Source organism: Mytilus galloprovincialis, chromosome 3 (genome assembly GCF_965363235.1).
Source record: "Mytilus galloprovincialis chromosome 3, xbMytGall1.hap1.1, whole genome shotgun sequence".
In the NCBI taxonomy this organism is placed as follows: domain Eukaryota; kingdom Metazoa; phylum Mollusca; class Bivalvia; order Mytilida; family Mytilidae; genus Mytilus; species Mytilus galloprovincialis.
Window position 1 is genome coordinate 19,263,411 of NC_134840.1, and position 72,089 is coordinate 19,335,499.

A 72,089-nucleotide genomic window follows, 5' to 3' on the forward strand; every position below is an offset into this window, starting at 1 on the left:
AACCTGGTTTTGTAGCTAGCTAAACCTCTCACTTGTATGACAGTCGCATCAAATTCCATTATATTGTCACCGATGCGTGAACAAAACAAACAGACACAATAGGTAAAAATGTCAAAAAATAGGGGTACAGCAGTCAACATTGTGTTATCATCTTAATCACTATAAAAACAACAAATGTAACGAAGAAGCACAAAAAGACATACATCAAATTTTAACATCCTCATTTTGCTTATATTATACGATTTTATTTATCTATGTAAAATGCACCCATAAAGGATGGAGGGTTTTAAGTACTGGTGTAAAATTGAGCGTTTGAAATTCGCACAGGTAGACGTGAAATAATTTTGTCGTTCAAAGTATGACGGGATACATAAAGACAGTCACGTAAAATAGATATAACAAAAACAGACTTAACAGTTGAAGTAATAATAATAAATAAAATAATAGTGTGGTTCAAAGTAGACGGGATACATAGGTACAGAGTCACATCATAAAATAATTTTGTCGTTCAAAGTATGATGGGATACATAAGCACAGAGTTACGTCAAAAGGATATCTCAAATAACGCACTTAACAGTAAAAGTAATATTAATAAAGACAAATAAAATAATAATATAACACGTTATTAAGATGATAAACAACGTCAGTACGCAAAATCTACACGTCAAGACCATCGTGTATTATTTGTGAAGTTGATACGGAATATTTATCAACAAATTCTTGGTACTTTCCGATGAACTTTTTTAGAAAAAAAAACGAGACGTTCTTTGACATACCCCTGGTTCATCAACTTTCTGCTCAGACACTGGTGACGTTTTACAAAGTCTGAGTAGGAGCTGCAAGCTCTTGAATACCGAATAAGTTGGGAAATATATATTCCATATGCAGTTGAAGTTGGTATATTGGTACTAAGGTGGGGGAAATTGATAATTTCAAAATCAAAATCGTCTCGTTTGTCATATTCATCTACGGAATTTCCATTTAGATATAAATGTCCATAAACTTATAGATACCCGGTCTACAACAAGACTTCAGTGATCCATAAACAGCATTATTTGATCAACAAGTTAGAAGGTAAAATACCAAACACACACCAAAATGCAGTCGGGTTACAAATATACAGTCATTGCACTCGTATAAACTCAAATAAAGTTTTGATAATAAAGTTGTCCATTCTACTATGCTTACAGTGACTGTAAGCACAGCAAAATAAAGCAAAAGTTATTTACCCATGTCCAACTCTCATAAATCAATGAAGAAGATAAGATAAACACAATAACAATTGGATAATCATGAGTTCCAGAAGGAGAGAGACCAGGAGTCAGTTTCACAAAATAAACCTGACCTGACGACTTGATTGTAAGTGTACTGTATTGTTCATACTTTACGGCCAATCTTAATTGTACGCTTTTTATGAGACCTACCCCATCTAACAAACTATGTATTTAAAGCTAACATATTCCGTCCATATGTACAAACATAGTATAAATTAACTCATCATAGATTCCAGGCTTATGGTATGTCTTTCTATGTTGTGATGTTTCACTATTGTTTCAGATAAGGGTGATGGTTGGTACATGTACAAAAATTCTGAACTTAGAGGAAAATCAATTCTGGAAGTCCATAATCACATGGCAAAATCAAATAAAAAAACGCATCAAAAACGAATGGACAGAAACTGTCATATTCCTGACTTGGTACAAGCATTTTCAAATGTAGAAAATGGTGGATTAAACCTTTTTTTAAAACATTTAAACCCGCTGCAATTGTTTGAACCTGCTCTTAGTCAGGAAAATGATGTTCTGTAGTTGTCGTTTGTTGATGTGGTTTGTTAATGTTTCTCGTTTTGTAAATAGATTAGAACGTTGGTTTTCCCGTTTGAATGGTTTTACACTAGTCACTTTTGGGGCCCTTTAATGCTTGCTGTTTGGTGTGAGCTTCGTGTTGAAGACCGTACTTTGACCTATAGTGGTTTATTTTTACAAATTGTGACTTTGATGGAGAGTTGTCCCATTGGCACTCATATCACATCTTCTTATATCTATTAACGTTTAGTACCCCAGACGGGCATTTCGTCTTAAAAGACTCATCAGTGATTTTCGAATAAAAAAAGGACAAAAAGGTACAAAGTTAAAGAGCATTTAGGACCCAAATGCCGAAAGGTTTTGAGAAAAATAGCTTAGGCGTTCTACTCCTTTGGTTGGAAAACCCTTAGTATTTCGAAAAATTCACATATCTTTTAACAGTTATTTATAGTGAATAATTCATTTCAACACAGACGTATATGTCACACGAGACGTGCACGTAACTATATAATTTGTATTTAATACATTCATTGTATTTTACCTAGCTTAACAAACTGTTTATTATTGACAACTGACAACATCACACTTAAGAACATGTATCAATTAAGATCTTAGTTAATCTGAATCAACTTGGTGGATGATTCCGGCTACAAATTGTCTGCAAACATGTGACATTAAAAACAAAACCTCTATTATTTTCTATTCGACATTTAACAAAACATTATTTTAGTTTACACCCTCGTTACTTTCTTGAGAAAGTAATCTTGAGTACTGGTGAAATCTGTGTCTTTTTCTTGGTAACGGTACAAGTTGGCGTTCTAGTGTTTTAATATTCTCAACGTCACTGTTGTAAGGATAATTCTGCAATGAGTTTTCGACCCTACTAGAAGCGTGATACGTTTTATGAGTTTTCGGTTTGCCTTCATTTAATGATCCCAACAGTCTGGAAATGTCCTCTTTTGTGATTGTATTCCCTTGAAATATTAGCAAGGGTAACCTTTGAGAAGTTTTCAACGATTTCATGTAGTTTAATTTTTCAAGAATTTGTAGGTTCAGTTGAAACAACAGCATATAATCAGCAGTTTTTGTATCTAATGCTTGTAGGCTTGATTGCACTAATTCGTTCATTTCCCTAACATTTTTCCTGCAAGTATCTATTTCACTTGTCATCCTACGTGATGCTTCACTTTTCAACTGTTTTAATTTTTCCCTCATTTCAAGATGAACTTGGTCAATGTCAGATTTCATTTTACTGACCCTTTCGTCAATAATATGGCCAATGTCATCGATGTTTTCTTTATATGCATGTTTTTCAATATGTAAGTCTCGAACAAGTCTGCTCAACTTGCCAAATCCTTCCTCGCGGATTATGTTGAGGTTTGCGGTGAGCTGATTCAATGAAAGATCTTTTTCGTTTTTACATCCTGAAATTAATGGAGATGTCGTGTGTTCATGTTCATTAAAGTTATAGTTCGATGTAGTATTCCTCAAACATCCTGTGCCAAAAACGGATAAATTTGAACAATGATGATCAGAAACCTTTGTAACAGACGCTCCAGTGTCTCCTTCGTTCGTGATTTCTTTTATCCTGCCTGTCTTTTTAAACAAAAGTGTGTTTGTGCCTGGTATTTTCTCTTCCATCTGTGAACAAAATTTAAAAAATGGTTGAACGAAATAAAAAAAACAAAAAATAAGATCAGAGAACTTAATGGCCGAAATGCACGAATGTTTCGTAAACAATGAAAATTATTCAGATTTTTTATCATATATAAAGGAGAAACGGTTAAAAATGATAAAACAATTCCAATTAAACATTCAACGAAGGCTAATTCTTGAATAAAAATACAATCATCTTTTGTCTTTTGTTTCGCGGTTTCAAAGTTATGCGACTTTTTATCTTTCAATTACATGATATTTTTGTACTTTTCTGGTGTTTGCTTGACTACTGATATGCACTTTGCTAAAAACCAAACACTGTCTCTCACTATTTTTTGTATTTTTGTTTTGGGGGGAAGGGAATATATATGAATAAAAGAAGTTAGGTAACCACAATGAATCATAATCTAACGAGAAGCATTAATAGACATCTAGAAGGCCGCAACCTTTCAATGAAAGACAGTAGGCCAACTATAAATCTATAAGTTTATAATCTAAAAGAATAAGTTTAGCGAAATAAAGTGTCAGATCTATCATCAAAATAAAATCCTCGAAATAACGCGAAGAAATATATGACTTACGACAACTACTTGCGAGGCTCCTGATGTTTTCTTTAGTTTCATATTCAAACTATCCGTCCGTTGACATTTGTCGCATGACCATTAATGGATGTTTGTTTACACGAGTTGTTGATGTATATATACGTTACATCAAGGTTTTGGGTGTAGATTTGTTTGCACAAGGTCCACAAATAGTACTCAATAAACTGGATGATCAGTGTAAGCCAAGTGTTCAGCAAATTTTTGAAAAGCAAATTAACAAAATTTTAAACATTTTGCAATGATTGTGTACTTGACATTTAGAAATTATTATTCAAATAAAACTATTGCTTTTGTGTTGTTCTCGATATCAGTGACTGGAAACAAATAGAGCATTGGCTTTTGTTGTGGGATCTGTAGATATGCTTCGGTGTTTTCGACAATCTGATGTCTTTAGCACTTTTCAACTGATTTTTATATTTTTCTTACGTCGTTATACTTTTAAACATTGTCTCAGGTTATTGGCAAGGTTTGGCGCCAGCAAACTAGTTTAGCCCGATTGATGTGTTTTTATATTTTTCATGTCGGAGGCTTTTATAGCTGACTATACGGTATGGGTTGTTACTCGTTGTTCGGAGATGTACGGTTGTCTATAATTACTTACACCCGCTTCATTTGAACTTAGGTGGACAGTTGTTTCATTGGCATACCACATGACTTGTGAATAGAGATATGTTCACTACATGTCTTCTTCCGATCGGCAGTGAAATCCTTGTGAAAGAGGTGAGTGTGTTTGGTTATGCGGGATTAACGAGTACACAGCCACTTCCGGTCAGAATGGGGGCGATAAATCTGATGCCTCGAGTGGTAGTCAAAATGTAACCGTCCTTCATCCCGCACGACCTTTATTACATGACCTACCTATTGTATGTATTGGTACTTTAACCCTCTCCTGAACATGCATGAAATATATGCCACTGGACGTTAAGCAACCATACAATGTATCGATATAAATAACGGCAGGCAAAGACGAGTCGAACGTCTGCATTCAAAAATTGACACAAGGAACTTTGACATGAACTCAATTTTCCGTTTTGAAAAATCTTGTCAACAAAGTATAACTTCAGTTCTGCAATATTCGATCGTATCGTATTATTTCAGATGTCATTGTTACTCGATATTTACCCCCCTCCCCCCCCCCCAAAAAAAAAAACTACCACCAAAATGATAGAATAATATACGCACGTCTCAAATTATTCGGAAACATATTGGTAAAACAGAACTTTTAAGTTCATATTTTATTATTTCATTATTTTAATATTTCAACAGAAAATTAAACTAAGAGCATAATTCACTGTTTGAACATGTTTAAAGCACATAACATATAAAACTCACCATCTGAAATGAACAGTAAATATGCTGAAGTTTTATCTATCTTAGTTCTCTCATACCTCAAATGAAAATAACTTTGTATATAATCTTGTTCAGATGTCATTCAAGTAAATATGTATTATTGATAACTTCATAATCTTGTTTAAAGGGCATTACATTTATTCAATACACATCTATAAAGTATTTATAAAGAATTTACAATTGATTTTTGAACAATAACCAAGTTTTAAACTTAGCAGACCATAACTTAGTTTACTTAATGAAGGATTAATACAATTTTAAAACAGAATCTCAATAAAATATAAAGACGATAAAAGCATAATTATTCGAGGGATTTAGCTTCCTCAATGCGATTTTAAAAACATTTTCTTTTAATTATTGAATATTTGTACACCATAGCTTATTTTTACACAGGAATTAACATGCTAAAATCTTTCTTTTGTGGCGTTTTTGTTTTCTTCACTTTGAAGTACGTTTCCCCTCGCTTCATTCATTCCAATTCAATTAACCATTATTTTCAATATTGCTTTTTTATAAAACGACACTATTTCATTAAAAGGTATTTGTTATTATTTTTTGAAGGGTAGATTCCACCCGAAGGAAACTTCTCGCTAAAGTCGATCTTGCTATAATGATTTAAACAAACTATAACAATTCAACCAGAAGTCCCTTATCAATTCGTTTAACTTACATGTAAGGTGATTTAGAGCTTAAGCATTGTTGAGGACCGCATGTTTATCTCTAGATGTGTTGTTTTTTTTTTATTTTGCTATCGTCTCGAGCATAAATAGTTGTCATTAATAAGTGAATGGTGTAAGAGCTAGTAATACTATTAAACTAGTGGATTAGCAAAGGGTGCTTAAAAATATATACAATAATAATATGCACAGAAAAGGAAATGCACTCTAAAAAAACGGTTTAACGTCATATACTACACTACCAAGAATTTCCCCACGTTATTTTGGTACATTTCTACCCTCTTACGTATCAGTACTGTCAGGAAAGACTAAAAACTTATTATAGTACTATATAATGGAATTTTATGCGACTTTCATACAAGTGAAAGGTTTTGCTAGCTATAACACCAGCTTCAACTCCAAGTCAGTAATATGACGTTTGTTATCCATTCGTTTGATGTGTGCTTTTAATTTTGCTATCTGATAAGAGACTTTCCAATTCGAATATTCCTTAGGGTTCGGTAATTTTCTTATTATACTTTTTGCTTGATAAGATTTCAGTCAGCAGTGTTATAAAAAGTTTTGAAACATGACATTGTGCAAAGATGAATATAATCATGGAATGCCTACAATTTATTGAATTATGTACTATACATAATATAATGAATGGATGTTGCTCAAGAATAAAGGTCATATATAAGGAAAACTAAAGAAACTTAAGAGAGATACAAATTTCTTAAAAATTATCATTTTATTCAAGAAAAAAAATCATAAAATAAAAATGAATGTTGCATTGGATGTTTTTAAATAAAATTAGCGAATTTGAAGGTTAAGAATGTTGTATGTCTTAAAGTAAAAAAAATGTATAAAAGAAATATAATGATAACAAACAGCAAACTGTTTAGTCTTGAAATGTATGTTAATTTTTTGTAAGTGATGACAATTTTCTATAATCTCTTTACTGTATACATACTGTAAATAAATACTCGAAATAATTAAATTCTAAAAATTTATGGTAGAAAGTAAGTAAGTAGTAAGAATTTTATTGAGAGTCGGACATCATATGTACAAATTTACACAGTAAACGTGAGCTCTGTAGATCTCTTAACCGACTTGATATTTAAGTAACAAATAACAAACTAAAAGCACATTTGACAGACTACACATATAAATATGGTATTTATGAATAACCGCCAACACACTCTTGTCTTACTCAAAGAACGGACTCGCATCCGAATACTTAAATTAACACAATTTCAGATCACAAAAAGAGAAATATCCGTTTAACCAAAAGACACAACTAAAAGATATATCAACTTAATGAAATTAACTTTAAAGTCACTGGTCAGCAAAGGTATCTATTAATTCGGCCCAATTGTGTAATATTTTCGTGATTGTACATAATCCTGTATAAATACATGGCAATTACAACTAAAGTTCAGTACTTAATTTAAAACGTATAAAGTACCTGTCTGGATAACATTACAATGAGATACTCAATACAATCAAATGAAACTTTGACATATTTCAACAACACTATCAAGTGAGAGGCGTCATATCACAACTGTGGCAATGCAGTACATTTTATGGTACACATATTTTATTAACGACAGTTTTTTTTCTGGTAAAAGGATGACAACTCTTGTGTCTTTTTCTAGCTGCTTTTAATTGAACTAGTGTGTATAAACGTTGTGTTCGTAGAGTAAATACACTCTGGTCTATATGCCATTGTGTGCTTCTTTGTGACACATTTCTATGTTTATTTTAGTGATTAAGATTATAAAATAATGTTGACTGCTGTATTTTTTACATTTATACATATTATTCCTGTTTGTTTTGTTCATGCATCGTTGTCAAAAAATGGAATTTGATGGGACTGACATACGAGCGAGAGTTTTAGCTAGCTATAAAACCAGGTTCAAACCACCATTTTCTACATAAGAAAATGCCTATACCAAGTCAGGAATATGACAGTTGTTATCCATTTGTTTGATGTTTGAGATTTTGATATTGCCATTTGATTAGGGACTTTCTTTTTTTGAATTTTCATCGGAGTTCAGTATTTTTATATTAATTTTTATAGCACGACACATACATTCTGAATACTTTGTAACACATACATTCTGAATACTTTGTAACCAAGCTGTTTTGTAAAACTGTCATTCATGACAACATTAATCGCTCAACTAGATATTAGTAAATGCGACTAATTACCAAATTTTCTTCCTATTAGTCCACTTATTGAACATAACATGTTTACCCTTTGTTTTGGAGACCCTAAGATTACCTCAAGTTTAAGTGGGTTCGTATTCCTCAATCTGTATTTTTCTGTGTAATTATTTGTAAACAGTTATTTGTCTTTTCGTAAAAAAAAAATTAAGATATTGTCTTGATTTAACTGGTTTTTTTTATTGTCCCCATGGTATCATCTGTCGATTTCGTCTCTCTTTCTCTCTCGGTTGGTATATTCAAACAAATTTGCTAAGTAAGAACATCTGAAATTACTGTTGCTTTTTATTCGGCGTTTTTGTTTTCTTCAAATAAATCAGTATTGAAGTTCAGCTTTTGATTCCAAACTAGAAACCTATTAAACACGAAAAGATGAACAATTATACACCTTTTTTGCATATTACCGGTATTTTTTGATTACGCTGTTTAAGTGCCCTTTTTCAATAGCATTTGATCATTTTATATTTAATTCTTATATATAACAGATGACAAATTTTCAGCCAACCGTTAAGTATCATTTTGTCAACATGTGCTGTTCCTGTTCTGTATAGAACGTAAATCTATTGACTGTCATGAAGTTGTGGAATAAGATAAGCTGTTGTATGAACATGATATGATTCGTTGACAAAATACACCTCCTTTAAGTGTGATAATATTAAGTTACTAAAAATCACGAGGGATTTTGATTCACGTTTGTAATGCGTGAACAAGATTGCTGTACACAGAATATTATGAAACATTTATATAAGCAGCTTTTGAATTACGTTTTGCTTAAGTCAGAGGACAATATCTGTATTTATTTATATTATGTTGTTTTGTAACTTTTGATCTATAAACTGTATAAAAGCGAACTTACAAAATTCACAATGAAGCATGTTTTGTCTAGTTATAACAAGATATGCTCGTGGAATTATTTTGCGTAACTTTTAAGAAAAATTGCAGATGGAAATTTGTGTATAAATTCTCCTTATTATTACTAGATATATAGCGTCATGGAAGAATTATTCCTCTTTCGACAAAATGATGCAATCATGATGAATTCATTTTTTTTTTATTAATTTTGCAATTTATCTTGATATTATATAATTATCTATTCTCCTTTTCCTGCTTATAACTTAATCTTTATAGATTGACGGATTATCATGATTTGTCAACAATGAAAATTCAATGTATTGATATCAATAATGCACGATTTTATCCTTTTACCTTTTATAACCGATACAGTGGATTCAACTCACTTGTACAAGAAAATATCATAATTTTATTCTTTTTTTCTCTCAATTTTGTATTAAACATTTTATATATGTTGGTGAATTATTTATAATAGTTAATTTTTATATAAATTACCTTTTTTATATTAATTTTGCAAATTATCTAATTATTAATTATTACGTTAACTGTTAATACAGTAGTCTATGGTAAAGATATTCTACATTTTTATGTTTTTTCCGTAAATCAATGTTTGTATTTGAAAATTTAAAAAACTTGCGACAGGTTTTGGATATCTTTGCTTAGATCAGCCTAAGACAGCTTCGAGACGAGATCTGTGATATGTCCTAGGATAGTCATTAGAGGATCATAAGACATGTCCTAAGATATATCTTAAGAAAATAAGAAAGCCTCAAATTTAGCAGTGTTATCAAAGGTTGCAAGATTTCCTCTTTATTTTTCTGTCATTATATCTATGGTAAAATATGTACACAGGCTTAACAAATTGGAAGGGCTACTTTATGATGCTTATGTTTGTAATAAAATTTTAGATGCAGGAAACATTAATTGTTGGTATTCATCTATGAGATGACTTGATATACAAAATTTAGATGCAAAGCTCAATAAATTAATTAGATTTGTAAAATGTAAACTTTGTAACAATTTTAAAACATTTTGATAGGTCAAAAGGTCTGAAACCTTATCACAAGGTAATAGTAAAATAGAAAATTATTTCAACCTCAAGACTGACTTTGTAAAGGAGGCTTATTTATTAATTAAAGATTTTAGTATAAGAAGAGATATATGTAAAATGAGAATAAGTGCTCATGATCTTAGAATTGAGAAAGATAGATATAGCAAAACATACATAGAGAGAACTCAACGTCTATGTCATCACTGCTTATCACATGGATCAAATTCTATTGAAGATGAGACCCATTTTACAGTAAATTGTCCTTTATATAATGAACAGAGGCAATTATTATTTGATAAAGTTATCACTTTTTGTACTAATTTTAAGAACTACCTAATGATAAGAAATATTTCTGGCTGTTCACAAATGAGCATTTACCAACTCTCATGTGCCTAGGAAATTATATTATTAAAGGTTTAGAAATAAGATCCAGATGTAAACAAAATATATGAAATAATTTAATATTTTATTATTATAAGATTTAATATAATAGTTACATAAGACACATGTTGTGTTAAGCTCTGATCCTGTCCATAATGTTATAGTATGGTATTAGTTTTCTGTTTTGCTTTTTCCAATCATATGGTGTTGTAAAATGATGCCCTTTGTGGGTTCTTGATTAGATTAATACAATTCTTATCTTATCTTATCTTATGACATGTCTTAGGATAGCTTCGTGAAACCGGCCCCAGATTATTTATTTGTTGCACTGTTAAAACATGAGTTTTCGTTTTCATTAAAACAAGGGACTGATTATTTATTTTCACATTCTTATTATAATATTTGAAAATACACAGTTTTTAAATTATTATTTTTATTCTTAAATTAATAAAACATGCATAGTCAAGTGTACAATTTAATCAGAATTAGTCCTCATCCTCTGAAAGTGAATCTTCTGAATTTCCAACTCCATATATTGCATACATACAAGGTATTAAAGTTGGGCTATAACTAGCCTCTTTTGAATGTCATGTCAAACATGCGGAAAAAAAATCGGTGAAGGGTTTAGGGGACAATCCAGGCCCAAATAAGCTATAGAAAAAATGATGCAAAATCTTGCATTCTGTGCGTTTCCCTCACTCTTGAATTTCTTAACCTGAAACGCAAGTTCTGTTTTAGTTATTTTCTTCAACAATATTTTGGTCTTAAAGCGAAAAATATAAATTCAGTGTAAGACTTTTAGTTTTTAAGAACAACTTCAAAAGCCCAAATATCGGATAAAGCAAAAAAAAAACTACTTCACAAAGTTAAGTATGTGCACGTGGCTGCTGTTTTTTTTTTTTTTTGTGTTTCAGCTTGCAGAAAACCTGTCAATTATGTGTTTTTTCATATTGAATTAAGAGGAGGCTGATTATCAATGATATAATTATGTCTTTATATATAGATTCTACCAGTGCATCGAGTATGATACGATTTTTATCCACTCGAGACAGTTAAATTTTCAAATTTAAAACGAGAGGCTCGCTGAGCGTTTTAAATATTTAAAATTTAACTGTCGAGAGTGGATAAATATCGTATTACACGAGATTTGGTGGTAGAATCTGTTTCTCTAATGATTTTCTAACAATATACAGGCAAACGTATTCCTTCTTTTCGAATGATCTGCAAAAAGATGTGTACTTTCTATGTGACGTCATCAGACATGGTCGCCTTTTTTCATGCCGTCACAATAGAAAATTCAGAGGAAAGCAAGAAAATTCGACGTCATAATCGGATTTTAACCAATGAAGAACTGAGAACAAACGAACCACACGTTGATTAAAATTGTTTACACAATGGGTGCAGAAAGGGATAAATTGACGAACAATTAGAGAAAAGTTTTTATAACACATTTCAATTACAACTTGGTGTAGTTCAGAACCTGGATATAATTTAAAGTAGTTTGTAAAATTAGATAAAAAGTCCTTAAGAAAATTTAAAACTCATGATTAAAACAAAATTACTAAAATACAAATGTAATGCAACAGTAGAGAGGATAAAGAAGGGCAATTAAGGTGGTACCCAACACTTTCACTAAAATTAATTTGGCTCGTCTAATTTTCGTAACATTTTGACAAAGTATTTACTTTGACCATTTAACAAAAATATCTAAATATCAAAAATTTTGAACCAACCATTTTATCATAAAAATTACACTGGTTATATAGCAGTTTGACAAATACCAATTTTGATCATCGAGAAACTTTATGTTCCCTTTACAACACAACGTAATTAAAACGTTTAGCTAACTTTACAGAGTTATCTCCCTGTAGTGTTAGGTACCACCTTTTAAATAAACAAAAGGCAAACCCGGGAACAGATAAAGCACACAACGACGAACAATAGACAAATAACACTGAAACTAAAAATTAATGAGAAACATGGATCCAGAAAAAACGGGGGCTACGTCAGAGAAACCATAAACCCAACACTTAATTTTTACATGTATATGTAGTTGCTATTGGACTATTAGTCACCAAGGGTAACAAAAGCTCAATATTATCAAATGTTCAAGCGGCATGTTATCGGTGTTAAGTCTCTCTGCTGTTCCTCTAGTCTACAATTTCAAATTATATTAGTTATAGATTAAAAAAATATTCATTGGTTGACGTTCTTTATTTGTCTATTTTATACATATAATCACGACTACACTACTTTGAATGCGGAAGACAAATGACGATCCTTTATTATAAAGTGTCCTTGAAGAAATTGCCTTTCTTTTAAGAGCGTATGATATCTTCCTTGTAATTACTGTATTTTTAGAGTGGTAACTACTTCAGGTATCTTAAAATTCATCTTAACAAATATTATATTATAGAATGAAATTCAAATCAGTGTGGCTGTGGCCATTGATTGACACATAAAATTCATTCATTGACTGAGACAATTTACGTGAACGTTTGTCTGTAACGACCACTGTTCACGACGTACCTACGATAGACATTTAAACTGTGGGGTCACCAAAGGTTTCTTAACGCCTTTAATTATAAAATAATTCGAAAAATTAATCAGGAATAACCTTTATGTTTTGATTTATATAATTGATATAAATCAAAACATCGTGTTATTTCTGATTAATTTTTCGAATTACTTTATTAAGGTGTTGAGAACCTTTGGTGACCCCATAGTTTAAGTGTCTTTAAAAAGTACATAGTGAGCAGTGGTCGTTACATACAAACGTTCACCTAAATTGTCCCAGTCAATGGATGAATTTAATGTGTCAATCAATGGCCACAGCCACACTGTTTTGAATTTCATTCTAATATGAGAGTCATTAAAACACGCTCACATTTTCATATATCACTACTTGTCGTAGATATAAAACAATGTCTGTAAAGGCTTGACTAATAGAAAGTGATCAAAAGAGAGTCAAAAAACACAAAAACAAACATTAAAACTCGTAAGTCGAAAATAAATTGTGTGAACGAATTAAAGACTATAACACTAGAGCAAATGTTTTTTTTACCGAAACCCTCAAGTCTCCCGATGCAGTAAAAAATAAAATAAAAAAAAAACTCCTAGGAAATTTCAAAACAAAAAGCTCCTAATCAAAGGGCAAAATAAATCTCAAACACATCAAACGTGTGGATAACAACTGTCATATTCCTTAGTACATGCATTTTCTTTGAGAAAATTGTGGATTGAGCCTGGTTTTATAGCTAGCTAAACCTCTCACTTGTAGGACAAACGCATCAAATTCCATTACATTGATAACGATGCGTGAACAAAACAAACAGACATAGATTATTAGGAAAAAATGCAAAATATACAGCAGTCAACATTGTGTTATAATCTGAATCACTAAACTAGATGTGTCAAAGCGACACGAATGGCCCCGTCTCAAAAGGTTGAAAAATGTGCAATTTCAATAACACATGTGGACACAAACATGATGGTAGTCTCACATATCAAGAATGAGCTCAAAATCTTGAGGCGTATAGAAAATTAGTCTGTATAACTGTGATTTTCAACAATTTTCAATGTTATAAACCCATAATTTTGGCCAAAATTAGCAGTCTGCATCAAAAAGTTGAAAGATATGCAATTTCAATAACCCATGTGGACACAAACATGATGGTAGTCACACATATCAAGAATCAGGTCAAAATCTGGAGACATATAGAAAAAGAATCAGTACAACTGTGATTTTCAACAATTTTCAAAGTTGTAAACTCATCATGGTAACCTCACATACCAAAAATCAGCAAAAAAAACCTCTGTATAATGGTTTGTTGTGGAATGACGGAATTACGGAATTACGGAATTTCAACAATTTATTAAAGTCCATAGCCCCAATTTTGGCATAATTTAGCCAAGCAGAAACTTAAACTTGATCTGTAACTCATCATGGTTAACTCACATACCAAAAAATCAGCCCAATATCTGTAGGCGATTAGAAAAAAAATCCGTATAACTGTGATTTTCAACAATTTATTAAAGTCCAAAGCCCGTAATTTCGTCAAAAATTAGTGGAGCGGAACAAAACTTAAACTTGATCTAAAACTCATCATGGTAACCTCACATACCAAAAATCAGCCCAATATCTGAAGGCGTTTAGAAAAAAACTCCGTATAATGGTGTGTTGCGGAATGACGGAATTACGGAATTTCGGAATATCGGAATTTCGGACAAGGGTAAAACTATATGGCACCGACAACTTGATTGCGGGGCCATTAAAACAAACAAATATGCAACAAAGAAGCACAAAACGGCATGTAGACCAAGCATATTAAAGTAAAAGGCTAAAAATATGAATCTTAACTAGGCAATTTTTTCATTTCTATTTGAAATACCAACGTAAGGGTGTGCAATTATGCCAATACCTTCATAGAGTGTCGAAAAATAAAAGTAAATGAGCCTTTGCAATCTTATTTTATTCAAAATGTGTAAATACTTTTTTCCATTAGGACTCACAAAAGCAAATCGCTTATTTCTGTATGCAACTTTGACCAATGAATCAATAGTATTTAACGTTCAGCATCGTGTATGACCCCAAAATACCATAATGATTTATAACTTTATTATAACATATACTAGTATTTTATATTTTAATTAGCAAAATAAACGTGCATCAATAATGTTTGTATAAATATGTCTTTATATGCATTAGGAAGTTATCACTTTATCAATAAGATGCATATCTAGATAGTATCTATTTTGTGTAACGTGTTGTTTTCTAAAAACCATAAGAAGGAAGCGCTGTGCCCATGCGATTATGCCTATCCTAATGAGATGTTTTTGATTGGCTATTTAATCGAGTATACCACTTAACATAAGGGGTATATATAACAACAGGGTAAAACAAAGAAAACATAAGACCACGCAGCAACAATAACGAATTACGTAAGTCTACATCTGTTTTTATGTTAATATGTATGTGCTAATATTGAACGATTGAATTTTGTTGCGTTTCCCACAACATTGCTTTAACGAGGTCTTTACATAAGAATATGATGAATATGACAGAAAACAATTATATTATACAGAGATAACTCATTATAACACATTCATTTGTATACCATACTTACTAAGAGTTCTATATACGGAACAAATCAACATAAATTATATTCATCTTCAATATTGTTCATATAACAACATCTACCAATACTAAGAATATTGTCTTATCGACTTGTTTCTAAATTGAAATTTTTAAGTAAGTTTGTATTGGACCTTTAATGTCTAACTCAAGTGTACAGTATGGGCTGTGTGCGTTGTTGAAAGCCGTACGTTGACCTATACTATAGTAGCTAACATTCACGTCATTTTGTTTAAGGGTGAATAACTTTCTCGTTGGAAATTATACCAGATCTCCTTGTTTTTATAATTATTATTTACATGAACTATTGGCATACGGTGTAGTTACCAAATGTCTGCCAAACCCTTTTATAAGGACAAAACATGTTTATTTTTTCATTGTATTGACGGAATAGAATGTCCATTCTTAATAACTGTACAAATGTAATTATTGTTTTGATATTCAGTATGTATTATGAGCTTCCCACTTTTTTAATTTACCTTGGAGTTTGTTATTTTTGTAAGTACAATAAATCAAGAAGTTAATCGACGATAGTCTTGTCAACTAATATCTTTTAGGTAAGCCAATATGTCAAGACTTTCCATTCTGTGCATTGTTTTCGTACTCTGTTTTCGAGGATCTTCGTCACAGACACCTAGCTGTAAGTAACCCTATAAAGATCTGAATTTATACACTTATATTTTATATCTGAAGCAAGTGCTTGTATGACGTAAAGTTTTAGGGCAAAGATAATATATGAATTTCAATTTCCAAGTTTTTATTTTTTATCTTGAACAATATAATAAGTGGTAGAAACTACAAATAACAGAAATGATGAGTAATACAAGTTCTGTATAAAATGCCAATATTTCCGATCCATAGAATGACTCCGTTTATGTATTATTGTCCTTAAATCGCAATGCTTGACTAATTTACAAGTGTGTGTCTATTTATTACAGCGATAAGTAGAAAATGTGAACATCAAAAGACAATTAGCTCACAAGGAAGCTATTAAACCAAGAGTTCCAAATGGTGAAGTTGAAATCATCCCTTCGTAAATTTTACGGACGCCATCACGAGTTGGTTGACCGTTATGGAATAACCGTTTCACAAATGATATCGGATATGTTCCTTACATCGTAACTACAATCCCCTTCCCTTTCATGAATGTGACCTACCGAATTGGACCATTTACCGGATTTGATATCACATAAGCAACATGACGGGTGCCGCATGTGGAGCAGGATCTGCTTACCCTTCCGGAGCACCTGAGATCACCCCTAGTTTTTTGGTGGGGTTCGTGTTGTTTATTCTTTAGTTTTCTATGTTGTGTCGTGTGTGCTGTTGTTTGTTTGTCTTTTTCATTTTTAGCCATGGCGTTGTCAGTTTGTTTTAGATTTATGAGTTTGACTGTCCCTTTGGTATCTTTCGTCCCTCTTTTAGCTAACAGATCTTCAAAATCACAAATATGATAATAACTATCAGACAAGATTTGTTGTGCTTAAAGACGATATTTTACTAATTTTCGAGAAAAGTTTGCCCTTTATCTAAAATTATAAAGGTAGAAACTTTAAACAGCAAACTTGGTCATATATATGTAGTATTTGCAGTTATTACTTTCACTGAGTCAGTATTTGTGCTTGTAAACTATCAATAGCCAGTGCTTGTTTTCTAACTTGACCTAACTTGAAATATTCAGTTATAACTTGTGTAGTTATAATAAAACTAGAGATGCAACTCCAAAATATAAGTTAACTTAATACAGCTTTAGATGAAAAGATTATGTTCATTTTGATTTGTTAATCACAAATGTTTTATTTATTGGCTATCCGAAAATTTGGCCTTGACGGTACCTGCTGAGGGTTGTTCGAGAAACAAGTCGTGTAGCGCACTGAATCGTCTCAATAATAGTATGCTTTTATAAGTCTTTCACAATTACTTTTTATATAACATGTAATTTGCAAATAGGGTCGAGAATTTTGGAGCATACTGGAGATCTTTCTGGGAATGTAGGTGGCCTGCGTACATGGCCTAGTGGATCAAACCTTGGAGGTTACCTGCACGGTGATTTAAGAAATCCTAATATTATAGACGGTAGGTACAACATGAACTAATTTGGATAAGAAAAAGAATTCATTTTTGCTGGTTTCTGTGCTGCTATTTGGTGTATTTACTGCAAGACAAACATCCTTTGTCCATTTTAAGAAAAACTTCTTGAATGTCACCGTTAGTTTTTTTCTCAACAAGGGACAAAATAATACGAAGTACAATAATTGCAACCAGATGCTTCTACATGTGGTTAGATTTGAACATGCATGAAATATTTATCACTGCTTGCATGTTAAGCAAACAACAATATACACGTGGAGCTAGATTTGTTTGATTACACATTCACATGGTACTATAATCGATTGTTAAAATGCTTTGGTCATTATATATTGTCTGCTGTTTATATTATGCATATTTATAATGAATAATGCTCTTATCATTGAATTTATAAAAGTAAATATCCAATTTGATAAGGATAAATGTTCGCGCAATCCTTTGCAAGTTATTGGTTGAAAGATAATAAGATCATGGAAGTAATATTTAGATATTACTTCCATGTGGTCGCCGACCTTCTTACCGCTGAGACTATAATTGGATGAAATCGTATGACTTTACTACAGAGCTCAGCATGCTATAAATACATGCTAATTAGTCGTTGTTATTCCTTCTAAATATTACTTCCATGGTCATACATTTTTATTAAATGTACAATTTTGTATTACTATTGGATCCGTGGTGTTTCCAAAAGTATTCTGCTTATATGTGTATGTTGTCCTTTCTACAATTCGTCATACCTTAGAGACATAAAAAAAAAAAAAAAAAAACAATTTCAGACATTTTTACTCTGTATATTAAAGTCTTATTGATAACTACAATTTTGCTTAATGCATATTAAATTTAGCAGAGACTGTCAAACCATGAAGGTATAAATAGAAAACCCCTGACAACGTTCATGACTGACTATTTTTAGTCTCTGTTTTTTTTATCATTGATAAAACAAAGCGAACGTCAAAAAACGACAAACAGAGAGGTGTAAATAAAACAGCACAAAGTAGTACAATATCAAAATATGCTGGCCGTTAAAAAATAAGCCTTTAAAGAACTTCATCTGATATAAATACCACATTCGTTATACTATTTTATACGATCAGCAATTGTACTTCAACCATTACAACAACAGTGCAGAAAACCACAATCTCCATGATGATCTTGTGCAATTCACCAAAGCAAAGTTTGTATAAAAATTCATTTGACAAAATAGATTGTCATACTATATATAAGCAAGTGTAAACACTAAACTTACAAGGTAAGATGGATTTACATTAACTGTACTATATGTTGTCAATTCACTTTAGTTTTCATGCCATCTTATTAGATTGACTTGAATTTGTTCCTTCTTTATATACACTATATTGATTGAAGTCTTGACCTTGTTTTTTTTTTGGTGTATTTTTAGCAAAATATTTTAAGATTGTTTTTTCGCCATTTAATGAATTTTACACATTCTGTTTATTCATACCAGAAATGTATGAACAAAGTTATAAAAATATTTTTTTTAATAAGGAGTAGAAGCATATGGTGGTGCTGATTTCGGGAGAGACAGAAGCTGGAACGTAGGAGGGAGAGGATTTGCACGTGGACAGTTTGGAAGCACACCGAATGATTATGGATGTACGTATATAAAATTCAAAATAGTGTGTAATATAAGCAAATATAAAAAAAGAAGATTTTTTGTTAATGTCAATGAGACAACAATACACAAGAGACCAAATGACACAGAAATTAACAATTATAGGTCACCATACGGCCTTCAACAATGACCAAAGCCCATACCGCATAGTCAGCTATAAAAGTCCCGAATTGACAAATGTAAAATGTAAAAAAAACAAGAAAATAACGGCTTATTTATGTACAGAGTGGACGTGGCAGGGTACTTGTATATCCCAACAACAAAAAGACTATAATTACTGATCTGAGAGTACTCGAAGTTACGGACAGCTAGATCAAAGCCACCAACATCTAATAAAAAAAATCAGGCATCTAACATCCAATGGATTTATTGTAAAGACGTCATAAATAGTCAGAGATACACATGACCTTGTGATACTATAATTGATATATACATATTCACATTCACGATACTACAATCGATAAAAACCTATATATTAGCATTGCACAATGTCTTGGTTTGCTCCGACTGTTAATGACGTCTTTAAACTAAATCCATTGGATGTTGGATGTGCACTTATTGTTAATTTAGTCTTTGATGCATGATTTTTTTTCATTAGTTGCTAGTGGCTTTGAACTAGCTGTTACTTAGTAACTGTGAGTACTCTCAGATCTATACCTTGTGTCTTTTCTGTTTTTAGAAATGTATAAATACCCTGCAACGTCCGGTCAGTGATTTTGTTAGATGCTCTTCTGCTTTGTATTGTCTGTTTCCTTTTTTTCCCTCTTGTATACCTGCCTTTGTCTTGTCGTATTTTGTGATATGCGGTGATCTTTCTCTGTCGCTGTCGTTCTTCTTTTGTAGACATAAGAAACTTTATTAAACATCATGTTTTCTTGACACAAAACATACTAATAATGAAATTGATGTTATTGTTTGTAGACCCCCCCTTTTCCACATGACATTCACACTCATCATATTAATCTGAAATCCTTTTTTTTCGACTTTGCTCCAATGAAGCAAAAAATGTTTTTTCTTAAGCATTTTCTCTTTATCTGCACTTTAAACAGCCCACCATTATGTTATTGTTCTATTTTAATTTTTGATTACTTTGAACGAAAAATTATTTTCTATATCTACCTGTGTGACGTTTACATTCTACATCAGAGTTCATGTTTATCTAGCCATTCGATAACAGGACTTTAATTATTTCAATCCTTTTGGGATTGATTTTAAAATGCTTGAATAAAGTACAAATATAAATAAGCAAAAGTGGTTGTTAAATTTGATATATGCTTTTTTGTGTTTCTTTGTTAAATATTTGTTTGTTTTTGTTCTGATTGAGATTGTGACACGGTGATGTCTGCTGTACCCCTATTTCGACAATTTTATCTTTTATTTCTGTTTTTGTTACACATCATTGTCAATATAATGGGATTTGATGCGACTGTCATACAAGTGAGAGGTATGTCGCTATAAAACAAGGTTCAATCCACCATTTTCTACATAAGAAAATGGCTGTATCAAGTCAGAAATATAACAGTTGTTGTCCATTCGTTTGATGTGTTGATCTTTTTTTCCATTTTGATGTGGAACTTACCGTTTTGAATTTTCTGTATTTCAGTATTTTTGTGATTTTACTTTGTTCTATAGTGTCTACCATGTCTAAACGTTTTGACTGTATGTAACTACCATATCAAAATACAGTGCCTATTGTAAGTACTGTCTAAAAAAAGTACTGTGTAAAATGACTAAAAAGGCTAGAAGCTGGAACTAAGTTCAATATAAATATATTATTTTTGCAGTTGGTGTCACTCTCACTAAGAAGTTTGGCAGACGACGTAGATCTATTTCATGCCTCGTACTGTGCAGTAAAGTGTGTGGACGATCTGCAAGGTGCCAGAGAAAATGTTTAGGACGTGCCTGTGCAAATAAAAAGGATGATGTTAGAACATTTTAAAAATGTACATTTTTCACCTATATTGCATTGGCTTCAACAATATGAACGGAATGGTATACGTTTAAGAAATAGTATACAATTTATACAAATTTAAAATTCTACAAAAGTATGAATTACATGTATCTTTATAAATTTGCCACTTGACGTTTAGAAAACAACGCTCAATCAATCAATAAATTCCGAGCAACTATATGGATGTCCTCGGCATTGGTTTTACTGCCGAACGGAGAAATGTATTCCAAACCTCAAACTTCCTTGGAATTTTTTCATATCCAAGATGTAGTTTTAGCTTAAATAAGGCCGTTGTTTTTCTGTTTTGAATTGTTAAACATCTTACTTACTGGTGCCTTATAAAGCTCACTGGGGGGGGGGGGGGGGGGGGGGTAATCATATCAACAACAGACTGGTATCTATATACATTATTGAATGCCTTAAATTATAAAACACCCAAGTGTAAATAATGTATGTTTTAACTTTGTTAGCGTTGAACTATCATGGCATTATTCTTTGCTATCTTTGTGTATCTGTCGACCATCAGTGTTGAGGAAGCTCTGTGTGTGTTAAAGAACCATTACAAAAGTACTTGTGTCCGTAGGTGAGCTTTTGCAATATTTCTCATTCTGTCCTGCATATCTCGCCCACCTATGGATTTATTGTCAGTTATTATAACCTAGAATATGCATGAAATATTTTCTACTGAACATTAAACAAACAATCGATCATATCAATCATCTCCAATCCTAAATCGTCCTAAACACCAACAAGGTAGTATTCATACGAAGCAGCAAATAAAGGCAACAGTAGTATACCGCTGTTAGAGATTCATAAATCGATTGAGAAGAAAACAAAAATTGTCCTGCACGCTAATTTAAAATAAGAGAGATTGAGTCCTTCGACATAGCAAGTGTCTCCTGCTATGTATCCTGCAACCGACGCACCTCCCATGTGAACATGTCATGATATGAAATTAATACACAATCAGTAAACTTACAGTTAAGACGACTGATGATAACTTAAGATTATAGACCGCAAAAGATATAACTTGTTAGCTCCGGCATGTCATCGTATAAGTCAAACCAATTCGTGATGATGGCTGTATAACTTTTGTACTTTCGAAATCGATGGTTCTTCCTCACAACCCTGTATGTTTTGTTAAGAGTACTGCCCTGTTAATGAAGTACGTATAGAGTGGGTCAGCATGTATGTTATGTTACAATTGTGCATGGTATGTTAATGTCATACGATGAACCTACGTGTTTGTAACTATGAATGAACTGACAATGGGAAACTAAAATCGACATTATTATCATAGATCATACTTTTAAGTCGCCCATCTGTTTCAATTAAGAAAGAGGCCCAGATATGTAGTTAACTTAAGTAGTATCCTAATGGCAGGTTAACTTGGATATATGAGATTCAAGTAAACTCTTATATATGTACTATTGGGTGACAGGATATCATTAATATATCTGAACGTGAAGTTAAAGAACTATTTTTGTCTTTGAAGGATGGTTTGTATGTATTCTTCAATCATAAATACAAAATCAAGTCGGTCTGTATAAGAGTTGGAATAATGTATCCTGGTAGGATTACATGACTAAATGAAAACTGTTTCATTGTGAACTAATACATTGAAATTCAATTCAGCGTGACGGTCTGGTACAATACATATAGCATTTACATGTTCTCGTTTTGATATGCATGCAACATCAAATAGATCAACGCTCAAAATATTTCGAGACTACTTGCAAAAAACAATACTATACAATTGATCTTTAAACTGTTTCGACGATTTGGAATAGTTTCCTTATGAAGGCAAGTTATTCCATATTTATGCAGTTTTATAATTCAAACAATTGGTCTTTGGTTTTGGAAGGTGTAATTTGTATTGATGTTAATTTTTAACATTTTACATATTCAATTTGTCCTTCAAAAACAATCAGGTGCCAATTCAATCAAAGATTTGAATACCATAAAAGCCTTCTTATATTTAACCTTCTCAAAATATCAATTCAGTTCAAACAAGGAAACAGTAATGATGATATTGTTAAGACAGCAGCTTCTAAAATAGCCCATACTGACCTTTTAACATTTATCTTTAAAAACAATTTCAATTACAGACAAGAAACAATTTGCTTCCATATTTTTGCGCTGAGTACATTAAAGTTTACTAGTGTGGATCTAGCCGGCGTTAATATTCATGAGGCTAGCCGTCAATAATATTCATGAGATCAAAACCGCGTTCGATGAAATGTTTTGGGTAGTTATTAGATTGTGACAATAAAATAACTTTTGCTGTTAATATCCAATATGGTTATGCTATTTATAGCAATATAAAGTAATTAGGAAATAGTAAGCCAATAGGTGTCTTCTGCAAGGTCCGCGTCATTTAAAATGAAAGTAAATGAAAAGTTTAATTGCATTGCCTCACACAACACAAAACAATTATGAACATTAAAATGTTGTTATTATTGAATCAATGTAAACTATAGTAATTAAAAGAAGATGATTAAATATAGGGTAATTAAATGGAATTAATTGTCATATGGGCATTCCATAATCTGTTCGTTGTCTACAAATATAGTCCAATTCTAAAACTAAAATATACAATACATACGATAGTATCACACAATTAAAAAGATCAGAAAAACAAGAAACATAGTTTGTTGAAGGAATATAATAAACAGAAAAATAGAAACTGTCAATTACTATTTCAATGACATAATTCTTCAAAATTACGGAGATCAATAAGAGTCTTTAATCTCAACATTACCAGTCCATTTAATTGCCTCTAAAATGGCCCATAGCACTTATGCCCTAGACCCGTACGAGTTAGTCAGAAAAGGATAAGGGGGGTACCCTGGTATATCACAAATTCGAAAATGAACTATTGCCGGCTGGCCAAACGAAGAGATTCTCCACGTGGGCAATGATACCAGAGGAAGAGGTACTTATTGCCTTTAAAATGGCCCATAGCACTTATACCCTAGACCCGTACGAGTTTGTCAGTAGAGGGTTCAAAGGGGGGATATGGTATCCCGGATACAACGAATTCGAACTGAACTTTTGCCGGCTGGCCAAACTAAGAGATTCTCCACATCGGCCATTATACCAGAGGTAGAGGTTGGTATTGCCTCTAAAATGGTCCATAGCACTTATGCCCTAGACCCGTACGAGTTAGTCAGAAAAGGATAAGGGGGGTACCCTGGTATATCACATATTCGAAAATGAACTATTGCCGGCTGGCCAAACGAAGAGATTCTCCACGTGGGCAAAGATACCAGAGGAAGAGGTACTTATTGCCTTTAAAATGGCCCATAGCACTTATACCCTAGACCCGTACGAGTTTGTCAGTAGAGGGTTCAAAGGGAGGATATGGTATCCCGGATACAACGAATTCGAACTGAACTATTGCCGGCTGGCCAAACTAAGAGATTCTCCACATCGGCCATTATACCAGAGGTAGAGGTTGGTATTGCCTCTAAAATGGCCTATAGCACTTATGCCCTAGACCCGTACGAGTTAGTCAGAAAAGGATAAGGGGGGTACCCTGGTTTATCACATATTCGAAAATGAACTATTGCCGGCTAGCCAAACGAAGACATTCTCCACGTGGGCAATGATACCAGAGGAAGAGGTACTTATTGCCTTTAAAATGGCCCATAGCACTTATACCCTAGACCCGTACGAGTTTGTCAGTAGAGGGTTCAAAGGGAGGATATGGTATCCCGGATACAACGAATTCGAACTGAACTATTGCCGGCTGGCCAAACTAAGAGATTCTCCACATCGGCCATTATACCAGAGGTAGAGGTTGGTATTGCCTCTAAAATGGTCCATAGCACTTATGCCCTAGACCCGTACGAGTTAGTCAGAAAAGGATAAGGGGGTACCCTGGTATATCACAAATTCGAAAATGAACTATTGCCGGCTGGCCAAACGAAGAGATTCTCCACGTGGGCAATGATACCAGAGGAAGAGGTACTTATTGCCTTTAAAATGGCCCATAGCACTTATACCCTAGACCCGTACGAGTTTGTCAGTAGAGGGTTCAAAGGGAGGATATGGTATCCCGGATACAACGAATTCGAACTGAACTATTGCCGGCTGGCCAAACTAAGAGATTCTCCACATCGGCCATTATACCAGAGGTAGAGGTTGGTATTGCCTCTAAAATGGCCCATAGCACTTATGCCCTAGACCCGTACGAGTTAGTCAGAAAAGGATAAGGGGGGTACCCTGGTATATCACAAATTCGAAAATGAACTATTGCCGGCTGGCCAAACGAAGAGATTCTCCACGTGGGCAATGATACCAGAGGAAGAGGTACTTATTGCCTTTAAAATGGCCCATAGCACTTATACCCTAGACCCGTACGAGTTTGTCAGTAGAGGGTTCAAAGGGGGGATATGGTATCCCGGATACAACGAATTCGAACTGAACTTTTGCCGGCTGGCCAAACTAAGAGATTCTCCACATCGGCCATTATACCAGAGGTAGAGGTTGGTATTGCCTCTAAAATGGTCCATAGCACTTATGCCCTAGACCCGTACGAGTTAGTCAGAAAAGGATAAGGGGGGTACCCTGGTATATCACATATTCGAAAATGAACTATTGCCGGCTGGCCAAACGAAGAGATTCTCCACGTGGGCAAAGATACCAGAGGAAGAGGTACTTATTGCCTTTAAAATGGCCCATAGCACTTATACCCTAGACCCGTACGAGTTTGTCAGTAGAGGGTTCAAAGGGAGGATATGGTATCCCGGATACAACGAATTCGAACTGAACTATTGCCGGCTGGCCAAACTAAGAGATTCTCCACATCGGCCATTATACCAGAGGTAGAGGTTGGTATTGCCTCTAAAATGGCCTATAGCACTTATGCCCTAGACCCGTACGAGTTAGTCAGAAAAGGATAAGGGGGGTACCCTGGTTTATCACATATTCGAAAATGAACTATTGCCGGCTAGCCAAACGAAGACATTCTCCACGTGGGCAATGATACCAGAGGAAGAGGTACTTATTGCCTTTAAAATGGCCCATAGCACTTATACCCTAGACCCGTACGAGTTTGTCAGTAGAGGGTTCAAAGGGAGGATATGGTATCCCGGATACAACGAATTCGAACTGAACTATTGCCGGCTGGCCAAACTAAGAGATTCTCCACATCGGCCATTATACCAGAGGTAGAGGTTGGTATTGCCTCTAAAATGGTCCATAGCACTTATGCCCTAGACCCGTACGAGTTAGTCAGAAAAGGATAAGGGGGTACCCTGGTATATCACAAATTCGAAAATGAACTATTGCCGGCTGGCCAAACGAAGAGATTCTCCACGTGGGCAATGATACCAGAGGAAGAGGTACTTATTGCCTTTAAAATGGCCCATAGCACTTATACCCTAGACCCGTACGAGTTTGTCAGTAGAGGGTTCAAAGGGAGGATATGGTATCCCGGATACAACGAATTCGAACTGAACTATTGCCGGCTGGCCAAACTAAGAGATTCTCCACATCGGCCATTATACCAGAGGTAGAGGTTGGTATTGCCTCTAAAATGGCCCATAGCACTTATGCCCTAGACCCGTACGAGTTAGTCAGAAAAGGATAAGGGGGGTACCCTGGTATATCACAAATTCGAAAATGAACTATTGCCGGCTGGCCAAACGAAGAGATTCTCCACGTGGGCAATGATACCAGAGGAAGAGGTACTTATTGCCTTTAAAATGGCCCATAGCACTTATACCCTAGACCCGTACGAGTTTGTCAGTAGAGGGTTCAAAGGGGGGATATGGTATCCCGGATACAACGAATTCGAACTGAACTATTGCCGGCTGGCCAAACTATGTGATTCTCCACATCGGCCATTATACCAGAGGTAGAGGTTGGTATTGCCTCTAAAATGGCCTATAGCACTTATGCCCTAGACCCGTACGAGTTAGTCAGAAAAGGATAAGGGGGTACCCTGGTATATCACAAGTTCGAAAATGAACTATTGCCGGCTGGCCAAACGAAGAGATTCTCCACGTGGGCAATGATACCAGAGGAAGAGGTACTTATTGCCTTTAAAATGGCCCATAGCACTTATTCCCTAGACCCGTACGAGTTTGTCAGTAGAGGGTTCAAAGGGGGGATATGGTATCCCGGATACAACGAATTCGAACTGAACTATTGCCGGCTGGCCAAACTAAGAGATTCTCCACATCGGCCATTATACCAGAGGTAGAGGTTGGTATTGCCTCTAAAATGGTCCATAGCACTTATGCCCTAGACCCGTACGAGTTAGTCAGAAAAGGATAAGGGGGGTTCCCTGGTATATCATATATTCGAAAATCAACTATTGCCGGCTGGCCAAACGAAGAGATTCTCCACGTGGGCAATGATACCAGAGGAAGAGGTACTTATTGCCTTTAAAATGGCCCATAGCACTTATACCCTAGACCCGTACGAGTTTGTCAGTAGAGGGTTCAAAGGGAGGATATGGTATCCCGGATACAACGAATTCGAACTGAACTATTGCCGGCTGGCCAAACTAAGAGATTCTCCACATCGGCCATTATACCAGAGGTAGAGGTTGGTATTGCCTCTAAAATGGTCCATAGCACTTATGCCCTAGACCCGTACGAGTTAGTCAGAAAAGGATAAGGGGGTAACCCTGGTATATCACAAATTCGAAAATGAACTATTGCCGGCTGGCCAAACAAAGAGATTCTCCACATGGGCAATGATACCAGAGGAAGAGGTACTTATTGCCTTTAAAATGGCCCATAGCACTTATACCCTAGACCCGTACGAGTTTGTCAGTAGAGGGTTCAAAGGGGGGATATGGTATCCCGGATACAACGAATTCGAACTGAACTATTGCCGGCTGGCCAAACTAAGAGATTCTCCACATCGGCCATTATACCAGAGGTAGAGGTTGGTATTGCCTCTAAAATGGCCTATAGCACTTATGCCCTAGACCCGTACGAGTTAGTCAGAAAAGGATAAGGGGGGTACCCTGGCATATCACATATTCGAAAATGAACTATTGCCGGCTGGCCAAACGAAGAGATTCTCCACGTGGGCAATGATACCAGAGGAAGAGGTACTTATTGCCTTTAAAATGGCCCATAGCACTTATACCCTAGACCCGTACGAGTTTGTCAGTAGAGGGTTCAAAGGGAGGATATGGTATCCCGGATACAACGAATTCGAACTGAACTATTGCCGGCTGGCCAAACTAAGAGATTCTCCACATCGGCCATTATACCAGAGGTAGAGGTTGGTATTGCCTCTAAAATGGCCCATAGCACTTATGCCCTAGACCCGTACGAGTTAGTCAGAAAAGGATAAGGGGGTACCCTGGTATATCACAAATTCGAAAATGAACTATTGCCGGCTGGCCAAACGAAGAGATTCTCCACGTGGGCAATGATACCAGAGGAAGAGGTACTTATTGCCTTTAAAATGGCCCATAGCACTTATACCCTAGACCCGTACGAGTTTGTCAGTAGAGGGTTCAAAGGGGGGATATGGTATCCAGGATACAACGAATTCGAACTGAACTATTGCCGGCTGGCCAAACTATGTGATTCTCCACATCGGCCATTATACCAGAGGTAGAGGTTGGTATTGCCTCTAAAATGGCCTATAGCACTTATGCCCTAGACCCGTACGAGTTAGTCAGAAAAGGATAAGGGGGGTACCCTGGTATATCACAAATTCGAAAATGAACTATTGCCGGCTGGCCAAACGAAGAGATTCTCCACGTGGGCAATGATACCAGAGGAAGAGGTACTTATTGCCTTTAAAATGGCCCATAGCACTTATACCCTAGAACCGTACGAGTTTGTCAGTAGAGGGTTCAAAGGGGGGATATGGTATCCCGGATACAACGAATTCGAACTGATCTATTGCCGGCTGGCCAAACTAAGAGATTCTCCACATCGGCCATTATACCAGAGGTAGAGGTTGGTATTGCCTCTAAAATGGCCCATAGCACTTATGCCCTAGACCCGTACGAGTTAGTCAGAAAAGGATAAGGGGGGTACCCTGGTATATCACATATTCGAAAATGAACTATTGCCGGCTGGCCAAACGAAGAGATTCTCCACGTGGGCAATGATACCAGAGGAAGAGGTACTTATTGCCTTTAAAATGGCCCATAGCACTTATACCCTAGACCCGTACGAGTTTGTCATTAGAGGGTTCAAAGGGAGGATATGGTATCCCGGATACAACGAATTCGAACTGAACTATTGCCGGCTGGCCAAACTAAGAGATTCTCCACATCGGCCATTATACCAGAGGTAGAGGTTGGTATTGCCTCTAAAATGGCCCATAGCACTTATGCCCTAGACCCGTACGAGTTAGTCAGAAAAGGATAAGGGGGTAACCCTGGTATATCACAAATTCGAAAATGAACTATTGCCGGCTGGCCAAACGAAGAGATTCTCCACATGGGCAATGATACCAGAGGAACAGGTACTTATTGCCTTTAAAATGGTCCAGAGCACTTATACCCTAGACCCGTACGAGTTTGTCAGTAGAGGGTTCAAAGGGGGAATATGGTATCCCGGATACAACGAATTCGAACTGAACTATTGCCGGCTGGCCAAACTAAGAGATTCTCCACATCGGCCATTATACCAGAGGTAGAGGTTGGTATTGCCTCTAAAATGGCCTATAGCACTTATGCCCTAGACCCGTACGAGTTAGTCAGAAAAGGATAAGGGGGGTACCCTGGTATATCACAAATTCGAAAATGAACTATTGCCGGCTAGCCAAACGAAGACATTCTCCACGTGGGCAATGATACCAGAGGAAGAGGTACTTATTGCCTTTAACATGGTCCATAGCACTTATACCCTAGACCCGTACGAGTTTGTCAGTAGAGGGTTCAAATGGGGGATATGGTATCCCGGATACAACAAATTCGAACTGAACTATTGCCGGCTGGCCAAACTAAGAGATTCTCCACATCGGCCATTATACCAGAGGTAGAGGTTGTTATTGCCTCTAAAATGGCCCATAGCACTTATGCCCTAGACCCGTACGAGTTAGTCAGAAAAGGATAAGGGGGGTACCCTGGTATATCACATATTCGAAAATGAACTATTGCCGGCTGGCCAAACGAAGAGATTCTCCACGTAGGCAATGATACCAGAGGAAGAGGTACTTATTGCCTTTAAAATGGCCCATAGCACTTATACCCTAGACCCGTACGAGTTTGTCAGTAGAGGGTTCAAAGGGGGGATATGGTATCCCGGATACAACGAATTCGAACTGAACTATTGCCGGCTGGCCAAACTATGTGATTCTCCACATCGGCCATTATACCAGAGGTAGAGGTTGGTATTGCCTCTAAAATGGCCTATAGCACTTATGCCCTAGACCCGTACGAGTTAGTCAGAAAAGGATAAGGGGGTACCCTGGTATATCACAAGTTCGAAAATGAACTATTGCCGGCTGGCCAAACGAAGAGATTCTCCACGTGGGCAATGATACCAGAGGAAGAGGTACTTATTGCCTTTAAAATGGCCCATAGCACTTATTCCCTAGACCCGTACGAGTTTGTCAGTAGAGGGTTCAAAGGGGGGATATGGTATCCCGGATACAACGAATTCGAACTGAACTATTGCCGGCTGGCCAAACTAAGAGATTCTCCACATCGGCCATTATACCAGAGGTAGAGGTTGGTATTGCCTCTAAAATGGTCCATAGCACTTATGCCCTAGACCCGTACGAGTTAGTCAGAAAAGGATAAGGGGGGTTCCCTGGTATATCATATATTCGAAAATCAACTATTGCCGGCTGGCCAAACGAAGAGATTCTCCACGTGGGCAATGATACCAGAGGAAGAGGTACTTATTGCCTTTAAAATGGCCCATAGCACTTATACCCTAGACCCGTACGAGTTTGTCAGTAGAGGGTTCAAAGGGAGGATATGGTATCCCGGATACAACGAATTCGAACTGAACTATTGCCGGCTGGCCAAACTAAGAGATTCTCCACATCGGCCATTATACCAGAGGTAGAGGTTGGTATTGCCTCTAAAATGGTCCATAGCACTTATGCCCTAGACCCGTACGAGTTAGTCAGAAAAGGATAAGGGGGTAACCCTGGTATATCACAAATTCGAAAATGAACTATTGCCGGCTGGCCAAACAAAGAGATTCTCCACATGGGCAATGATACCAGAGGAAGAGGTACTTATTGCCTTTAAAATGGCCCATAGCACTTATACCCTAGACCCGTACGAGTTTGTCAGTAGAGGGTTCAAAGGGGGGATATGGTATCCCGGATACAACGAATTCGAACTGAACTATTGCCGGCTGGCCAAACTAAGAGATTCTCCACATCGGCCATTATACCAGAGGTAGAGGTTGGTATTGCCTCTAAAATGGCCTATAGCACTTATGCCCTAGACCCGTACGAGTTAGTCAGAAAAGGATAAGGGGGGTACCCTGGCATATCACATATTCGAAAATGAACTATTGCCGGCTGGCCAAACGAAGAGATTCTCCACGTGGGCAATGATACCAGAGGAAGAGGTACTTATTGCCTTTAAAATGGCCCATAGCACTTATACCCTAGACCCGTACGAGTTTGTCAGTAGAGGGTTCAAAGGGAGGATATGGTATCCCGGATACAACGAATTCGAACTGAACTATTGCCGGCTGGCCAAACTAAGAGATTCTCCACATCGGCCATTATACCAGAGGTAGAGGTTGGTATTGCCTCTAAAATGGCCCAAAGCACTTATGCCCTAGACCCGTACGAGTTAGTCAGAAAAGGATAAGGGGGTACCCTGGTATATCACAAATTCGAAAATGAACTATTGCCGGCTGGCCAAACGAAGAGATTCTCCACGTGGGCAATGATACCAGAGGAAGAGGTACTTATTGCCTTTAAAATGGCCCATAGCACTTATACCCTAGACCCGTACGAGTTTGTCAGTAGAGGGTTCAAAGGGGGGATATGGTATCCCGCATACAACGAATTCGAACTGAACTATTGCCGGCTGGCCAAACTATGTGATTCTCCACATCGGCCATTATACCAGAGGTAGAGGTTGGTATTGCCTCTAAAATGGCCTATAGCACTTATGCCCTAGACCCGTACGAGTTAGTCAGAAAAGGATAAGGGGGGTACCCTGGTATATCACAAATTCGAAAATGAACTATTGCCGGCTGGCCAAACGAAGAGATTCTCCACGTGGGCAATGATACCAGAGGAAGAGGTACTTATTGCCTTTAAAATGGCCCATAGCACTTATACCCTAGAACCGTACGAGTTTGTCAGTAGAGGGTTCAAAGGGGGGATATGGTATCCCGGATACAACGAATTCGAACTGATCTATTGCCGGCTGGCCAAACTAAGAGATTCTCCACATCGGCCATTATACCAGAGGTAGAGGTTGGTATTGCCTCTAAAATGGCCCATAGCACTTATGCCCTAGACCCGTACGAGTTAGTCAGAAAAGGATAAGGGGGGTACCCTGGTATATCACATATTCGAAAATGAACTATTGCCGGCTGGCCAAACGAAGAGATTCTCCACGTGGGCAATGATACCAGAGGAAGAGGTACTTATTGCCTTTAAAATGGCCCATAGCACTTATACCCTAGACCCGTACGAGTTTGTCATTAGAGGGTTCAAAGGGAGGATATGGTATCCCGGATACAACGAATTCGAACTGAACTGTTGCCGGCTGGCCAAACTAAGAGATTCTCCACATCGGCCATTATACCAGAGGTAGAGGTTGGTATTGCCTCTAAAATGGCCCATAGCACTTATGCCCTAGACCCGTACGAGTTAGTCAGAAAAGGATAAGGGGGTAACCCTGGTATATCACAAATTCGAAAATGAACTATTGCCGGCTGGCCAAACGAAGAGATTCTCCACATGGGCAATGATACCAGAGGAACAGGTACTTATTGCCTTTAAAATGGCCCAGAGCACTTATACCCTAGACCCGTACGAGTTTGTCAGTAGAGGGTTCAAAGGGGGAATATGGTATCCCGGATACAACGAATTCGAACTGAACTATTGCCGGCTGGCCAAACTAAGAGATTCTCCACATCGGCCATTATACCAGAGGTAGAGGTTGGTATTGCCTCTAAAATGGCCTATAGCACTTATGCCCTAGACCCGTACGAGTTAGTCAGAAAAGGATAAGGGGGGTACCCTGGTATATCACAAATTCGAAAATGAACTATTGCCGGCTAGCCAAACGAAGACATTCTCCACGTGGGCAATGATACCAGAGGAAGAGGTACTTATTGCCTTTAACATGGTCCATAGCACTTATACCCTAGACCCGTACGAGTTTGTCAGTAGAGGGTTCAAATGGGGGATATGGTATCCCGGATACAACAAATTCGAACTGAACTATTGCCGGCTGGCCAAACTAAGAGATTCTCCACATCGGCCATTATACCAGAGGTAGAGGTTGTTATTGCCTCTAAAATGGCCCATAGCACTTATGCCCTAGACCCGTACGAGTTAGTCAGAAAAGGATAAGGGGGGTACCCTGGTATATCACATATTCGAAAATGAACTATTGCCGGCTGGCCAAACGAAGAGATTCTCCACGTGGGCAATGATACCAGAGGAAGAGGTACTTATTGCCTTTAAAATGGCCCATATCACTTATACCCTAGACCCGTACGAGTTTGTCAGTAAAGGGTTCAAAGGGAGGATATGGTATCCCGGATACAACGAATTCGAACTGAACTATTGCCGGCTGGCCAAACTAAGAGATTCTCCACATCGGCCATTATACCAGAGGTAGAGGTTGGTATTGCCTCTAAAATGGCCCAGAGCACTTATGCCCTAGACCCGTACGAGTTAGTCAGAAAAGGATAAGGGGGGTACCCTGGTATATCACAAATTCGAAAATGAACTATTGCCGGCTGGCCAAACGAAGAGATTCTCCACGTGGGCAATGATACCAGAGGAAGAAGTACTTATTGCCTTTAAAATGGTCCATAGCACTGGTACCCTAGACCCATACGAGTTTGTCAGTAGAGGGTTAAAAGGGGGGATATGGTATTCCGGTTTACAACGAATTCGAACTGAACTATTGTCGGCTGGCCAAAATAAGAGATTCACCACATCGACCATCATACCAGAGGTAGAGGTTGGTATGGCCTATAAAATGGCCCATAGCACTTATGCCCTAGACCCGTACGAGTTAGTCTTGAAAGGATAAGGGGGGTACCCTGGTATATCACAAATTCGAAAATGAACTATTGCCGGCTGACCAAACGAAGAGATTCTCCACGTGGGCAATGATACCACAGGAAGAGGTACTTATTGCATTTAAAATGGCTCTGAGCACTTGTACCCTAGACCCGTACGAGTTTGTCAGTAGAGGGTTAAAAGGGGGGATATGGTATTCCGGTTTACAACGAATTCGAACTGAACTATTGCCGGCTGGCCAAACTATGTGATTCTCCACATCGGCCATTATACCAGAGGTAGAGGTTGGTATTGCCTCTAAAATGGCCCAGAGCACTTATGCCCTAGACCCGTACGAGTTAGTCAGAAAAGGATAAGGGGACTACCCTGGTATATCACAATTTCGAAAATGAACTATTGCCGGCTGGCCAAACGAAGAGATTCTCCACGTGGGCAATGATACCAGAGGAAGAAGTACTTATTGCCTTTAAAATGGTCCATAGCACTGGTACCCTAGACCCATACGAGTTTGTCAGTAGAGGGTTAAAAGGGGGGATATGGTATTCCGGTTTACAACGAATTCGAACTGAACTATTGCCGGCTGGCCAAACTAAGAGATTCTCCACATCAACCATCATACCAGAGGTAGAGGTTGGTATTGCCTATAAAATGGCTCAGAGCACGTATGCCCTAGACCCGTACGAGTTAGTCAGGAAAGGATAAGGGGGTACCCTGATTTATCACAAATTCGAAAATGAACTATTGCCGGCTGGCCAAACGAAGAGATTCTCCACGTGGGGAATGATACCAGAGGAAGAGGTACTTATTGCCTTTAAAATGGCCCATAAAAATTATACCCTAGACCCGTACGAATTTGTCAGTAGAGGGTTTAAATGGGGGGATATGGTATCCCGGATACAACGAATTCGAACTGAACTATTGCCGGCTGGCCAAACTAAGAGATTCTCCACGTGGGCCATTATACCAGTGTTAGAGGTAGGCATTTCCTCTAAAATAGCCCATAACAATCATGCCCTAGACCTGTGCAAATTTGTCAGCAGACGGTTTAAAGGGGGATATAGTATCCCGGTGTACAACGAAGTCAAAATGAAATATTGTCAGCTGACCGACTAAGATAATCTAAACGTGGACCATATTAGCAGAGGTAGAGGTAGCCATTGCCTTTAAGATGGGCCATAGCACTAACCCTGATTGCGTTGTCAAACATATCAGATTTATGGAATAATGTTGCCTCGAAAATTACCCATGGTTCTTATGTCCTAGACCCGTACCTGTTGAACAGCAAAGGGAAGTACTCTTGTATATCACAAAGACCAAACTAAGAGATTCTCCTTGTGGGCTAACAAAAAGATTAGCGTAGGTGTTTTCTCTAAAAAGGCCCATGTATCGTATATCATAGATCCGTACGTATTGGTAGGAAAAGGGTAAGGGAATTACTCTTGTATATCAAAATATTCAAACATACTTTTACTTGCTGGTCATTTTAAAGGTAATTAGTACCTTAACCTCTGTATCATGGTCCACGAGGAGAATCTTTTAGTTTGACAAGTCGTCAATAGTTCAATCCGACTTTGAGATATATAAAGGTGCCCATCTTTCTCTTTGCTGACTAGGTCGTACGGTCTAGGGTATAGTAGTATGGGTCATTTTAGAGGCAATTCCTATTTCTTCCTCTGATATAATGACCCACGTGGAGAATTTCTTAATTTGGCCATCCGGCAATAGTTTTTTTCGACTTCGTGATGAATCGGAGTACCACAACCCTTGTTATCCCCTCCTGACAAACTCGTACGGGTCTAGGACATAAGTACTATGGGCCATTATACAACTACTACATATACCTCTTGTGTCATGACCCATGTGAAAAATGTCTTGGTTTGGCAAGCTGGCAATAGTTCATTTCGACTTTGTGATATATAAAGGTACCAACCTTATCCTTTCCTGGCTAAGTCGTACGAGTCTAGGGCATTAAAAGATTTTTGTCATTTTTGAGGCAATGGATACCTCTCCCTCTGATATAATGACTCGTGTGAATAATTCTTTCTATTCAAGCTCTAATGTCAACATGTCACACATGTTACAATGAATATGGGCAGCGAGAACGTTGCGTTTGTGATTTTGCTCTTAACATACTTGGGCCGCACATGAATTACTTTAAAATAAATGAAAGTGATCACAACATTAATTATTAAAGTTCTAATAAAATAAATTACTAGTAAAATTTTAAATTTATATGTAAAATATTTAACAGCCCACGGTTTAAATTCATTTTAATGTCCATATGCTAATCACACGTTATCATTTAACTTTTTACGATTTATATTTAACACATGTTAGTCTATGTTTTTATTTTCGTCTTTTCCTCACTCTGAGCTGCTATATTTTCAAGTTCCAAAGAATTCAAGTTTGATGATTGGTCTAGATATCAAACCAGTTTTTGTTCGAATTATGGCTGATCGTGTAAGTCCATCTTTGCCGTAAAAAAATTTGTCACTGATCGCCAAAGTCCAATTAATCTAGATACATAGTCCTGAATCTGAACTACATATTTCCGACGTTAATGTTCTATGTGTTTCGATCTGTGTATCGGTAATATTTCCTAAGCGAATTTATGTATTCCTGCTTCCATCTTTTTATGTAGTTTTTAAGAATTAATGAAAGAAACTTCGATTGTCTAGCCAGTTACTGGTTCATGCGTAGTGTATTTGGTTCCTGGTTGTAAACTACAGTCTTTAAGGCCGTTATACGGTAGCGTCTTGGTCCGTTTTCAATATAATAAATGTGACGGAGTAAGGGGTTCGTCGTCCGCGTTTGATCCGATGAAACGTATGTTAGTGGGCGATCACTGAGTAAACGTTCTACTTCAGTCATTATCGTGTTGAGTGTTCTATTGTCCATATGTGCTCGTTTAATTCAGTTTTTCGTTATTCCTCTCAATCTCTCCCACCATCCACCGAACAAAATTGTTCCATAAGGATTAAGCTTCTCGGTTACATGATGATTTTGATAAATGTTCAATTTCTTTTGCTCTCGCATCATACAAATCATTTACAAATACTAAACGTGATGCATGGAAGAAGTCTAACAAAGCTCTTTGTTAATTAAAGCTCGATATAATATTGTCAACATAAAAGTATTTCTTTATGCCCGCGTCACACTGTCCCGATTTTTATGCCGATGGCAGCACGATTATGGAAATTTTCAAAATCGGGACTGATCGTGTCAAGATCGGGCTATTCGTAGCGCCATCTTTAACCATCGAAGAACCATCGGCCACCTTTTCTAGCCTTCGGGGACAACTTCGGGAAAGGTTCTAAATTTTTTAACATGTTAAAAAATCCCCGAAGGTGCGTCCGATGTAGAGGGTTCGTATTGAGTTCGTATCACAATCCTCACCATCGTAATGCCACCGAGAATGCATCTTTGAATATCGTATTGCATTCGTGTTTCCATCGTTTCCATCGGGCAGTTTTGACATTACGATGTCTTCACGAATGAATCACGAAGCTACCCGAAGGTCTTACGATGGCAACACGACTTCGTGAAGACCTCGTAATCCAGCTAAATGTAAGTTAATTTTCGCGCTTAAATACATTTAAAGTGCCATGCGCGATATGCACTGGTCAGTCATACGACAGTTAAGAAAGACGTTCACAAAACATGGAGCTCATATCATATGATTCTATGAAAACAAGAAAGGCGAGAGCGTTGTTTCTATTAATTCAAATGGAAAAATTAAGAAGAGCAGGTATTACAGGCTAAGGTTTTACTTTTGCAAATAAAATATTATTTTTGTCAATTTTTCATATCAAATAATATAATGAAAATCATAAACGCGCCTCGTATACAAACACTGCATGTACACGTATATAGGGAAACCAACTTTTTCTTCATTATTCTGATTTTTTATGTATCGTCTGAGTTGTTGTCACACGAATGTTTACTACATAAACATTTTGTTTTCTATATGTCATATTTTGCCGCATTTGTTGCTTTCCTCACATCCTTCCTTTAGTCTATATTATTATGATATTCTCCTGGAAAGAGCTCTTATTGAATAAAAGGGATCAACGAACCCATTACCTTACCTTTAAGATAGATCAGTAAACATGGGCATAATTATGGGTGATTATTCAGACTAGTGCACACATTTTACAGTTCAAACAAGGCAATGCCGAGCGTGGCATCCCCTCGTATGTAACATATTGGGGACAAATATGGACACTTTATTTGTATATGACACATGCAGAAAATGGTAAATTGAATACGCATATTTGATACATAAACTATTTTTTTAGAAATCAACCAAATTATTCAGTAACTGGAAATACCAACGGTCTTTCGTCTTATGATTAAACCAAAATTTAAATGTACAATATAATTTATATTCAATATTGATCAAACAATTTAAAACGCGTGATGCCTTCGGCATATAATTTAAATGCATCGTAAGCTGTACATGACGTCTTTTAGACATCGTATGGCCATCGCGACATCATCGTAATCCATCGTGTAGCCTTCGTGATCCATCTTGTAGACTTCGGCTGAGATATGAAGCTTAAATACCGTCTTCGGTTAACCTTCGTATGTCCATCTTTTGCTATCGTATATACTTTCGACACCCTCGTATATAGACTTCGTTATTCATCGTACTTGCTTCGGTCACTTTTTGGTATTTTAAGAGATCGGGACCAACTTCGTACGAACTTACAATTTTCGCATTCGGGTGTCCATCGTATATAAAAATCGGGACAGTGTGACGCGGGCATTAACATTGCTGTCCAGTCTGTTGAATTGCAGTCAAATGTTTACGTATAACAGCATTTAGGATAAACGGAGAGAAAGTTGCTCCAAATTATACTGACTTGAATCTGTTTGCGGTTAGTTGACTATTTGGGTCATCCGGGTTACTAAGCATAAGAGAATCTGGTAACATCACGATCCTCTTCATCCAGCCCATAATAAGTAAGGCTTTTTCTATACCTGTCGAGACGGCGTATTTGTGCATTCTAAATCGGAGAAAAATTCCGGTTAAATCATTAAAGTTTGGCCAAAGATCCATCAAACAATCATTTAAGCTTAGATTAATAGGTGAAGGTTTGCAGCTACAGTCAAATACAATTCTGATTGGCGTGGTTGACGACTTTTTACGGAAATGATGGTGCGGTATGGAATGAACAATTGTTTTGGCTGATCGTTCATCAACTCTCTCGATAAATCTACGTTTTTTCTTGTTCATTAATAATTTTTCCGTTTTTCTGTAAAAGTGTAAGTTCACGATTAAGAAGCTTAATGACATTTTCTGTTCTCCGTTATTCAATACTTCTGTTGTCTAGTAAGGTGTGGTGTTCCTCCTTACAAGGTAACTTATCAACATATCTTTATGTTTCCATATGGTAACCTCTACCATTTGATTTATATACATCTTGGAATTGTCTGTTTTCAGATTTGTTGTCACTATTACTTATACTAGCAGCTTCAACTTCCATAAATTTCTCCATCATAAAAGTTCTACTCTTCAACTCTGTGACCTACTAATATGTTCATCATTGACGTAAGTGTGTGATCTGGATTTGCAGGTATTCAATTGATTGTGCCGGACAGAAGGTTACGGATTTCCGACTTGACGGTAGTAGGTCCTGTTCCTCATACTATTCTATCATCGACAATTGACCAGTAATAATCGAATTAGATATAATTCAATAGAGAATCTTCAACCATTGGGTCATGTGAGACCGGATGGTCTAATTTCAAGCCAAACAAATACTTTAAATTTGTTATATTACGTACATAAGTCTTCATTGGTACAGCTATTTCTGGTACAATCAAAACGTTGATAGGTAATTTGCCGTTGTCTGTGCCATCACTTGTGTCACAAAATCCTGACAAGTTTATGGTCTTCTGTCTGGTAATTGTCAAATCAAGCTCTGTAGCTTATTTTTCTGTGATGAGGGCATCTGTGCGCCCTTGTCAAATAATGTGTTTGTGTAAGTACATTGAATGCCCGAACTTACTTGCGCTACGACAGTTTTTAGTCTGTGTCTGTGAGTGAAGAACTGTACCCGTTTTCTTCGCGTTGTGTTGTGTTTACTGAATTGTGTTACTAGTAATATATTCATTAGTGTTACTCTGTTTTTCATCTTTTTAACCTCGTCTTTGCATAAACTAGTATGCTGCTTTATTTTACCTGCAACTTTTGTGTGATTTGCAATCAGCTATATTGGGGGTCAAAGACAGTTAAAACATAAACGATGCTGTTTAACAACAGAAATATTTGCTGTTTGATCAATTATCTTAGTGCAATTAACGGGAACATGTGATTCGTTACAAAAGTACACATGATTTTACGTTTATTTGTGTTGATTTATTTTGTACGTACCTTTGCATTGGTGTGAAATGCTGCTGTAGTGGTTTAAGTTTCCGTATGATCAGAGGAATTGCCTCTCTCAATAATGTTGAGTTCTTGAGATAGTATATGTAGTAGTTCATTTAATTGCCAACTATTTGATTCATGGTGTCTTGTAAGATTTATGCGTACGTCCCCGGTAACTTTTTCAATATGATAGGGATCAATAATGGGTCATATGTATTCTCTGTCTGACCAAGGGATTCTAAACCACGTACATATGTTTCAATTTTGTCGTAAAAAATAACGTAAGCTCTTGTATGAAGGTATGTAAAATTATGCATTCATGTACGTTTGCGTGATGTTGCGAACTTGTGGCATTTGTGTTTAGCGTTGATGTTTGTACTTAAATAAATTTTGCTATTGGCTGTATTTTTTTTCTAAATTAAATAAATAATCATCAGAGTTAACGATTTCTGTTTCGAAGGTTATTGGAATCAACAAGTTTTGTGCCGCTCTCCCCATTTTTCGTCGAATTTCTGGAATATTCCGGAGACGGCACTACTATGTCCTGCTAGTATCGATTTCAGCTGTAAATTCATCCTGGTCACTTGACACCAATATCGTTAAGAGGTTCACTTGACACCAATATCGTTAAGAGGTTACATCGGACAACTATAGAGCTAACAATAACAAAAGTGAATAGAATGTATGTATATCTATTTTGACTCTATTGTCAACACGTGACACTTACGTAACATTACAATGATTAACAACAGCGAAAACTTGATCAATTACTCCTTAACATATTGTCTAAGTATCGGTACCCAATACGATTGTAATACGTAAGTAAGCGTAGCATTGAGTCCGAATTAAGTGAACGCTCGTGTGCGTCTGTCACTATCAGTTTGGTAAGTAAATGATTCGCAGGTAATAAATACGGAAATTTGGTATTCTCTAGAATGATTCCGCTTTGAATCCTTCCATTGCATCTCAAAAAGCTACCGTCATCTATGAAGAGTCACAATTGTCTAGTGCTAGGATATTGCCTTGTGTTTTTATCTCAGATGTTTGGTATATCGGTATATTGGTAGTTAAATATGAACCGCTGAACGTAAGCAGTTACTCAAATCACTTTCCTGAAAATTTCAATATTTCCAATTGTCTATAACGTTACTGATATCATAGTGATCAGTATGAACTTCATTGTTTAGAAATTCCTCGTCTTCGTTTTTTTCTGTAATTGTCAATACCGTTAACTAATTCTGTCTTTTTTTAAAGGACACTATCGATGTATTGATCGACGTCAATTCCTCGTGTTAAGAGATTGGTTGGGTTGCATTCTTTTGGGCAATATCTCCATTAATGTTGATTTTGTAGATTTTGTTATTCCTCGCGCTCGATTCACAATAAATCGTTTAAACAGTTTCGATGATTTAACCAGTGCAATACTATACAGCTATCCGACCAGAAAGCCACGTTTTTACATTAGAAGGTCGATTTTACATGAAAAGCTAGTTCCAATAACTGCGGCCATAAGTTCTAGTTGCGGTTATGTAAGGGTTTTCACTTGCGCTAATCTGCTTTTCGCAATCACTAACGTAATTTCGGTTCCGTTGTTCAGATAGTCAGTCGCAAAATACGTGTAGTTCAAGGTATACCTAAGATTAGATGAAACAAAGGAGAATACAAAATTCGATCAAGTAGAAGTCATTACAACACTAGGAAAACTTGTGCAAACACAAACATTGTTTTAGGACTTGAATGAACAAATTCTAAAGTTAACGGAACCGGAAGATGTGGTAAATTAGATTATTTCATTCAGATGAATTTTCGGTTAATATGATAACCTTGATTTGACACGTACGTAAGTTCATACAAATGTCCAAAATCCTGCAGTCCCGTCACATTGAATCAAATACTAAAGAACTAGAACGCACACTTTAAATCCAAAAACTATACCGTTTGTTTCAACGCAAAACATAGCAAACCTACACAACGCACTGTCGTTTGAAAACCAGTTTGCCCAAGCCATTCTCACAATCAACACGCAATAAAGTACATTTCCTGCAACATTTAATCAGAGTAACGTACCAAAACTTACGCTTCCAACTTTCGAAGGCACGATTTCAGAATGGCAAACCTTCTGGGACTCATGTGAGTCGTCCGTACATCTTAACTACTTACTTACAAATATACAAAAGTGTAACTGCTTGAAAGCTCATGAAGTAGAACACGAAGCACTAGATTTAGAAATTCCTTCGCCTATAAATCAGTAAACAAGCTTACGAAGTTTTTTACGATCAAATTGGAGGTAGCGTCAAGGTCTAGAAACTTTGGGTAAGACACATGAAACATACGGCACACTACTTCTTCCCATTATTGTCAACAAATTACCCGTTGAAGTCAGAAAATATCTCGCGCGAGGACATAGAACAAAAACGTTGGTATAAAGGACCTCCCTGAAAGCATATTAGACGATATCGTTATACCGGACACAGGACAAAAGAGTCGACATCCGAAATTGGTGAAATCTAAATCTTACAAGAATATTAAGACTAGACCTAGCGTTTACTGTCACGAAATACATCCACCAACTCATTGCAGTAAAACAGCCGACACATAATGCCGTATGAACAAATTTGTTATCTTTAACTACCTTGGTATACACAGACTAAACGAATGTAAATCTAAACGCACATTGTAATGAGAAACACCACACAAACTAATGTAATGCACGTTAAACCCACTATCTTCGAATTCGCCCAACGTTCAACTCGTGAATGACATTGATGATACGGAACATAATACTACTATTTTATATTCTCAACGGGCAGAATTGCAATCGAATGTACTTTTGAAAACTGCCGTGGCACAAGTAGGCTCAAATCAGTTCTTTATCGATACGGATAATTCATTTTGACGAAGGACGGCAAACATCTTTTGAAACGCAAAACTTAACTAAATTTACAGATAGCGGGAATATAAATAATATATTAATCGGCATTTGGAGGTGCAGAGAAAAACGTGAGACACATAGAAAAGTCAACAATCTATCTCAAAACCGATGTAGGACACGTATTGTCAACCAAAGCACTGATAGTACAGATGATCGGCATGCCTATACAGAATCACATACGTAATATTGATACACAGAACGGTTATTTGCGTGGTTTAAAGATAGCGCACACGGTTACAAAGCACGATTCATTCGAGATATCGTTGCTGGTAGGCGCATATCACTACGGGGACATTGTTAACGATTATATAGTCCGTGTAAACGATCCGAACGCCGTGAAATCCAATATCGGATAAATGCTATCGGTACTTACATACGGTAAGAAAACAAACACGTCGAAGACTAGTATGTGTAATGTTGATAAAAGGGATGAGTTTTCATTTCCTATCGTTAATTATCCGTTTTTAGATGGTGACGTTCCCTTGTCACCATCTTACGGTGTTTATATATCTCAACTTGTACGATTCGCTCGTGTATGTAACAATGTTTTAGATTTTAACGAGAGAAATTTATGTATTACTGAAAAATTATTACACCAGGGTTTTCGATATCACAAATTAGTCAAAACATTTACTAAATTTTATCATCGGTATAAAGACATCATTCGTAAATATAGCTCAACATGCAGACTTCTAACGTTCAGGTATTTCACATCCAATTTTTTATGGAAATATTCTTTATAAAGCACAAAGGTGTCAGTATTCACCTCAGAAACTTACAAAACCTTTGAATAGACTTATTAAGAAGGGATATAATTACGATACTGTTGTCAAGTCATTAAAAATTGCATATTTTGGCGTTAATATTGAGTCACTGATAAGGTCCTTGCATCGGAACTAAACACATTTATTCTAAAAACAGTTGTTGGCATGACACGGGTTATGTTCTTCTCATATATTTTATGATGGTATGATACTAAACCCCTAACGGGAAGGATTGTGCCTGATGTTCATATGATGAAATCATAATCTTTCAGTCAGTTTAATTGAAGTCTGGAGCTGGCATGTCAGTTAACTGCTAGTAGTCTGTTGTTATTTATGTATTATTGTCATTTTGGTTACATCTTCTGACATCAGACTCGGACTTCTCTTGAACTGAATTTTAATGTGCGTATTGTTATGCGTTTACTTTTCTACATTGGTTAGAGGTATAGGGGGAGGGTTGAGATCTCACAAACATGTTTAACCCCGCCGCATTTTTGCGCCTGTCCCAAGTCAGGAGCCTCTGGCCTTTGTTAGTCTTGTATTATTTTAATTTTAGTTTCTTGTGTACAATTTGGAAATTAGTATGGCGTTCATTATCACTGGACTAGTATATATTTGTTTAGGGGCCAGCTGAAGGACGCCTCCGGGTGCGGGAATTTCTCGCTACATTGAAGACCTGTTGGTGACCCTCTGCTGTTGTTTTTTATTTGGTCGGGTTGTTGTATCTTTGACACATTCCCCATTTCCATTCTCAATTTTATCTAGTATCACACAAAGTTAAAGAATTCAATCTGGAGAGATTTTGGAATTTAGATTCAATAGGAATAAATAGTAGGGAGGTAGACGAAGACGACAATGCATATATTTAAGTCTATCAGGACAGATAAATTGAGTTCTGAGAAAACAAATATTCCGCTATGTTACCTTGAAAACGTGATGAATTGCCTATAAATTAAGCAGTCACGAACAGAAGGACAGAAAACGTCCTTCAAAGACTTACTCAAAACTCAGATATGTTAAAGAAGTACGGGAACATTATACAAGAACAGGAACGAAGAGGATTCATAGAGAAGGTAGATGAAACAGATGAACTTAAGAAAAGTATCACTACATTCCTTATTATCCTGTACAGAAGGAATCAAGCACTATGCCTATCAAAATTGTTTACGACTGCATTTGTCGACATCGCATAATTCGCAAAGTTTGAATGACTGATTTGTATGTGGACAACATTCTGTTAAGTTTACAGAACGAGGGTGGGCTGACTATAAGGAAGGGAGATCAATGATGGAGGAAACTGGATTATATCTACGATCCTGGACGTCAAACCGTGTGGATATACGTAAGCTAGCTAAAACGGAAAAAGTACTACTATATGCGGACAAAACACAAAAGTACATGGTATGTTATGGAATAGCTGATTCGATGATCTGATGTACCAGAAATTAATACGGCCGCTTTGTGAAAAATTGTGCAAATCATGCTACAGGAATAAAATTTGGCATAGACTCAGCTCAGCTGTTACTCTTTTATTCAAGATAAGGAGGCATTTGAAAAAAATGTCTCACATCCGGTAAAAATCTTAAATGGCCGACATCATACTTAAATCATTCAAATATCAGAGGTTAGGGTAAGTGTGTGAAAAGTGGTTTTTATCATGCTGATATAATAATATTTGGAACAAACCTTTGTTATGTACTACTTTTGGATATTTTATATAGATTAGATGTCTTTTAAAACCCTACTTTCGGTAAAATCCGACATGGCGGACATTGTACTAAAATAAGCTTATTTTTAAAGGAGGGTATTGCTACTATCATTAAATTGTTCAGGAACCTTTCTTTGATGCTGCTAATGGATACAATACATAAGACATATGTCTTTAAAAGCATTACTTCCGGTTATAGTCAAACTGGCGGACATGAAACATCATTATTTTACTTTAATATTCAACTTAATTTCAAGATGTAAAGAAACTGTTTTTTTTTTTGTGCTGGTCAGTTACCATTTGATTTTGGCTTTAAGTTATCTTCTAAACCACCTATTGTATTCTATAGATAATGATTAAATACAAAGCTAACACTTCCGGTATATAAAACCAATTTGGAGTAAATTTCAAAGATGAGTCCTCAGTCCATATCTTCGAAATAGAGCTTTTATTTGGATAGATTGATGAAAATAAGATAAAATCACTGTAGTACTAAAACATCTTTAAAAGTACAGATCATTTATGGCCGCAAATATTCACAATCGGAAAGCTGATTTTCCTCATTTACTAAGACAGCGGCGGTATTGGTTTTTACATCAAAAATGTACAAGCTCCTGATAAGGTGAAGAGGCCTCACAAAGAGTTGTCCAAAGGGGTTCCAATGTTTCATATTTTCCCCGCCATTATAAGCGTCTGGAATAGTAAGCATAGAAACCAAATCTCAAGCTTGTTACTCATCCACACCCGCCATGGTATATTGCACGTTTTACATGATGAAAAACATTAGACCGAGTCGTTCAAATATCATCAATAAGTCTTTCCACTTTCAAAAACATGTTTTCTTGCTTCGTAAACCCTATCTGATAAGTTTGTTCGATCTTACTACAAAACCACGTATCGTTTTATCAATGGCATTATCAAATCCATATCTGGTGATGTTGGCTGATCAATCATCATTCTAAATCATTAAGTCACATCTTCAAACGCCATCCATGTCAACAACGAAGTTCCCTTTCAAGTTAACGTGCACTTGAAAGGTCACGGATAGATTATATCTAAGGCTTTTTCCACTTCCAAAGCCAAAGTTCATCTGCCCCCATGTCACGGAATAATGACACAGCAATGACAGCAGCATCAGTATCGACTGTTCAAGTCATGAGTCAGTTAAGTCTGTGAATCACTGCATCAGACACATGGTTTTTTTTGTATATTGATTCTATAGTATAAGCCTATTCATTTTAACATGGGGCTAAACTTGAAACACCATCATGTGGTGAATAACACAAAACATCCTCAGCATTTGTTGCTACAACTAACTCTTCCTCAAAATCTATTGAGCAAGCGCCTGTGAATAAAAACTAAAAAGTTCTTTCTTAATGTCGTCATCTCTCAGAAAACTTTACCAATTTTGAGATTTGTTTCGAATCTGGATTCGTCTTTGTATTCTCTTACCCCTAAGTGTATTTCTTTTTTCTTGTGGCAGCATTGAAACTACCGGTATTGTCTATATATGCATTCATCCACTGTTACAGTTTCAAGTTGTTTCATAACGAGTATGCTGATAGGGTATTATGCCCTTATCTTAAAAAGCATGAAACTATTATGATAAAGTCTTGGATGCATATGACAGTTGTAGCAACACATGTTCAGGATATTCAATCTTTACCGACGTGATGCGTTTCAAGTTAAACACCATATTAATACATCTGTATTAAAAGGCTGACACTAGAATCATGCGGTGCATGTGTCTGATGCAGTGAAACACAAAATTAAACAAGTCATTATTCGAACAGTTGTTACTGATGATGCTGTCATTACTGTTTCGCTATTCCGTGACATAGGGGTAGACGAACTATGGATTGTGTTTAAGAGGAGGAAAAGCTTTGGATAAATATATATAAATGACCTTCCAAATGAACTCGCGATTAGGGATCACACACAAATATTGTGATCCATTTTCCGGTTGTGATACGGTTCTCTGTTTTCTTGAAAAGGGGGAAAAAGACTGTTTGGGAGACATTGATAGCATTTGAAGATGTGACTTAAACTTAAAGAATGATAATTGATCCGCCTAAATCACCGGTGTTTACTATAAGATAGCAAAAAATAATCATATGGGGTTAGCATGGTTAACAAAGCAAGAAATATCTATTTACGCAAAAGGGTAGGTTAATTGAGGTTATCAACTTAGTCTAGTCTTTTCCAGCATGCAAAATGTACAATATACTAAGACACGTGTTTAGGGGACGAGCCTGAAATTGGCTCGTATGCTACCAAGTCCAGGCGCTAATGGATGACGACGGCACAAAGAGGATCACTTTTAAAAAACTCTTTCTGAGGGCTCATCATGTTGTCAGAAGCTTGCACATTGTGGATGTAAGAAAGGTTGTCACGGTTGTTTTTATGAGGAAAATCAAGTCTCCCGTGCCCTGCGTCGTGTGCATGTGGTGGTAACTGGGAATTTACAAGTTGTTTTTGCCAAATAGTGGTAATTTTTAAAAGGTTTAGTACTTAAGTGATTTTATTTTGATTAAATCAATCTATCCAAAGCTCTACATCGAACATATGGAGTGAGGACTCATCTTTGACATTTACGCCATATTGTTTTTTTTTTACCGGAAGTGTTAACTTTGTATTTAAATATTAACTACAGAATATGATAAGTGGTTTAGAGGATAAATTAAAGCCTAAAGTTGATGACCACCACAAAAAAAACACTTTTTTCACATTTTGAAAAAAAGATAAATATCAAAATAAAAAAATGACATATTTATGTCCTCCATTTTGAATATTACCGGAAGAAAGGATTTTTAAGACATATATCTTATACATTGTATCCCTTGGAAGCATCAAAGCAATGTTACTGTACAATTTAATGATAGTAACAATACGTTAAAACACATTTCAATCCCCCTCCTTAAAAAATAAGCTTATTTTAGTCAATGTCCGCCATATTGGATTCTACCGAAAGTAGGGTTTTTAGAGACATTTTATCTATATAATATATCCAAAAGTATTACATAACAAAGGTTTGTACCAAATATTATTATAACAGCATGCTGATAGATCCTTTTCACATACTGTGGATTCATTATTATTCGTGGGATACCAATTTCTCGTGGATTTCGTTGGTACAGGCAAACCACGAAATTTGATGTTCAACGAATGACAAATTTCACAAAGGCTTGTACTAGTATGCAGACTTCGGTAAAACCACGAAATGAAATATCCACGAATATGTAAGTTTCCCTGAATCCACGAAAATTGGTACCCACGAAAATAAATGAATCCACAGTACTAGCCTTCTATATTGGGCCGATTAAAGTATGATGTCCGCCATTTTTTATTTAACCGGCAGTGAGACATTTTTTTCAAATGCCTTCTTATCTGAAATAAAAGAGTAATATTTCAGGAAGGTCTATGCCAATGTTCATGCTTATATCAGGATGTGCACAACTCGTCTGAAATATACTTGTGGCCGCCGGACTAAATGTGATATTCCAATACTAGACATTGTAACAAAAAGTGAGATTTTGAAAATTCTTCGAAAAAATACGATCCACTTAGAATACTTAGCCCGGTCACAATACGAACAAAGAAGCTCATACAGGATCTATGGAAAAGTGGATTGAATTGGGATAAACACGTTTCGGAAAACTCTAAGGATTACTTTAGCAAGCGACTGTGAGAAAGCGACACACAACGTATTTCCGAGATATTATTTCTCCGGTAATTCTATTTCGGAATAGTCTGGTAACAGCGCTTCTGTCTTCTGTTCTCCGATCTGACTGATTTCATTTTTTCGAGATCCGGGTCACGGTATCATAAATAAAGATGATAGTTAAGGCAATATGTACTACAACAACTGTTCAGCCAGTACATTAAATATACATATTCGTATTCCAAGGCGAAGTCACTGACAGTACGACGTCGACAATGGACAAGTACAATAAATCGGACGTTATGCTCCCGCGATAGGTTAACCAATAATGGCTAACGTGGAGAATCTCTTAGTATGGCCAGTCAACAATAGTTAATTTTCATTTTTAACCCTCTTCTGAAAAATCTTACGGGTCTAAGGCATCAGTGCTTTTATCCATTTTAAAGGTAATAACTACCTTTGTCCCTGTTATCGTGGCCCTAGTGGAGAATCTTTCAGTTTTGCTAGTCGGCAACAGTTCAATAAACCCCTTTCCCTTTGCTGACTGACTCGTACGGGTCTAGGGCATAAGTGTTATGGGTCATTTTAGAGTCAATATCAACTTCTACCTCTGGTATAATTGTCGATGTGGAGAATCTCTTAGCTTGGCCAGCCGGCAATAGTTCAGTTCGAATTTGTTGTAAACCGGTATCCCATTTCCCCACTTTTAACCCTCTACTTACTTACTCATACGGGTCTAGGGTATAAGTGCTATGGGTAATTTCAAAGTCAATAAGTATCTCTTCCTCTGGTATCATTGCCTACGGGGACAATATCTTCGTTTCGCCAGCCGGCAATAATTCATTTCGAATTTGTGATATACTTGGGTACCCCCTCCTTATCCTTTCCTGACTAACTCGTACGGGTCTAGGGCATAAGTGCTATCGGCCATTTTAGAGGCAGTACCAACCTCTACTTCTGGTATAATGGTCGATGTTGAGAATCTTTTAGTTTGGCCAGCCGGCAATAGTTCAGTTCGAATTCGTTGTAAACCGGAATACCATATCCCCCCTTTTAACCCTCTACTGACAAACTCGTACGGGTCTAGGGTACAAGTGCTTGGAGCCATTTTTAAGGCAATAAGTACCTCTTCCTCTGGTATCATTGCCCACGTGGAGAATCTCTTCATTTGGCCAGCCGGCAATAATTCATTTTCGAATTTGTGATATACCAGGGTACCCCCCTTATCCTTTCAAGACTAACTCGTACGGGTCTAGGGCTTAAGTGCTATGGGCCATTTTATAGGCCATACCAACCTCTACCTCTGGTATGATGGTCGATGTGGTGAATCTCTTATTTTGGCCAGCCGACAATAGTTCAGTTCGAATTCGTTGTAAACCGGAATACTATATCCCCCCTTTTAACCCTCTACTGAAAAACTCGTACGGGTCTAGGGTACCAGTGCTATGGGCCATTTTAAAGGCAATAAGTACGTCTTACTCTGGTATCATTGCCCACGTGGAGAATCTCTTCGTTTGGCCAGCCGGCAATAGTTCATTTTCGAATTTGTGATAAACCAGGGTACCCCTTATCCTTTCCTGACTAACTCGTACGGGTCTAGGGCATACGTGCTATAAGCCATTTTATAGGCAATACCAACCTCTACCTCTGGTATGATGGTTGATGTGGAGAATCTCTTAGTTTGGCCAGCCGGCAATAGTTCAGTTCGAATTCGTTGTAAACCGGAATACCATATCCCCCCTTTTAACCCTCTACTAACAAACTCGTACGGGTCTATGGTACAAGTGCTCAGAGCCATTTTAAAGGCAATAAGTACCTCTTCCTGTGGTATCATTGCCCACGTGGAGAATCTCTTCGTTTGGTCAGCCGGCAATAGTTCATTTTCGAATTTGTGATATACCAGGGAACCCCCCTAATCCTTTCAAGACTAACTCGTACGGGTCTAGGGCATAAGTGTTATTGGCCACTTTATAGGCCATACCAACCTCTACCTCTGGTATGATGGTCGATGTGGAGAATCTCTTAGTTTGGCCAGCCGGCAATAGTTTAGTTCGAATTCGTTGTAAACCGGAATACCATATCCCCCCTTTTAACCTTCCACTGACAAACTCGTACGGATCTACGGTACAAGTGCTATGGGCCATTTTAAAGGCAATAAGTACGTCTTCCTCTGGTATCATTGCCCACGTGGAGAATCTCTTTGTTTGGCCAGCCGGCAATAGTTCAGTTTCGAATTTGTGATATACCAGGGTACCCTCCTTATCCTTTCCTGACTAACTCGTACGGGTCTAGGGCATAAGTGCTATCGGCCATTTTATAGGCAATACCAACCTCTACCTCTGGTATGATGGTTGATGTGGAGAATGTCTTAGTTTGGCCAGCCGGCAATAGTTCAGTTCGAATTCGTTGTAAACCGGAATACCATATCCCCCCTTTTAACCCTCTACTGACAAACTCGTACGGGTCTAGGGTACACGTGCTCTTGGCCATTTTAAAGGCAATAAGTACTTCTTCCTCTGGTATCATTGCCCACGTGGAGAATCTCTTCGTTTGGCCAGCCGCCAATAGTTCATTTTCTAATTTGTGATATACCAGGGTACCCCCTTATCCTTTCAGTACTAATTCGTACGGGTCTAGGGCATAAGCGCTATGGGCCATTTTATAGGCCATACCAACCTTTACCTCTGGTATGATGGTCGATGTGGTGAATCTCTTATTTTGGCCAGCCGACAATAGTTCAGTTCGAATTTGTTGTATCCGGGATACCATATCCCCCCTTTTAACCCTCTACTGACAAACTCGTATGGGTCTAGGGTATAAGTGCTATGGGCCATTTTAAAGGCAATAAGAACCTCTTCCTCTGGTATCATTGCCCACGTGGAGAATCTAATTGTTTGGCCAGCCGGCAATAGTTCATTTTCGAATTTGTGATATACCAGGGTAGCCCCCTTATCCTTTTCTGACTAACTCGTACGGGTCTAGGGTATAAGTGCTATGGGCCATTTTAAAGGCAAGAAGTACATCTTCCTCTGGTATAATGGTCGATGTGGAGAATCTCTTATTTTGGCCAGCCGACAATAGTTCAGTTCGAATTTGTTGTATCCGGGATACCATATCCCCCCTTTTAACCTTCCACTGACAAACTCGTACGGGTCTAGGGTACAAGTGCTATGGGCCATTTTAAAGGCAATAAGTACGTCTTACTCTGGTATCATTGCCCACGTGGAGAATCTCTTTGTTTGGCCAGCCGGCAATAGTTCATTTTCGAATTTGTGATATACCAGGGTACCCCCCTTATCCTTTCCTGACTAACTCGTACGGGTCTAGGGCATAAGTGCTATCGGCCATTTTATAGGCAATACCAACCTCTACCTCTGGTATGATGGTTGATGTGGAGAATCTCTTAGTTTGGCCAGCCGGCAATAGTTCAGTTCGAATTCGTTGTAAACCGGAATACCATATCCCCCCTTTTAACCCTCTACTGACAAACTCGTACGGGTCTAGGGTACACGTGCTCTTGGCCATTTTAAAGGCAATAAGTACTTCTTCCTCTGGTATCATTGCCCACGTGGAGAATCTCTTCGTTTGGCCAGCCGCCAATAGTTCATTTTCTAATTTGTGATATACCAGGGTACCCCCTTATCCTTTCAGTACTAATTCGTACGGGTCTAGGGCATAAGCGCTATGGGCCATTTTATAGGCCATACCAACCTTTACCTCTGGTATGATGGTCGATGTGGTGAATCTCTTATTTTGGCCAGCCGACAATAGTTCAGTTCGAATTTATTGTATCCGGGATACCATATCCCCCCTTTTAACCCTCTACTGACAAACTCGTATGGGTCTAGGGTATAAGTGCTATGGGCCATTTTAAAGGCAATAAGAACCTCTTCCTCTGGTATCATTGCCCACGTGGAGAATCTAATTGTTTGGCCAGCCGGCAATAGTTCATTTTCGAATTTGTGATATACCAGGGTAGCCCCCTTATCCTTTTCTGACTAACTCGTACGGGTCTAGGGTATAAGTGCTATGGGCCATTTTAAAGGCAATAAGTACATCTTCCTCTGGTATAATGGTCGATGTGGAGAATCTCTTATTTTGGCCAGCCGACAATAGTTCAGTTCGAATTTGTTGTATCCGGGATACCATATCCCCCCTTTTAACCTTCCACTGACAAACTCGTACGGGTCTAGGGTACAAGTGCTATGGGCCATTTTAAAGGCAATAAGTACGTCTTACTCTGGTATCATTGCCCACGTGGAGAATCTCTTTGTTTGGCCAGCCGGCAATAGTTCATTTTCGAATTTGTGATATACCAGGGTACCCCCCTTATCCTTTCCTGACTAACTCGTACGGGTCTAGGGCATAAGTGCTATCGGCCATTTTATAGGCAATACCAACCTCTACCTCTGGTATGATGGTTGATGTGGAGAATCTCTTAGTTTGGCCAGCCGACAATAGTTCAGTTCGAATTTGTTGTATCCGGGGTACCATATCCCCCCTTTTAACCCTCTACTGACAAACTCGTATGGGTCTAGGGTATAAGTGCTATGGGCCATTTTAAAGGCAATAAGAACCTCTTCCTCTGGTATCATTGCCCACGTGGAGAATCTCTTCGTTTGGCCAGCCGGCAATAGTTCATTTTCGAATTTGTGATATACCAGGGTAGCCCCCTTATCCTTTTCTGACTAACTCGTACGGGTCTAGGGTATAAGTGCTCTGGGCCATTTTAAAGGCAATAAGTACCTCTTCCTCTGGTATCAATGCCCACGTGGAGAATCTCTTCGTTTGGCCAGCCGGCAATAGTTCATTTTCGAATTTGTGATATACCAGGTTACCCCCCTTATCCTTTTCTGACTAACTCGTACGGGTCTAGGGCATAAATGCTATGGGCCATTTTAGAGGCAATACCAACCTCTACCTCTGGTATAATGGTCGATGTGGAGAATCTCTTAATTTGGCCAGCCGGCAATAGTTCAGTTCGAATTTGTTGTATCCGGGATACCATATCCCCCTTTGAACCCTCTACTGACAAACTCGTATGGGTCTAGGGTATAAGTGCTATGGGCCATTTTAAAGGCAATAAGAACCTCTTCCTCTGGTATCATTGCCCACGTGGAGAATCTCTTCGTTTGGCCAGCCGGCAATAGTTCATTTTCGAATTTGTGATATACCAGGGTAGCCCCCTTATCCTTTTCTGACTAACTCGTACGGGTCTAGGGTATAAGTGCTATAGGCCATTTTAAAGGCAATAAGTACCTCTTCCTCTGGTATCATTGCCCACGTGGAGAATCTCTTCGTTTGGCCAGCCGGCAATAGTTCATTTTCGAATTTGTGATATACCAGGGTAGCCCCCTTATCCTTTTCTGACTAACTCGTACGGGTCTAGGGTATAAGTGCTATGGGCCATTTTAAAGGCAATAAGAACCTCTTCCTCTGGTATCATTGCCCACGTGGAGAATCTAATTGTTTGGCCAGCCGGCAATAGTTCATTTTCGAATTTGTGATATACCAGGGTAGCCCCCTTATCCTTTTCTGACTAACTCGTACGGGTCTAGGGTATAAGTGCTATGGGCCATTTTAAAGGCAATAAGTACCTCTTCCTCTGGTATAATGGTCGATGTGGAGAATCTCTTACTTTGGCCAGCCGACAATAGTTCAGTTCGAATTTGTTGTATCCGGGATACCATATCCCCCCTTTTAACCTTCCACTGACAAACTCGTACGGGTCTAGGGTACAAGTGCTATGGGCCATTTTAAAGGCAATAAGTACGTCTTACTCTGGTATCATTGCCCACGTGGAGAATCTCTTTGTTTGGCCAGCCGGCAATAGTTCATTTTCGAATTTGTGATATACCAGGGTACCCCCCTTATCCTTTCCTGACTAACTCGTACGGGTCTAGGGCATAAGTGCTATCGGCCATTTTATAGGCAATACCAACCTCTACCTCTGGTATGATGGTTGATGTGGAGAATCTCTTAGTTTGGCCAGCCGGCAATAGTTCAGTTCGAATTCGTTGTAAACCGGAATACCATATCCCCCCTTTTAACCCTCTACTGACAAACTCGTACGGGTCTAGGGTACACGTGCTCTGGGCCATTTTAAAGGCAATAAGTACTTCTTCCTCTGGTATCATTGCCCACCTGGAGAATCTCTTCGTTTGGCCAGCCGCCAATAGTTCATTTTCGAATTTGTGATATACCAGGGTACCCCCTTATCCTTTCAGTACTAACTCGTACGGGTCTAGGGCATAAGCGCTATGGGCCATTTTATAGGCCATACCAACCTTTACCTCTGGTATGATGGTCGATGTGGTGAATCTCTTATTTTGGCCAGCCGACAATAGTTCAGTTCGAATTTGTTGTATCCGGGATACCATATCCCCCCTTTTAACCCTCTACTGACAAACTCGTATGGGTCTAGGGTATAAGTGCTATGGGCCATTTTAAAGGCAATAAGAACCTCTTCCTCTGGTATCATTGCCCACGTGGAGAATCTCTTTGTTTGGCCAGCCGGCAATAGTTCATTTTCGAATTTGTGATATACCAGGGTAGCCCCCTTATCCTTTTCTGACTAGCTCGTACGGGTCTAGGGTATAAGTGCTATGAGCCATTTTAAAGGCAATAAGTACCTCTTCCTCTGGTATCATTGCCCACGTGGAGAATCTCTTCGTTTGGCCAGCCGGCAATAGTTCATTTTCGAATTTGTGATATACCAGGTTACCCCCCTTATCCTTTTCTGACTAACTCGTACGGGTCTAGGGCATAAGTGCTATGGGCCATTTTAGAGGCAATACCAACATCTACCTCTGGTATAATGGTCGATGTGGAGAATCTCTTAATTTGGCCAGCCGGCAATAGTTCAGTTCGAATTTGTTGTATCCGGGATACCATATCCCCCTTTGAACCCTCTACTGACAAACTCGTACGGTGCTAGGGTATAAGTGCTATGGGCCATTTTAAAGGCAATAATTACCTCTTCCTCTGGTATCATTGCCCACATGGAGAATCTCTTCGTTTGGCCAGCCGGCAATAGTTCATTTTCGAATTGGTGATATACCAGGGTAGCCCCCTTATCCTTTTCTGACTAACTCGTACGGTTCTAGGGTATAAGTGCTATGAGCCATTTTAAAGGCGATAAGAACCTCTTCCTCTGGTATCATTGCCCACGTGGAGAATCTCTTCGTTTGGCCAGCCGACAATAGTTCATTTTCGAATTTGTGAAATACCAGGGTACCCCCCTTATCCTTTTCTGACTAACTCGTACGGGTCTAGGGCATAAGTGCTATAGGCCATTTTAGAGGCAATACCAACCTCTACCACTGGTATAATGGTCAATGTGGAGAATCTCTTAGTTTGGCCAGCCGGCAATAGTTCAGTTCGAATTCGTTGTAAACCGGAATACCATATCCCCCCTTTGAACCCTCTACTGACAAACTCGTACGGATCTAGGGTATAAGTACTATTGGCCATTTTAAAGGCAATAAGGACCTCTTCCTCTGGTATCATTGCCCACTTGGAGAATCTCTTCGTTTGGCCAGCCGGCAATAGTTCATTTTCGAATTTGTGATATACCAGGGTACCCCCCTTATCCTTTTCTGACTAACTCGTACGGGTCTAGGGCATAAGTGCTATGGGCCATTTTAGAGGCAATACCAACCTCTACCTCTGGTATAATGGTCAATATGGAGAATCTCTTAGTTTGGCCAGCCGGCAATAGTTCAGTTCGAATTCGTTGTATCCGGGATACCATATCCCCCCTTTGAACCCTCTACTGACAAACTCGTACGGGTCTAGGGTATAAGTACTATGGGCCATTTTAAAGGCAACAAGGACTTCTTCCTCTGGTATCATTGCCCACGTGGAGAATCTCTTCGTTTGGCCAGCCGGCAATAGTTCATTTTCGAATTTGTGATATACCAGGTTACCCCCCTTATCCTTTTCTGACTAACTCCTACGGGTCTAGGGCATAAGTGCTATGGGCCATTTTAGAGGCAATACCAACCTCTACCTCTGGTATAATGGTCGATGTGGAGAATCTCTTAGTTTGGCCAGCCGGCAATAGTTCAGTTCGAATTTGTTGTATAAGGGATACCATATCCCCCCTTTGAACCCTCTACTGACAAACTCGTACGGGTCAAGGGTATAAGTGCTCCGCGCCATTTTAAAGGCAATAAGTACCTCTTCCTCTGGTATCATTGCCCACGTGGAGAATCTCTTCGTTTGGCCAGCCGGCAATAGTTCATTTTCGAATTTGTTATATACCAGGTTACCCCCCTTATCCTTTTCTGACTAACTCGTACGGGTCTAGGGCATAAGTGCTATGGGCCATTTTAGAGGCAATACCAACCTCTACCTCTGAAATAATGGTCGATGTGGAGAATTTCTTAATTTGGCCAGCCGGCAATAGTTCAGTTCGAATTTGTTGTATCCGGGATTCCATATCCCCCCTTTGAACCCTCTACTGACAAACTCGTACGGGTCTAGGGTATAAGTGCTATGGGCCATTTTAAAGGCAATAATTACCTCTTCCTCTGGTATCATTGCCCACGTGGAGAATCTCTTCGTTTGGCCAGCCGTCAATAGTTCATTTTCGAATTTGTGATATACTAGGGTAGCCCCCTTATCCTTTTCTGACTAACTCGTACGGGTCTAGGGCATAAGTGCTGTGGGCCATTTTAGAGGCAATACCAACCTCTACCTCTGGTATAATGGCCGATGTGGAGAATCTCTTAGTTTGGCCAGCCGGCAATAGTTCAGTTCGAATTCGTTGTATCCGAGATACCATATCCCCCCTTTGAACCCTCTACTGACAAACTCGTACGGGTCTAGGGTATAAGTGCTATGGGCCATTTTAAAGGCAATAATTACCTCTTCCTCTGGTATAATGGTCGATGTGGATAATCTCTTAGTTTGGCCAGCCGGCAATAGTTCAGTTCGAATTTGTTGTATCCGGGATACCATATTCCCCCTTTGAACCCTCTACTGACAAACTCGTACGGGTCTAGGGTATAAGTGCTATGGGCCATTTTAAAGGCAATAATTACCTCTTCCTCTGGTATCATTGCCCACGTGGAGAATCTCTTCGTTTGGCCAGCCGGCAATAGTTCATTTTCGAATTTGTGATATACCAGGTTACCCCCTTATCCTTTTCTGACTAACTCGTACGGGTCTAGGGCATAAGTGCTATGGGCCATTTTAGAGGCAATACCAACCTCTACCTCTGGTATAATGGCTGATGTGGAGAATCTCTTAGTTTGGCCAGCCGGCAATAGTTCAGTTCGAATTCGTTGTATCCGAGATACCATATCCCCCCTTTGAACCCTCTACTGACTAACTCGTACGGGTCTAGGGTATAAGTGCTATGGACCATTTTAAAGGCAATAAGTACATCTTCCTCTGGTATCATTGCCCACGTGGAGAATCTCTTCGTTTGGCCAGCCGGCAATAGTTCATTTTCGAATTTGTGATATACCAGGGTACCCCCCTTATCCTTTTCTGACTAACTCGTACGGGTCTAGGGCATAAGTGCTATGGGCCATTTTAGAGGCAATACCAACCTCTACCTCTGGTATAATGGTCGATGTGGAGAATATCTTAGTTTGGCCAGCCGGCAATAGTTCAGTTCGAATTTGTTGTATCAGGGATACCATATCCCCCCTTTGAACCCTCTACTGACAAACTCGTACGGGTCTAGGGTATAAGTGCTATGGGCCATTTTAAAGGCAATAAGTACCTCTTCCTCTGGTATCATTGCCCACGTGGAGAATCTCTTCGTTTGACCAGCCGGCAACAGTTCATTTTCGAATTTGTGATATACCAGGGTAGCCCCCTTATCCTTTTCTGACTAACTCGTATGGGTCTAGGGCATAAGTGCTATGGGTCATTTTAGAGGCAATACCAACCTCTACCTCTGGTATAATGGCCGATGTGGAGAATCTCTTAGTTTGGCCAGCCGGCAATAGTTCAGTTCGAATTCGTTGTATCCGGAATACCATATCCCCCCTTTGAACCCTTTACTGACAAATTCGTACGGGTCTAGGGTATAAGTGCTATGGGCCATTTTAAAGGCAATAAGTACCTCTTCCTCTGGTATCATTGCCCACGTGGAGAATCTCTTTGTTTGGCCAGCCGGCAATAGTTCATTTTCGAATTTGTGATATACCAGGGTATCCCCCTTATCCTTTTCTGACTAACTCGTACGGGTCTTGGGCATAAGTGCTATGGGCCATTTTAGAGGCAATACCAACCTCTACCTCTGGTATAATGGCCGATGTGGAAATTCTCTTAGTTTGGCCAGCCGGCAATAGTTCAGTTCGAATTCGTTGTATCCGGGATTCCATATCCCCCCTTTGAACCCTCTACTGACAAACTCGTACGGGTCTAGGGTATAAGTCCTATGGGCCATTTTAAAGGCAATAAGTACCTCTTCCTCTGGTATCATTGCCCACGTGGAGAATCTCTTCGTTTGGCCAGCCGGCAATAGTTTATTTTCGAATTTGTGATATACCAGGGTACCCCCCTTATCCTTTTCTGACTAACTCGTACGGGTCTAGGGCATAAGTGCTATGGGCCATTTTAGAGGCAATACCAACCTCTACCTCTGGTATAATGGCCGATGTGGAGAATCTCTTAGTTTGGCCAGCCGGCAATAGTTCAGATCGAATTCGTTGTATCCGGGATACCATATCCCCCTTTGAACCCTCTACTGACAAACTCGTATGGGTATAGGGTACAAGTGCTATAGGCCATTTTAAAGGCAATAAGTACCTCTTCCTCTGGTATCATTGCCCACGTGGAGAATCTCTTCGTTTGGCCAGCCGGCAATAGTTCATTTTCGAATTTGTGATATACCAGGTTACCCCCCTTATCCTTTTCTGACTAATTCGTACGGGTCTAGGGCATAAGTGCTCTGAGCCATTTTATAGATAATACCAACCTCTACCTCTGGTATGATGGTCGATGTGGAGAATCTCTTTGTTTGGCCAGCCGGCAATAGTTCAGTTCGAATTCGTTGTAAACCGGAATACCATATCCCCCTTTTAACCTTCTACTGACAAACTCGTACGGGTCTAGGGTACAAGTGCTTTGGGCTATTTTAAAGGCAATAAGTACCTCTTCCTCTGGTATCATTGGCCACGTGGAGAATCTCTTCGTTTGGCCAGCCGGCAATAGTTCATTTTAGAATTTGTGATATACCAGGGTACCCCCCTTATCCTTTCCTGACTAACTCGTACGGGTCTAGGACATAAGTGCTATGAGCCATTTTATAGGCAATACCAACCTCTACCTCTGGTATGATGGTTGATGTAGAGAATCTCTTAGTTTGACCAGCCGGCAATAGTTCAGTTCGAATTCGTTGTAAACCGGAATACCATATTCCCCCTTTTAACACTCTACTGGCAAACTCGTACGGGTCTAGGGTACAAGTGCTATGAGCCATTTTAAAGGCAATAAGTACGTCTTCCTCTGGTATCATTGCCCACGTGGAGAATCTCTTTATTTGGCCAGCCGGCAATAGTTCATTTTAGAATTTGTGATATACCAGGGTACCCCCCTGATCCTTTCCAGACTAACTCGTACGGGTCTAGAGCATAAGTGCTCTGGGCCATTTTATAGGCAATACCAACCTCTACCTCTGGTATGATGGTCGATGTGGAGAATCTCTTAGTTTGGCCAGCCGGCAATAGTTCAGTTCGAATTCGTTGTAAACCGGAATACCTTATCCCCCCTTTTAACCCTCTACTGACAAACTCGTACGGGTCTAGGGTACAAGTGCTAAGAGCCATTTTAAAGGCAATAAGTACCTCTTCCTCTGGTATTATTGCCCACGTGGAGAATCTCTTCGTTTTGCCAGCCGGCAATAGTTCATTTTCGAATTTGTGATATACCAGGGTACACCCCCCCCCTTATCCTTTCCTGACTAACTCGTACGGGTTTAGGGCATAAGTGCTATGGGCCATTTTAAAGGCAATGATATAAATTGTTAATGTTAAGATTAATGACTGAGATTGGTCTCCGTAATTTTGAAGAATTATATGTCATTGAAATAGTACTTGACAGTTTTTATTTTTCTGTTGTTTTTATTTCTGCAATTAACTATGTTTCTATTTTTTCTGATCTGTTTAAATAGAAAATACTGTCTGTATTGTATGTTTTAGTTTCATGATTGGACTATATTTGTAGACAACGAACAACGAACAAATTATGGAATGCCCGGATGACCATCAATTCTCTGTAATTCCTAAATTTCTATACTAGTATTCAATCATTTTTTTTATTTATTGTAGCTTACATTAATTCAACAATCACAAAATTTTAATAAGAACTGTTTTTTACTTTATTTGTTTGTTGTAATGTCCCATTAAATTTCTATATTTAATTATATTTATTTCAACTTGTTATTGCTTCAGTTTACATTATTTCTCTTATCACAGAATGTTAAAAGACCATTACTTTGTTTTATATTGATGGAAGCATTTGCATTGTTTTTATTACATTTACAATGTTATTTAAAGACGCAGACCTAGAAGTCCTTGATTTAGTAAACGCGGACCTCGAAGAAGACACCCATTGACATGCCTGTCTGAAGTAATATCACATATAAATAGGAACGTTATTTAATCATAGTTATCGTTCATAGTTTCTAACAACACTTCTTCGAACGCAAGTCATCTCATGAATATTATTGCCGGCTCATGAATATTATTGAAGGCTGGCCTCATGAATATTAACGCCGGCTGCTATCGACGGCTAGATCCACACTAGTTTAAAGTTTTCAACGTAAACAATTAGTTATTATAACTATAGGCAGGTGTAAATTTGTTTTGTAAACAAAGTTCATTTAAAGATTTGAATAGCATAATTGCTTTCAAAAATCATAATTCTCTCTCCGTCATGATCATTTTAAAAGCTATTAAATAGGAATGATAATGGTCTTATTATATTATTTTATAAAATAACATAATGGCTTTCTAATATCATAATTATCTCTCAATGTTGATAATTTTAAAGCTATTAATTAGTAATGATGAATTTATTGATGGTCTTATTATCTCATTTTATAAAATAGCCCTTGTTGACCTCTTCAATAATTAGTCCAACTGTAAATCTATCTATACAAAAAAAGAAAGAAAAAACATTTTCATCATTTTACAAAGGTTGAGATGTATAACCTGACGAAGTATATTTGTTTCTAAAATATCTTTACAGATACAGTTACCGAAATGGTAAAGCATTAATGAATTAAGTCGCATTGATTAATGTGATACAGGATGAAAAGTTACAGGAGGCTCAAATCCTTGTTATATACACTGATAATCCATTATTGTAAACCACATACTGACATCGTATACCACATATGGTGTTCGTTAAAGATTCAATGATGATGACTATAAGTTTAACACTCGTCAATGAAATACTGTATATAACATTTAAATGTTTGAATTTTTCTTGAAGGGCGAGAATATTATCTGGTCACGGAAGTTAATTTAAAAATATTGAAACGATTCTATCCTCTAAAAAATATCATTAAATGATCATAAACATATACAATGATGTACTCTTATCACTTTCATTCAAAATGTCTATTGACGTCATTTACATGTTGCAATTGACACAGATCAACTTGAATGGCCATTTTGCACGTTAGTTATCGCAATTAGATATCATGAGTCAAGGCCTTGCTAGGAAAAATAATACATCACGAATTATAAACATCTAACATCTACGCATATAGCATATTGTTGTCCTGATAGTCTTTAGAGCAAGACTTACCTTGGCTCATTTCTTAATACAAAATACAGCTTGTCTCAAAAGGAGGCTATTTTGTTTAAAAATTATATGCCAGAAGTTTGAAGCCATGATGCAGAATTAAAAAAAATTTGAAAACTTACATTTGGCTGACTAAAGTCTTGTAAACACGTAGAGAACATTGTGTATAAATGTTAATTACACTTTTGATTTTCAATTTCATGGGGCAAAAAGGTAGCCTTATTATACCTTCTTCTTTCGCCTGTAGAAACACATGCCCCTTGAAAATAAACGGTCCATACGGGATCAGAACATAAAATAAGATTTATCATTACATGCGAGAGGGCATCCAGTCATATCTGTATACACGAGCCATGATACATGATATAAGAGGAAAGAAGATATATAGATGACAATAAAACAGGTGAAAAAGAAATACAGACAACATCATGGTAAGAGATAAAGAGAAAAACACAAAAAAATCATGTTACGAGATAAAAGGACAAACAGACAACATCATGCTAAAAGATAAAAAGACATACAAACAACATCATGGCAAGAAAAAGACATACAGACAACATCATGGCAAGAAAAAGACATACAGACAACATCATGGCAAGAAAAAGACACACAGACAACATCATGGCAAGAAAAAGACACACAGACAACATCATGGCAAGAAAAAGACATACAGACAACATCATTGCAAAAAAAGACATACAAACAACATCATGGCAAGAAAAAGACATACAAACAACATCATGGCAAGAAAAAGACATACAAACAACATCATGGCAAGAAAAAGACATACAAACAACATCATGGCAAGAAAAAGACAAACAGACAACAACATGGCAAGAAAAAGACATACAGACAACATCATTGCAAGAAAAAGACATACAGACAACATCATGGCAAGAAAAAGACATACAAAAAGACATACACACAACATCATGGCAAGAAAAAGACATACAGACAACATCATGGTAAAAGATAAAAAGACATACAAACAACATCATGGCAAGAAAAAGACATACAGACAACATCATGGCAAGAAAAAGACATACAGACAACATCATGGCAAAAAAAGACAAACAGACAACATAATGGAAAAAAAAGACATACATCATAGGAAAAGAAAGAAAAAACATACAGACAGCATCATCTATAAGAAAAAAGACATTCAGACAACGTGGTAAAAGAAAAAAAAGCAGCATGATGGTAAAAGATTTAAAGACATACTTGTAAAATCATTGTAAAAGAAAAAAAAGACATTCAGAAAACATCATGGAGAAAAATAATAAAACAAAAACGGCGGTTAACGCCGCATGATATGCTTTTGAATGTTTATGAGTGTTGGCTCTTCAAGTAGCATCCGCCATGTTACTCATGATGAGTAAATATCCCGTGATAAGTAATTAAATAAATGAAATTTTATTAAATGAGCCAAAACTGAAATTTCTAGAGATTCTGTTTCAACTATTTGGTATATTTACTTCTGACGTCGTTATTCAGTTTGTGCACCAGAGAAAATTAGTGTTTTATAATAAGCTTAAGCATTGTTTTTGACAGGTTTAAATTTGTATTGTTGTTGATTTGTGACACTTTTCCTTAATAATGAGACGGTGCCAATTCATTTAAAGATTCTAATAACATTATAGCTTGCTGGTATTTAACCTTTTTCAATATATAAATTCATTTTAAACTATTAATTAGTAATTGCGATCTTGTTAACACATCAGCCCATGCTGTCAGTTTAACATTTATCTTTAAAACAATTTCAAAGATAAAGAATATTGTTCTTCCTTGTTTGTGCACTAGATGACATCAATGTGTTCTTCGTAAAATTTAAATTGTATTGGGAGGTGTAAAAATATGTTGTAAATAAAACGAAACTGATAATGTTAAAACTTAGCATGGTGAAAAGTTTCATCTAAATGAAGAAGTGGTATTTCATTTGAAATAAAATCTTGCTGATTTGTATGGACGTCAAGTTGGTTACTTATTCCCTATTCCCTATTCGTTACCTATTCCCTATTCCCTATTCGTTACCTATTCGTTACCTATTCCCTATTCCCTATTCGTTCCCTATTCGTTACCTATTCCCTATTCCCTATTCGTTACCTATTCGTTACATATTCCCTATTCGTTACCTATTCCCTATTCCCTATTCGTTACTTATTCCCTATTCCCTATCGTTACCTATTCGTTACTTATTCTCTATTTCTTATTCGTTACTTATTCGATTTTTAATATCCTTCTCCCTTTTTAATTGTTTATACTCTTATATCTGGTAATAGTTCTAAATTTGTTGAGGTAAAATGATCTTTTTATGACCTATTTATATGTGTTTGTGCTCAACCGATCCTTTTACTTTATGTTCGATACTCATTTGTTTCTTATTTGATTTTTATACGTTCTACCTTTTAACTGCTTTATGTCCGTATGTTTGAAGATGGATCTTGGTTCGAAGCGATGAAATCACCGTGTTAGCGCTTGTATAAAAAAAGAAGATGTGGTATGATTTCCAATGAGACAACACCCCACAATAGACCAAAATGACACAGAAATTATCAACTATAGGTCACTGTACGCCCTTCAACAATGAGCATAGCCCAAACCGTGTAGTCACCTATAAAAGGTCCAGACATGACAATCTCAAACAATTCAAACAACAAAACTAACGGCCGTATTTCATATACAAAAAAATAAACGGAAAACAAATATGTAACACAAAAACAAACGATAACTACTTAATTTCAGGCTCTTGTCTAGGGACAGGTACATACTAACATAATGTGGTGGGGTTAAACATGTTAGCAGGGTGTACATCGTTTCGGAGCATGCTATTACCTTGTTTAATTCGTTCAATCACTCGCTAATAATTCGCTTATAATACGTGTATCATACGTTGCACCTTTTAAAACATGATTTTCAATTGTTTTGTTGTCTCTGGTGGTAGATTTGGGTTCTTAGAGGTGATATAACTCTATAAGCGCATATGTACCCGTTCCAGCGCTCGGATAATACCCTGTTAAATATTCGTTACTTATTCGCTTTTAATACGTTTGTTGTACGTTGCACCTTTTCGAAAAGGATTTTCAATTGTGTTCATATCTCTGTTGGTAATGTGTTCTTATAGATGAAATACCCCTATTATCGCGTATGTACCCGTTCCAGCGCTCGGATAATACCCTGTTACTTATTCGTTCCTTATTCGCTTTAAATGCGCGGGGTATACGTTGCACCTTGACATAAATCGTTTTTTAATTGTGCTCATGTCTCTGGTGGTAACAATGTGTTCTTAGAGATGAAATGACCATATTAGAGCGAATGTACCCGTTCCAGCGCTCGGTTAATACCCTGTTACCTATTCGTTACCTATTCGTTACCTATTCACTTATAATACGTTTGTTGTACGTTGCACCTTTTAGAAAAGGATTTTAAATTGTGTCCATGTCTCTGGTGGTAACAATGTGTTCTACGAGATTAAATGACCCTATTAGCGCGCATGTACCCGTTCCAGCGCTCGGTTAATACCCTGTTACCTATTCGTTACCTATTCGTTACTTATTCGCTTTTAATATGTTTGTTGTACGTTGCACCTTTTAGAAAAGGATTTTCAATTGTGTTCATATCTCTAGTGGTAATAATGTGTTCTTATAGATGAAATACCCCTATTAGCGCGTATGTACCCGTTCCAGCGCTCGGATAATACCCTGTTACTTATTCGTTCCTTATTCGTTTTAATGAGCAGGTATACGTTGCACCTTGAAATAAATCGTTTTTTAATTGTGTTCATGTCTCTGGTGGTAACAATGTGTTCTACGAGATGAAATGACCCTACTAGCGCGCATGTACCCGTTCGAGCGCTCGGTTAATACCCTGTTACCTATTCGTTACCTATTCACTTATAATACGTTTGTTGTACGTTGCACCTTTTAGAAAAGGATTTTCAATTGTGTTCATGTCTCTGGTGGTAACAATGTGTTCTTAGAGATGAAATGACCCTATTAGCGCGTATGTACCCGTTCCAGCGCTCGGATAATACCCTGTTACTTATTCGTTCCTTGTTCGCTTTTAATGAGCGGGGTATACGTTGCACCTTAAAATAAATCGTTTTTTAATTGTGTGCATGTCTCTGGTGGTAACAATGTGTTTTTAGAGACGAAATACCCCTATTAGCTCGTATGCATCCGTTCCAGCGCTCAATTAATACCCTGTTACCTATTCGTCACCTATTCGTTACCTATTCACTTATAATACGTTTGTTGTACGTTGCACCTTTTAGAAAAGGATTTTAAATTGTGTCCATGTCTCTGGTGGTAACAATGTGTTCTTAGAGATGAAATGACCCTATTAGCGTGCATGTACCCGTTCCAGCGCTCGGTTAATACCCTGTTACCTATTCGTCACCTATTCGTTACTTATTCACTTATAATACGTTTGTTGTACGTTGCACCTTTTAGAAAAGGATTTTCAATTGTGTCCATGTCTCTGGTGATAACAATGTGTTCTTAGAGATGAAATGACCCTATTAGCGTGCATGTACCCGTTCCAGCGCTCGGTTAATACCCTGTTACCTATTCGTCACCTATTCTTTACCTATTCACTTATAATACGTTTGTTGTACGTTGCACCTTTTAGAAAAGGATTTTTAATTGTGTCCATGTCTCTGGTGGTAACAATGTGTTCTTAGAGATGAAATGACCCTATTAGCGTGCATGTACCCGTTCCAGCGCTCGGTTAATACCCTGTTACCTATTCGTTACCTATTCACTTATAATACGTTTGTTGTACGTTGCACCTTTTAGAAAAGGATTTTCAATTGTGTCCATGTCTCTGGTGGTAACAATGTGTTCTTAGAGATGAAATGACCCTATTAGCGTGCATGTACCCGTTCCAGCGCTCGGTTAATACCCTGTTACCTATTCGTTACCTATTCGTTACCTATTCACTTATAATACGTTTGTTGTACGTTGCACCTTTTAGAAAAGGATTTTCAATTGTGCCCATGTCTCTGGTGGTAACAATGTGTTCTTAGAGATGAAATGACCCTATAAGCGCGCATGTACCCGTTCCAGCGCTCGGTTAATACCCTCTTACCTTTTCGTTACCTATTCGTTACCTATTCGTTACCTATTCACTTATAATACGTTTGTTGTACGTTGCACCTTTTAGAAAAGGATTTTCAATTAAGTTCATATCTTTGGTGGTAATTATGTGTTCTTATAGATGAAATACCCCTATTAGCGCGTATGTACTCGTTACAGCGCTCGGATAATACCCTATTACTTATTCGTTCCTTATTCGCTTTTAATGCGCGGGGTATACGTTGCACCTTAAAATAAATCGTTTTTTAATTGTGTTCATGTCTCTGGTGGTAACAATGTGTTCTTAGAGATGAAATGACCCTATTAGCGCGCATGTACCCGTTCCAGCGCTCGGTTAATACCCTGTTACCTATTCGTTACTTATTCACTTTTAATACGTTTGTTGTACGTTGCACCTTTTAGAAAAGGATTTTCAATTAAGTTCATATCTCTGGTGGTAATAATGTGTTCTTATAGATGAAATACCCCTATTAGCGCGTATGTACTCGTTCCAGCACTCGAATAATACCCTGTTACTTTTTCGTTCCTTATTCGTTTTTAATGCGCGGGGTATACGTTGCACCTTGAAATAAATCGTTTTTTAATTGAGTTCATGTCTCTGGTGGTAACAATGCGTTCTTAGAGATGAAATACCCCTATTAGCTCGTATGCACCCGTTCCAGCGCTCGGATAATACCCTGTTTCCTATTCGTCACCTATTCGTTACCTATTCACTTATAATACGTTTGTTGTACGTTGCACCTTTTCGAAAAGGATTTTTAATTGTGTTCATGTCTCTGGTGGTAAAAATGTGTTCTTAGAGATGAAATGACCCTATTAGCGCGTATGTACCCGTTCCAGCGCTCGGATAATACCCTGTTACTTATTCGTTCCTTATTCGCTTTTAATGCGCGGGTATACGTTGCACCTTAAAATAAATCGTTTTTTAATTGTGTGCATGTCTCTGGTGGTAACAATGTGTTCTTAGAGACGAAATACCCCTATTAGCTCGTATTTACCCGTTCCAGCGCTCGGATAATACCCTGTTTCCTATTCGTCACCTATTCGTTACCTATTCACTTATAATACGTTTGTTGTACGTTGCACCTTTTAGAAAAGGATGTTCAATTGTGTCCATGTCTCCGGTTGTAACAATGTGTTCTTAGAGATGAGATGACTCTATTAGCGTGCATGTACCCGTTCTAGCGCTCGGTTAATACCCTGTTACCTATTCGTCACCTATTCGTTACCTATTCACTTATAATACGTTTGTTGTACGTTGCACCTTTTAGAAAAGGATTTTCAATTGTGTCCATGTCTTTGGTGGTAACAATGTGTTCTTAGAGATGAAATGACCCTATTAGCGTGTATGTACCCGTTCCAGCGCTACACTGATACCCTGTTACTTATTCGTTCCTTATTCGCTTTTAAAACGTGTGTTATGCGTTGCACTTTAAAAAAGAAATATTTTTGTGTCTCTAGTGTTAACTGTCGGTTCTTAGAGGTGAAATAACCCTTATAAAACATATGTACCCGTTTCAGCGCCCGACTGATACCCTGGTACTTATTCGTTCCTTATTCGATTTTAATACGCGTGGTATACGTTGCACCTTGGACTAAATCGATTATCTATTGCTTTCATGTCTCTGGCGGTAATTGTGTGTTCTCTGAAGTGAAAAACCCCTATTAGCGCATATGTACCCGTTTCAGCGCAACACTGATACCCTGTTACTTATTAGTTTCTTATTCGCTTATAAAACGTGTGTTACGCGTTGCACTTTAAAAAAAGAAATATGTTTGTGTCTCTGGTGGTAACTGTCGGTTCTTAGAGGTAAAATAACCCTAATAGAACATATCTTCCCGTTTCAGCGCTCGACTCAGTGATACCCTGTTACTTATTCGTTCCTTATTCGCTTTTAAAACGTGTGTTATGCGTTGCACTTTAAGAAAGAAATATTTGTGTGTCTCTGGTGGTAACTGTCGGTTCTTAGAGGTGAAATAACCCTAATAGAATATATGTACCCGTTTCAGCGCCCGACTGATACCATGTTACTTATTCGTTCCTTATTCGCTTTAAATACGCGTGGTATACGTTGCACCTTGGAATAAATCGATTATCTATTGCTTTCATGTCTCTGGTGGTAATTATGTGTTCTCTGAAGTGAAAAAAAAACCTATTAGCGCATATATACTCGTTTCAGCGCAACATTGATACCCTGTTACTTATTCGTTTCTTATTCACTTATAAAACGTGTGTTATGCGTTGCACTTTAAAAAAGAAATATTTTTGTGTCTCTGGTGGTAACTGTCGGTTCTTAGAGGTGAAATTACCCTAATAGAATATATGTACCCGTTTCAGCGCTCGACTGATACCATGTTACTTATTCGTTCCTTATTCGCTTTTAATACGCGTGGTATACGTTGCACCTTGGACTAAATCGATTATCTATTGCTTTCATGTCTCTGGCGGTAATTGTGTGTTCTCTGAAGTGAAAAACCCCTATTAGCGCATATGTACCCGTTTCAGCGCAACACTGATACCCTGTTACTTATTCGTTTCTTATTCGCTTATAAAACGTGTGTTATGCGTTGCACTTTAAAAAAAGAAATATGTTTGTGTCTCTGGTGGTAACTGTCGGTTCTTAGAGGTGAAATAACCCTAATAGAACATATCTTTCCGTTTCAGCGCTCGACTCAGTGATACCCTGTTACTTATTCGTTCCTTATTCGCTTTTAAAACGTGTGTTATGCGTTGCACTTTAAAAAAGAAATATTTTTGTGTCTCTGGTGGTAACTGTCAGTTTTTTGAGGTGAAATAACCCTAATAGAACATATGTACCCGTTTCAGCGCTCGACTGATACCCTGTTACTTATTCGTTCCTTATTCGCTTTTAATACGCGTGGTATACGCTGCACCTTGGACTAAATCGATTATCTATTGCTTTCATGTCTCTGGCGGTAATTATGTGTTCTCTGAAGTGAATAAACCCTATTAGCGCATATGTACTCGTTTCAGCGCAACACTGATACCCTGTTACTTATTCGTTTCTTATTCGCTTATAAAACGTGTGTTATGCGTTGCACTTTAAAAAAAGAAATATGTTTGTGTCTCTGGTGGTAACTGTCGGTTCTTAGAGGTGAAATAACCCTAATCGAACATATGTACCCGTTTCAGCGCTCGACTGATACCCTGTTACTTATTCGTTCCTTAATCGCTTTAAATACGCGTGCTATGCGTTGCACCTTGA

The 72,089-nt window shown here is 37.6% G+C and overlaps 3 long non-coding RNA genes across 3 annotated transcripts; 2 read left to right on the plus strand and 1 right to left on the minus strand.

Annotated features, from left to right (window-relative positions):
• Positions 1 to 223: 223 nt before the first annotated feature.
• LOC143067347 (uncharacterized) lies at positions 224 to 5,500 on the minus strand. The gene is made up of 2 exons (XR_012975925.1): positions 5,396 to 5,500; positions 224 to 3,446 (listed from the first exon to the last, which is right to left on the minus strand). It is a non-coding gene; the product is annotated as an uncharacterized LOC143067347 (long non-coding RNA).
• A 9,905-nt stretch (positions 5,501 to 15,405) lies between these two features.
• LOC143067348 (uncharacterized) lies at positions 15,406 to 17,859 on the plus strand. Its single transcript, XR_012975926.1, has 3 exons — positions 15,406 to 15,523; positions 16,274 to 16,356; positions 17,664 to 17,859. It is a non-coding gene; the product is annotated as an uncharacterized LOC143067348 (long non-coding RNA).
• Positions 17,860 to 18,995: 1,136 nt separating this feature from the next.
• On the plus strand, positions 18,996 to 21,486 carry LOC143067350 (uncharacterized). Its single transcript, XR_012975927.1, has 2 exons — positions 18,996 to 19,415; positions 21,219 to 21,486. It is a non-coding gene; the product is annotated as an uncharacterized LOC143067350 (long non-coding RNA).
• Positions 21,487 to 72,089: the final 50,603 nt, after the last annotated feature.